Source organism: Lycium barbarum, chromosome 12 (genome assembly GCF_019175385.1).
Source record: "Lycium barbarum isolate Lr01 chromosome 12, ASM1917538v2, whole genome shotgun sequence".
Lineage (NCBI taxonomy): Eukaryota > Viridiplantae > Streptophyta > Magnoliopsida > Solanales > Solanaceae > Lycium > Lycium barbarum.
Genome location: NC_083348.1, coordinates 74207535 through 74261571, shown reverse-complemented (window position 1 = coordinate 74261571; position 54037 = coordinate 74207535). Strand labels below are relative to the sequence as shown.

The window sequence follows — 54037 nt, the reverse complement described above, 5'->3', positions numbered from 1 at the left end:
ATTTTAATATACATATAAGTAGATATGACTAGTTTGTAATTCATTTACTATACAATTAAAAATATATTCCTTAAAATTAAATAATTCTAATTTGTTATTCAATGATACCAGGTTGTTAGTTAATTATTCAAAACATAATTATACTCAAGTCAACTTGTATGTTGACTCGTCAGCGAAATCGTAAATAATTAATGATATCATAAAAGACGATAACAAAATATATAACATGTTGTTTGAGTTTTTGAACCTCAAATAAATATTATAAGATGTGAATTAATTCAAATTTTAATTCCAGTTCTCTTCATTTGCCAAAGTAATATTTAAGGATAAGACCACATTTACAATGTGCAAATCTAAATATTTACTTATTCAAGATATGTCATGTGTAGTAGACTTTCTCACAAAAATGAATAAAAATTTAATATATATGTAAGTAAATCTGACTAATTGTGATACATTTACTATATAACACAAAAATTTAAATAATTTTAAGAGGTCAATTAAATAGTTTCCTAATTTGAAATGGTAACACCAAAAATTCAAAATAGTTCCCTAGTTTGAAAAGGTAACACAAAAATTCAAATAATTTTAAGAGGTAAATTAAATAGTTCCCTGATTTAAAAAATTAACACAAAAATTCAAAATAATTTTAACAGATAAATTAGATAGTTCCGTAATTTCTTGTCCGATGATATCAGGTTGTTAGTTATTTGACACATAATTAATCTTGCACTAGTTATTATATTTGCAGATAGGTATTTTATTATTTTTACTTTTATTAATCATGTTATATTCAAATCAACTCTTATGTTAACTCGTAAATCAATGAGAATGTAAGTAGTTAGTGATATCACATAACACTATGAATGAAAAATACAGCATGTTTTTTGAATTTTCAAACCCCAAATAAAGATTTTAAGACTTAACTCAAATTTTATCCTAATTAGAAAACAGTTCTCTTCATTTGCCGAAGTAATAATTAAAGATAAGACCGCATTTACTATGTGCAGATCCACATATAAATAACTACAAGAACAATCAATTGTGCTTGTTTACTTGATGCTTTAAAGTACACATTTACTACCTACTTGACTTAGTATTTAATACCTACAAGAGAAATTCTTTAAGGGCTAATTACTAGTAATGCCGTTGTACAGTATATACATTGTCTAAACTAGTGATATATTTATTTTATTTATGTTAGTGAATGATGATATAGATAAATTATTACAGTGAAAACTATCAGTGTAATAATATCAACATATTTAATTAGGATTTAGACTCAGATCCATTTCCATCTTCCTTTATTAAGATATTCAATAACTTAAAAGCCACAACTGTTATTAACATTGTCAAGAACAACATCATAGATTTGGTTAAAATGTTAATATCCAATAACCCAAATTGCAAAACGAGAAACTATGCAGTCACTTTCAAACAAGTATATTTTCTATAAATAACAACATCATAGATTTACAAAAGATCTATCTACGTTGCTCCTCCAACTCCGTAAGTATGAGGTACTACCACAAAATCATCTATAAATATGACTATATTTTTTTAGGCAGAATACGTCGAAAACCACTAATTTCTTCAATAAATTTTATTCAGACACTCGAATTACGACGTATTTCGATTGATCACATATAACACGTTTATATTGGATTGAGCACATATAACACGTTTATATTAGACATTTTCGGCTCAATTTTTTGAAAGGTTTTATGCGTGTTCTCAAGTGTCCATTACGTAAGTTAACCACTTAAAACATGTCACTCCTTTAATTATACGTAGTAGCTTCAATAAACTTAAAACCTCGAGCTTGTTCTAATTGAAATTCACGTGTATAATCAAAAGAGATAACATATTTTATGTGGTTAATGTATTTACGTAATAGACGTTTGGAAACATGCACACAAGTTTTTTCAAAATTTAAATCGAAAAGTTCTAGTAAAAACACTTTAATATGTATCCTTGCTTAATTATAACGTGTTGTAATTCGAGCATCTAAATAAAATTTACTAGCAGATGCAAGAGACAATCGATACATTTCCCATATTTTTAATTAGATTAGATTATTATTCCTAAAACAATCAAGAAACTAGAAAAAGAAAAGTAATAAAAGACTGCAGATACAAAAAAAACACTTGATGGCGGCTATAATTAGGAAAAAAGAACACTTGTATAAAGAAAAAATATAGCGGGAGAAAAAGGATGAAATCTGGAGAGAAAGAAATATATATATATATTTTTTAGAGAGAGAGAAAAAATGACAGAAACATATATAAACAACATCAGATTACAAAGAGTAGTTCCAACAGATTCTGTTAATCTCTTTTGAGTCTTCTCAGTCTTGAATTCTATTCTCCTCTTTCAAGAATGAATACAAGCGTGAAGATAGACTCACAAATGATGATGTTAACATACATCAAATGCTCCACGTGGCATCATCTCAGTGGCGTTGTCCTTTGGCTCGCTTCCCACAAAGCCAAGAACCAACCCCACCACCCCAAAGAACCCACCCACCCCACCCCACCTTAGCATGTTGTCAGTGTTGATGTTGGGTGTGTTTTGTGTAACCCCCAAAGTCCTATAAACCTGGTGAATCCTTATTTGGATGCACTCTCTCTCTCTCTCTAAAACCTTTTTCTATCACTTTCACGCTCTCTATTTATATCTTTTGTTTGCCTTGAACCGCTTTATTTCTCTCTCTTTCTTGTATACACACACCTCATGCCCTAAATTGGGTTACTCCCACCTTTGCCTCTTCTTTACTTATTGTTGGTTTCTTGATTCACATACTTATATATAAAGATTGAATTTTTATGTGTTCTTGTGAGGGTTTGATCCATAGGTAAGATAGGTATGTGCTAATCTTTATCTGGGTTGCTGTCATTTTTTGAAAAAGAATGTTGTTTATGTGTGGTTGCTAGCTTTTTGTTTTGATTTGAGCTGATTCTTGTTTGCTTTGCTGTTCATTTTGATGTGGGTGTTTCTTGATTGGTGGGAATGTTGTGTTTTTCAGCGTCAATAATTTTTTTTTGCTGTAAAGTTATGATCTTTGGTGATTTAAATTGTGTGTTGGCGGTTGTTAATTGAAATGGTTATGATCATTGATGGTTCAATTCAGCTGTCCATGCATGTGATGGTTTTTTCTATATAACACATTGAGGAAGGGCTTGTTATGCTGGATTTGTAAAGAGGAAATGTAATTCTTATTGCTTTGATTGTTTGAATGGCTTTAGTAAGTCTACTGACCTGAGCATTTGTATCACTAGTTTCAACTTGATTCTAAAGGTCTGTTGAAATAGAAACTAATGATTCTTTGATTGCAATTGTGCTGTTTTCCTTATTTGGTTGAGTTTTAACTTAGGTTTTAGTGTCTTGTAGAATTCTAAATGAAATGCATACGTGATACGTCTAAGTTGGAAGTGAAGAACGTGGTCTAATTTCCTGTAACCTGGCTTACTATGGCGTAAGGCTTTGTAGTTAGATTCTGTTTGAGGGCTTGGGTTTAAACCCTCTCCCCATATATCTATATTCATAGGTGTGAAACAGATTGTTCTGGAAGTTGGTGTTTTCCAAGTAATAGCGATGTAGTTGCATTTCTGATAATCTTAACTGCCCTTTAATTAACTAAATACAGAAACTTCATATACCTTCAATCTTGATTTATGAACCGTGTTGCATCTCAATGAAGTTTTATGATTTCAGCTACTTGTTTCGTTTTATCCTAGTTTGGAAAATTTCTGGAAGCGATGCTTACCTTTTCTGTTACATTAGTCAAGGTAGTGTATTCATGTCTGTTTATTTGGATGCATAATTTTTGCTGAATGTATCTTACTACTCCCTCCGTCCCAATTTATATGACACACATTCCTTTTTAGTCCGTCCCAAAAAGAATGACACATTTCCTTATTTGGCAACACTTTAACTTTAAACTTTACCTTTTATGCTTAACGAGATGATCTATAACCACACAAATATCTTTGGCTTGTTTTAGACCACAAGATTCAAAAATCTTCCTTTATTTCTTAAATTCCGTGCCCAGTCAAACTACATCATATAAATTGGGATGGAGGGAGTATATTAAAAGTATGCCTCCCTGCGGACTTAGTCCTAATGTTCGTTTTAGATTAGCCAATTATCTTCTTTTGGCTGATGCTAACTTCATTTGAAGGTTTATTGTAGTGATTCTCTAGAAATTATTAGGTTAGTGCTTGTCTCTGTAGGGTAAGTTCATGTTTAGTGTTCCCAATGATATTTCTTGTGTTCTTTCCACCATTTAATTTCAAGGGAGCTTTCATATATCTTACACATTAATTACGATGAGTTTCATGGATCTAGTTTCAAAATTCTGCTATGCACGCTCAATTACATGTTCGATTATGTAACACAATGTATTCACAAGCTAGTATCATGTATGTAACAAATGATCATCTACAACTAAAACAATGTCTGATCTACTCGTTCAGTGAATGAAGATCTAATCAGCCAACTACGTTGTCATCTATGTGAATGCATGTTTTAGAAATATAGCATCTTATGATATGTTCTTCCTAAGAAAGTGGATTTTCCATTTGTTTAATAGTGTTAAGAGCGTCAAAGATGCCGTTTTGAAAAAAGAAGAAGGGATAAAGTAGAAGCGAGATCGAAGTTTAGGGAGCTTTGTTGTAATGTAGACTAAAATGTAAAGTTTTTTCCTATTTGAAGAGCCTACTATGTTTTCTGTTCATGCAGTATGCTCAAATCTTGCTTCTCTACCTTTATTTCCGGAAGGTGTTCTATTTTTGTCCTTCAGGTTCATGGTCTAACACTCTTACCAACAAACTTTTGCAGGCATATGTGATCAATTTGATGCCTGAAGGTCATTTTTTTCTGGCTTGAGATGTACAATCCTGCATGCAATGATGAAAGAAAACGATTCACTGTCTGGTAAAATGCTTAACAGAGACTGGGCCTTAAAACGCAAACGTCGCAGACTTCCATCCGGTCCTGATGTGCCAAATGGTAAAGAAAAGGCTTCAAAAACCTTGGATTTACCCTCGAGTAACTCACACAAACGTCGAGTGAAAAACGAAAGCACTTCAAGTGGTTCTTCTGGCAAGAAGAAAGGAAATGATGGGGTTAGTATGTTCTTTATGGTTTTCTTAATTTTTTTTCCGATTTATGGCCGTGAAACTACATGGTAAACAAGACTTTGAGCAGTAGTTTAGGAGGAAAATTTCCCTTACTTCTTGATCAAGAGACCAACATGCTTTTTTAGCTTTGCTATTCTTAAACTTCTTGGTTATCTTTTTTCTTTTTTGGGTTTATTCTTTATGAGTATGTTATCTCTAAGCTCTCACTGTTAGCTTTGCCATTGTCTTGCCAGAATAGTAAGACCAAGAGAGCTGTTTGAGATTTATTGCCTTGCAGTGTGATTTAAGTATTTTCCAGCCGAGCTTTATCGCTTCTGTACATTTGCTTTTCAAAATGCTTCTGACTTTTGTTTCCTTTTGCTCTCATCCAGTACTATTATGAATGTGTTGTTTGTGATCTTGGTGGAAATTTGCTTTGCTGCGAAAGCTGTCCGCGAACCTACCATCTTCAGTGTCTGGATCCTCCTCTTAAGGTATATTTGATAGTTGCTTTATTTAACCGGATTGACTATTTTCATTTAAAACTTTCATGTAGTAGTTTGGCCTTTCCTTTTCAATTTACCCATCCAGTTGACTTTTGTTACTGACAATTTTTTTCTATCCTATGTAGCGTATACCATCTGGAAAGTGGGAATGTCCTAGTTGCTATCAGAAGAACGATACGCTTGAATCTGTCAATCCTCTAGATACTGTCTCCAAACGACCAAGAATAAAATTTACAAGTGGAAAAGCAAAAGATGAACATAAGTCATCTGGAATCTCCAAGGTATCCCTGATTTTTGAAAGCTCCATTCCTGGTAAGAAAAGATCCTCGGGCAAAGAAAAAACTCCTTTATCACATCGCAGTCAATTGGAGAAGCTGGGTTCTTCCTCCAATGATGTTTCTTGTGATATTAAACCAAGTCATCATTCCCGGGATGGTGCTGCGGATGGCAATTCATTGTATGGAAGTGTTGATAAAGAAAAGGAGGTGCCTCCTTCAGATACTCCAGTTGAGAAGGAGGTGCCTTCTGCAGATACTCCATTGGAGAAGTCAAGCTCTTCAATGAATGATACAACATCCTTTTTGAATATGACGGATTCGAAGACAAATGACAAAGCCTCTGAAAAGAAGCCTGATTTGCCTTCTAGTGGTGAACCTGTAGCTGTATCAGAGGCCGCTTCTAGGAAAGACAGGAAAAGAAAACCTAATTTTTACAACATTGACAGTCGGAACAAATCTAAGTCTGACAAGGGAAAGCAAGCTTCTGGTAATTCTAAAAAGTCTGGTTCAAAGTCAAGCAAATCGCAAAAAAAGCGTAAGCGTGTTGATCATAAGCCTTCAGTGCCTGCGTCAGATAGGGATGGGAGAGATACTGTTGAAACCCAACTTAAAGATGAGGTATAATCCCTATGTTTCGTATTCTTCCTCAAATCTGAGTAGTTGTTCTCAGTATATTTCATTTTTCAATTAGGTAAGATATCTTATTAATTGAAGGCATCCAGAGGATTATTACAAAAGTATGATGCTTGATCCCTGCACAATAACTATTTCACAAATTAATAAGACATCTGGCTCCTAGGGATGGAATACAATCTGAGGTTCCTTCAAACATCTCAGGTTCCTTTCCGTCCATGTTGACAATATACAACTAGGAATGGCTTGCGACATATTTCTTCTTGATTTTTGCCCCTTCCTACTATGCCAGCTGATTAAGGCATCCTTCATGCTAAGTGGCAGAAACCATGGTAGCCCAAATAGGAACATGTCCCATAGATTCCTGGCAACAATGCAATTTAAGAACAAGTGTCTAACATCCTCAGCTTCAAAGTTGCGCATATTACATAATCTGAAGCATCTACATCAAGTTTTGCTCAATAGATTTCAGTGTTGATTTTTCTTTAGTGATAAAACATTTCAATCTGTTGGTTGGAGAAAGAAAACATAAGTTAGGCTAGAGTGAGTTCTTCCAAGCTAAACATTTCTACAAGTCGATCTTTACCATGATATTGAAGAGGAGTATGTAAAAAAGGAAAAACAAAGAGCTATGTGGCTTTTGGCTGATGAAGATTGTGCGAGAAACATTGAGGTTGTGATATGTGGTCTTTTTTGTGTTCTACGTGAAAAGTAATTATTGTAGTAACATTTTCAAACTGGCCCAATTTACCAAAGAGAGAACAGGCAATGTTATTGTTATTAGTCGCAAGGATCACCAGCTTGCTTTTTACGTTAATTTGTGGTGGCTAAATTATTAACTTGAACAGTCATAGAGTGATATATTCTGGTCTTCGAAAAGTGTGGAGAGCTGTAAGTAAAGTACAAATAGTCTGACATCACCTTAGATTGTCCTAAATATGGCAATGCCAATGTTTGTAGGTCTATTCTTATGGAGTTATATTTATATTATATTTAATTTTTTTCCCCATATAATATGGTTTCCAGTAGATATTTTATTTTAAGGGTAACTTAACTTTATTCAATTTACTGGTGTTTTGTATATGAATGTGATTTTTCTGATGAAGTGTGTATGAATGCGATTCTTTTCCTGGAAATCTAAAGTGCTCCAATCCCTGGCAAAAAAGAGTCAAAGTGAATAGACATAATATATTTGCTTTGTTTAACTGTTGGATCTTATATTTCTTTGTACAATTTAAAAACTTAAATATTCTTCTAATTGGTGCTGGCCAGCATCTGAAGGATAGTTCTTCTCATCCTTTTTGGGCATGTTTTTGAAACTATGGCTGCTGGATGTTCTTTCTAGGAATGACGAGACAGTCGGCATCCCCTATTTCCTAAATTTTTATGGTTTCAATAGTTTGCTTGATAATACTCTTTTACCATTTTCCTTAGTTTCAATGCTCATTATTGCCCACGGAAGCTTAACTCTATGATAATTTAAACTAGACAGACAAGTAGATATACCGTTTACAGCTACATCAGTTAGATAGTTAGCAATAGTATGTATTCCATTGTTCAATCTAGTCTAGCGTTAAAAAATTTAAATGCAAACACGGAAGCTTGTAACTCTATGATAATTTAAACTAGACAGACAAGTAGATATACCATTTACAGCTACATCAATCAGATAGTTAGCAATAGTATGTATTCCATTGTTCAATCTAGTCTAGTGTTAAAAAATTTAAATGCTTTGCATTTAAATTGAAAGAAAGAGATTAAAAGGAAAAGTCACTTTGAACTTGAGTATTAATTTCACTCTCTAAATGTTCATGCCTCAAAACAGGCATGCAATAATGGGGATGTCCTTAGTTTATTTTATCTTTTTCAGGTGAGATATGAATGCTGAAATATTGTGATAACCTACTTTCAGGAGAGGAGACTGTAGTTACGTAATAAAGCCTTCAAAATTGTGGGGCATGCAGGATAATTTCCATAGAGAGATCAAACCCTAATGTTGACTATCTTGTCTAGTTAATTGATAGTCTTAATCTGATAGTGTTTTGTTGTTTGATATTGATTTTGCTGTTCTGGGACTGCCACCAGCTTAGTAAAGCTCTAAAGGGGCTTAACTGAGGCAGCTATGGGAGCATGCTCAAAAGAATTTACTTCTTGGATAAGGAAGGCCTTGGGCATGAATCCTGTGTTTGGCTTGAAATAAGGAAAAAATTTGGCTCGTAATAAAGACCATAAGATTTGTGGTATGATTGTGAAACTTTGAGAGGGAGGAATAATGGCGCGCTTTAAGGCATTAGTGTAGACGTATTCAAGGTGGTGAACTCAATAATGGAGTCGGTTCTGAACTTGGTAAAAACAAAAGCCTTTTTCAGCACTTCTTTAATTAACTCTACTCCATGTGACACTTACCATTTCAAATTAACCCTACTCCATGTGACACTTACCATTTCTACACCCAAATGTGTGACCTAGTAGTCAATGAAGTCGGTTGAGAACCATTGGGTTTCAGGTTCAATACCCAGCGGAGGTAAAAACATTAGGTGATTTCTTCCCATTTGTCCAAGCCTTGGTGGACAAAGTTACCCGGTACATGTGTTGGTGGGAGGTAGCAGGTACCCTGTGGAATTAGTCAAGGTCCGCGCAAGCTGGACTGAACACCATAGTTATAAAAAGGATGTAACACTTGCCATTTCTCAAAAAAAAAAAAAAAAGGAAAGAAACTCTACTCCATGTACATTCACGAGGCCCAACAGCAAATTTTTAGGATGACTAGTCTATTAAAGGGTTTCTGAACCAGTAAGGAAGTATGTGAGGGCCCAAGAAAGCTAAGAGAGGAATGGGTTCATTGTCTGGAGAAAATGCGGTTCTACTTCGGGACTTCCTAAGATGATCATCCAGATTTTGAATAAATATTTTCTGGAGACTCAAGATTGATATCTGGACGACAGATGAGGAGGTATCATCTAATGTTATTCTCCTGGAAGGGAAGTCTCTCGAGTAAAGAAAAGAAATTGCTTCGTGGACATTAGCATATACGGTAATGTAGCACGTTTCTTAAATTAGGAAGGCACAAATGATTTCTCTATTGTGGATAAGCTGGTTTTTTATTTTAGCGTGAAACTCTTTGCTTTATTTATTTCCTCTACATGTTGACAGATATTTGCTACTTCTGGGGTTTTTTCTTTGATGTAAATGTGCATGTCCACTTTTGCATATGATTGAATTTCTATATCAGAAGAAAGAAACTTTTCAAAAGAGAAAGTAATAATAACCTGATGGAATATTTACTACGTCTCAGCTCCCTATATGTATGGGATTATCAGCAGCGGTCCTTGATTTCTTCAATTGTACCCCTACTTGTTTCTTCTATTTGAGTTTAGTGGAACTTTGTGCTTACCCTAGGCAAGGAGGGAAAAATGAAGCTTTGTACTTCTTTTTGAACTCTTGCCTAATAATAGTAGTTTTTTTTTTTTTGGTATAAAAGAATAGTTTTACTCGAACTTATTAAAAAAATAACAGTTTGTTTGAAGGGTGTAGATTAAAATGAATTAGTTACTAAATTGGAAAGGCCAAAATGGAAAAAAAAAAAAGGCAGGGAACAATAATTTTCTGAGATGTCTATTCTTTTTAATATAAAAAATTGTTATTTTAATATGCAAAAACCAACTAATGGTTGTTTCTTTTGTTGATTGTATTTTTTTTTTGGCTAATGTAGTTGGTTTCCGAAGAGGCTGGTCGGCCATCAGATCTGTCACGTGAAGCTGGAAAAGTTGCCGTCGAACATTTGGTATATGATAATAATGGTCCTGATCTTCAACAGGTACTAGTTCCAAGGACCAACTTATAGGTTTATTATGTATCATTTAATAATTAGGATCATCTGCTCCTTTATTACTCTTTGATGTAATTCCCTACCAAGAATATTGATGATAATCTGTTGTCCTACTTTTGACACATGCTTAATTGCAGGTTGATAGGGTTCTGGCATGTCGAGTTCAAGCGGATAATATTAGTCGTTCGTATGATATCCCCGAAATAAATGCAAATGACCCAGCATTGGGAGAATCAGCAAGATTAGCAGATAAAGAGAGAGTAAATGATGAAAAACCCAGCTGCGATGTGCCTGCAGTTAAGGTTGGTATAGAATATTCAGGCAGTGGCTCTGAAGAAACTTTGGACATTCCTGATGAAGGAAAAAGCTCAAAGTATGATGTCAGAAAGGATAAAACTCAAGTGTACAGAAGATCAGGTAGCAAAGAATGCAAGGAAGGAACTGGCACAGTAAAGGAAGACCCTCAAGGTTCAGTATCTGAAGGTGCAATCAACAAAAACGAAGAAGACACTGCTGCTGATGATCTGGATAATACGCAGAATACATCTGGAGAAAGCATTTTTTCCACTGAAAAGAACTATATTGACAGTGCCAAGTCGAAGGATAATGTCACATCCGGGAGTCATGAAGTTGGAACTGCCAAGGGAGTAGATGAAATGATTACTACAGATACCACCTCTTTCAAGAACAGTGAGGAGACTGTCTTGGCTAAACCGCCAACCTCGAATGGTGTAAATGTCGCCTATGAATATCTTGTTAAGTGGGTTGGGAAATCAAATATTCATAACTCTTGGATCCCAGAGTCTAAGTTGAAAGTTCTGGCAAAAAGAAAGCTGGACAACTACAAGGCGAAGTATGGGACAGCAACAATAAATATTTGTGATGAACAGTGGAAGCTGCCTCAGCGGATTATTGCAACTCGGCCTGGTGCGGGTGGTTCAGATGAAGTTTTTGTGAAATGGACAGGTCTTCCTTATGATGAATGTACCTGGGAAAAAATAGAGGAGCCTGTGATTGCAAAATCATCTCATTTGATTGATCAGTTTAATCAGTTTGAATCCCAAGCATTAGCTAGAAATGCTACCAAGGATGATGTGGTGAGGAAAAGGAGAGAATGCCATAAAAATGATATAGTTACTCTGCCAGAGCAGCCTAAAGAACTGCAAGGAGGCACGTTATTTCCACATCAAATGGAAGCCTTAAATTGGTTGCGCAAGTGCTGGCATAAATCCAGAAATGTTATTCTTGCTGACGAGATGGGGCTTGGGAAGACAATATCAGCTTCTGCTTTCTTATCATCACTGTACACCGAGTTCAATGCTGCACTTCCTTCTCTGGTATTAGTTCCTCTTTCCACAATGCCAAATTGGATGGCAGAGTTTCAGTTATGGGCTCCACACCTAAATGTTGTAGAATACCATGGGAGTGCTAAAGCAAGAGCTGTGATTCGCCAATTTGAATGGCATGCAAGGGATCGAAGCGATCTGAGTAAGAGGTCGACTTCATACAAATTTAATGTTCTTTTGACTACGTATGAAATGGTTCTCGCCGATTCCACTTTTCTGCGTGGGATCCCGTGGGAAGTTCTTGTGGTTGATGAGGGACACCGTCTGAAGAATGCTGATAGTAAACTCTTTAGCATGCTCAACACATATTCTTTCCAGCATCGGGTGCTATTGACTGGTACTCCTCTTCAGAACAACATTGGCGAGATGTACAACTTATTAAATTTTCTGCAGCCATCGTCATTTCCTTCACTATCGTCGTTTGAGGAGAAGTTTAATGATCTTACAACAGCGGAAAAGGTGGAAGAATTGAAAAAGCTTGTCGCTCCGCACATGCTTCGCAGGTTGAAGAAAGATGCCATGCAAAATATTCCTCCTAAAACTGAACGAATGGTTCCTGTTGAGTTATCTTCTATTCAGGCAGAATATTACCGTGCAATGCTTACAAAGAACTATCAGCTTCTTCGCAACATTGGGAAAGGAGTTGCACAGCAATCAATGCTGAATATTGTAATGCAGTTAAGAAAAGTTTGCAACCATCCTTATCTCATACCAGGAACTGAGCCTGAATCTGGTTCAGTGGAATTTCTTCATGAAATGAGAATAAAGGCTTCTGGAAAGCTGACTCTTCTGCACTCTATGCTCAAAAGTTTGCATAAAGAAGGTCACAGAGTCCTTATATTTTCACAGATGACTAAGCTTCTAGATATTCTGGAGGATTACTTGGCAATTGAGTTTGGGCAAAAAACATATGAGAGAGTTGATGGCTCTGTTGCAGTGGCTGATCGTCAAGCAGCAATAGCACGGTTTAATCAGGACAAAAGCCGATTCGTCTTCTTATTATCAACTCGCTCTTGTGGCCTGGGGATCAATTTGGCTACTGCAGATACTGTTATTATCTATGATTCTGATTTCAATCCACATGCTGATATCCAGGCGATGAATCGGGCTCATCGTATCGGACAGTCAAAGAGACTTCTAGTGTACCGGCTAGTAGTCCGTGCCAGCGTTGAAGAACGGATACTTCAGCTTGCTAAGAGGAAGTTGATGCTTGATCAGCTTTTTGTGAACAAATCAGGGTCCCAAAAGGAGGTTGAGGACATCCTTCGATGGGGAACAGAAGAGCTTTTTAGTGATTCCTCTAGCATGGCAGAGAAAGATGCTGTTGAAAACTCCAGCGACAAAGATGAAACAGTTCCTGAAGTAGAGCATAAGCGCAGGAGGACTGGTAGCCTGGGTGATGTGTATAAAGATAAGTGCACCAAGGGCAGCACTAAGATTGTGTGGGACGAAAATGCTATTTTGAAATTGCTTGACCGTTCAAATATTCAGTCAGAATCACCTGATAACCATGAGGCAGAACTGGAGAATGATATGCTTGGTTCAGTGAAGGTAACCACAGCTCTTTAACAGATATGCTTTATTAACATATTTCTGAAAGTGATTCGTACAAGTGCCAACTCTATTATTCTGAAGTGGAAGACTGATAAATTAGGGTCTGATATTGTAGCTCAAACTGTGACGATAGATACAGGACACCTAAGGACAGTTGGAAGTTGTGAAGTAACTGAGCAAGTGTGAGGGTCCAATAACAACTAGTCCTCATTCCCAAACAAGTTGGGGTGGCTAGATAATTCCTCACTAACCATGTTTCTCCAATTAAAATTCATATCAGGTAGAGGAGAGTTGAAACAGAGTTGAGAAAATGAAAAAACATGAAGGACATAGCATAATTCTCATAGCATCAATTTGGTGAAAGATTAACGTAACTATGTAACTGTATTTTACTTGGGGGATCTGAGTCTCCAACTAAGGAAACTAGTTCTTGATTTCCAATATAAGTAATTGAAATATGCAAGGAATATAAAATCATTTATCTAAAGACCGTAAACTAGATTCTTTGCTGTTATTGCTTGAAAGCTAATAAATGACCTACATGTTACCTTCTCAAAAAAAAAAAAAAAAAAAAAAAAGCTAATAAATGACCTAACTACAGTTGGTTAGTAAAATTTAACAACATCAACTTAATCCGAAGTATAACTTTCATACTAATCATAAGTAGAAAAGTTTCTCTGGGAACTTCCAGCTGGCAATTTACTGTACTTAAGTTCCCTTAAATTAAATTGTGTTTCAGAACTCTTTCTACATCCCTTATCCAGCATAAGGTTTCTTTATTTGTTCTGTATATCCTTGAAGATGAAGGCTGCTATAGCAGATAAAGTTTGTAAGATCGATTCTAAGTAAAAGATAAAGCTACTAGAGCATATGTTTTAGCTGTGTTAACACTGCAAGTTTGTTTGGATCTGAATGGGCATGCCGTGAACTTTTCAATGGATAAATTTACATGCTCAAAAAGTAGAATCACTTTACGAACTTAGATTGTTCGAATTATGCTCTGCACGTTATGAAAAGTTTCTTATGCCTTATGCTGAATATATAATGCGACTTAATTGATGTTTTGTCTGGTATGGCATGTAATGACTGTCCATGCACTCTTAGCTAAGTGTCAGTGAAAATGATGAATCTTCCACTTTCAGTTTATTATGGTTCTGCAATATTTTAAAGTTGAGCTTTTTATCGGTGGTCTATTTCGTAAATCTAAAGATTTTCACTTTTCACGGCTTCTCTTACTTGTCTGCAAATTGTAGTTACAGAGTTATAATTCTATTTATCTTTAACATGAGATGCTATTTAATTAAGATTCTTTATTCTGCTCTCTGACTCAATAAGGAAGCAGTTTTTGTTTCTTTGGCAACTCGTGTGCAAGATCTTAGGAACAACAATCACTATAACACCATTCTAATGTCTTGCTGAATCTTTTCTTGTGCCTGTTGTGTTTTCCTTTCTCTTTTGTCAGTCATTGGAATGGAACGAGGAAGGTCCAGAAGACCAAGCTGGAATAGCATCACATATGGTGGTGAGTGAAGACACTTGTGTACAAAATGTTGAGAAGAAAGAAGATAACTTGGTTAGTAGCACTGAAGAAAATGAGTGGGACAAGCTTCTAAAAGTGAGGTATTGTTCTGGCAACCTTCTTTTATATTTGTTTGATGGTATACTATATTATATGGACTCAGCTATGCATATGTATTCAATGCGGGTGTGTGAAGTATCAATAATATGTGCAGTTCTTTCCTGTATTTAGAAGAATCTGCACGAAATATACCAATATCACACCCGTTCAATGTGGGTACATCAAGACAAATAAAGGTGTAATATAGGTAGCTTATGAATTTATTGAAGGATTGAAAAGGGCTATTTCTTAGCTTCGTCTTCTATTTATGTGTTTAGGACGTCGTTTTGAAAGACTTACAATTTCTTAGAATCCATGCAAACTTAACGAAAAGTAAGGCAGGATGTAAGAAAAAGATTGATATAGGCGTACCAATTAGTTGAGATTGAGTTTTGACATGTTAGTTCGTTTACTTTAGGTCCAACATTTGGTAGGAGTCTGTTAATCTTGTTAGAGATTTTTTTCCCGAGAAAGTGTCTTTGATAATATTAGACTGAGATGGTTAAATGGAGCGAAATAGTCAGTTCCCAACTTGCTTGAGGTTGAGGTGTAGTGGTAGTTGTTATATTTATGTGTTTGCTTTGCATTAAGTAACAATGAGCAACACGTCTAGTAGAGGCAGAACTGACATTCACTGTACGTCGAATAGTTTGTCAATGTATGCTTCCCTTTATTATGCTAAAGATGTTCTTGCAATTTTTTCTAAAAAGTATATTCTTTTTTTGTGTGGAAAAGGTAACAGTATATTCATATATTCATCAGGACAAAGGCTGTGCTGGTAGCCAATTTACAAAAAAGTCCAATAAGTTTAGGCTGTCTTTTTCTACTTAAGGGAAGCTCTTCGACTACTTTAATTACTACCTTAGCAGATTAAGAACAATTTCAAAGACTTCTTTTGAGGTTGCTATATATGTTTCTTGTTCACAAAGTTCAGTCCTTTTTAGGAAGGCCAATCGCTTCCACCAATATTCCCAGTTTTATTTACTTCACATGTTCAATTGTAAGATAATACAGATTTGAAACAGTGGAGGCACACCCACTCACAATACAAGTATGGGATTCAACTCTTGTAGGATTCCCTAGAACTGGCTTCCAGTAGACAATGTAGAAGATAAACAATTGTTTGTATTTGAAACAATGGATGTTTTAGTGGTGTAGTGGGTGAAATTTTTACATTCATTTTCTGTACTTTCCAGTGGTTGTTTCCAGTTATATAGGGTTTCACTTCTCCTGGAGACCTATTTCCTCCTCCTTATTGTCTGCCAATGATTCTTCTTGGAGAGAGAGAGAGAGAGAGAGAATAAGCAAAGCATAGAAAGAAGTATTAGGATTTCGCCATCGGTTTCTTTATTACGATAAGCAAAGCACAATTAGAAGTATTACGATAGTTGCTAGTGAGAATCCTAATGATTAACAAATAACAGCTTTATAAAGAAAATATAATCAAAACTAAACTAATATAACTGACAAAAACACACTAGTTTTATTTGTAAAGTTTATAGTTTTACGATTTCATCGACTAAAAAGGTTATCAAATGAATTGTAATTACAATTGAAACGATCGAAAAGGAAATGTGAGTTAACATATGCTCCAAGGTTGAAAATATCAGAAAAAATCTTAAAAAAGAAGAGTCCCTTAATTACATAATTCTAAAATGAAATCGGGAATTGAATTCATTATAAGATCTATTTATCCTTTTTAGAAGACTTTATGCCGCCACTCCGACTCGAACTGAGATGCATTAGCACTGCTTCCTAAGAGCACGTGTCTACCATGTTAAATGATTACCTTTGAAGTGGTATACCTTCATTACGGCTTTTGCATCATTTCATCGTGTTCTTTTGCTTGTAGATGGGAGAAGTATCAGAGCGAGGAGGAAGCAGCGCTTGGTCGAGGCAAGCGCCTAAGGAAAACCATTTCTTACAGGGAAGCATATGCTTCACACCATAATGAAACATTAAATGAGGTACTTCCGTACTGTAATTTATATTTCTACACCCACTCCCTCTTTTATTTTTTCCCCCTTTGATCAATTCTTCAACCCTCCCCTCAAAATTATTTGGGATCAGTGCTTTGAATCTTTAAAATTTCTATTTCAACTACAACATTGTGATTCCAGAAGCATAGTGTTTGTTCGTTGAAGCTAATGAATTTGACGTGGATGATTGTTTCCTAGGAGGCAGTCGCTCTGTGGTTTCCTCATTACGACATAGTTTAGGATCACTAATTTTATCCATTAACTGACATTGCAGAATGGTGTGGAAGAGGAGCAGGAGCCTGTGCCTGTGCCTGAACCAGAGCGAGAGTATAGTCCAGCTGGACGAGCATTAAAGGCAAAATAGTGAGTTATACCCTTGCAACTTTTATCAACATCTAAATGGGAACATATTTGCTATAGTGTATTGAGATGGGTTAATCTTCTGAGTATTATGGGAGGAACAAAATAGTAGAATGCATAATACTGGAATTTTCGCATCTTTTTGGCTGGATTATTTGAAAAACTTGGTTATATTGGTAAAATATGAACTTAGAAAGATAATATTTATCTGAATATTTTTTATTGCATTGGAGCAGTTCTAAGCTTCGCGCTAGACAAAAAGAACGGCTAGCCCGTAGAAATGCAATTGAAGCATCTGGACCCGTGGAAGGACAGGCTGGACAAGAGTCTATCTGTCATCTGCTTCCTCCGCAAGCTCATGATGTAAATCCGATGAATGTACCATTGCAACTCCGTGAAGAGAAACATGTGGCCATGAACTTGGATAAAAAATGCTGTGTAATATTATCATCCGAGGCAAAGAAAAACCTGGCTGACTTAAAGTTGAGAACGTTGAAACATAAATTGAACGATAACATAGCTCTTCCATCAAGTGGCCATCCTCTTGCAGATATTCCCCAGTCAAGTAATCATGCACAAGATATGAGCTATACTGACTCCATGGCCAATAAACACCTTTTACCAGTTCTGGGACTATGTGCTCCTAATGCTCATCAGGTGGAGGCACCACAGAGGAACTTCTCCAAGTTAAACAACCGACAACACAGGCAAGGATTAGGACTGGAGTTCCCAACTATTGCTCCTCCTCCTCCGGAGCTTTCAACTGAAATGGTTGCTAAAGATCAGGAGAGCTTCCCTCGGAGATTTAGATTGCCAGATCTTCCCCTGGATCCTTCACAACAACCTCCAAAGAATAGTTTACCTGATTCTTATCTCCCATTCAATCCAGTATGCTCTCTCTCTCTCTCTCTCTCTGTTATAACATGTTTTCATGCATTTTAAATGTAATGCTTTTAAATAATGCTTATGTGAATTCCTAATGTTGTTCTCTGCAGCATCCTCGATCAGTCATGCATGAAAGAGGTTCGGCTGGTAATTTAAAGAATTCTGGTGCTACTTTATCTGATATTCAAGAAAAGGCAGCATTGCACAAACCTTTTGATGAGCCATTGTTACCAAGATACCCATTTCCTTCTATGAACATGCCCCGTCCTCCCTCTGACTTGTTTCCCAGCTTGTCTTTGGGATCAAGAGTTGCAGATGTGAATGAGTCTGTTCGTGAGCACCCTGTACTGCCGTTCTTGCCCAATCTCAAGTTTCCACCTCATGATGCAGGTAGGTTTAATCCACAAGAACAATTGGGGTTAGGGCATATGGTACCTTCTTCATCTTCATTTCCTGAAAACCATCGGAAGGTTCTTGAAAACATTATGCTGAGAACTGGGTTAGGATCAGGATCTGGATCAGGCAACCTACTTAAAAGAAAAAGCAAACTGGATATCTGGTGTGAAGATGAACTGGATTGTCTCTGGATTGGTGTACGTAGACATGGAAGGGGCAATTGGGATGCCATGCTGCGAGATCCAAGGTTAAAATTTTCCGAGTATAAAACTCCTGAAGATTTATCAATTAGGTGGGAAGCAGAGCAGCTCAAGATCTTGGATGGACCTGCGCCAAAACCATCCAACCCTACCAAAGTGGGAAAATCAGGCTTATTCCCAGGAATTTCTGATGGAATGATGGCCCGAGCATTGCATGGTTGTAAACTAAATGAACAGCTCCTTCCAACCCACCTAACAGACATGAAATTGGGGTTTCGTGATCTGCCTTCAAGATTTCCACATTTGGAACCTCCTGAGAGACTTGGTCTGAACAACAATCATATCTCACATCTTCCAACTCGCAGTGCTGATAAGTACCGGGTGAACATGAATGCGGGACCCCCAGACAGACCAGGGGCTTCGTCAAGCTTTCTTATGGAGTCGCCATTTCTGCTGAATTCATTGGGCAGCAGTAGCTTGGGTCCTCTTGGCAGGTTTGACTTGCAAAAGGAGAATAATGATGGTGCAAGTGGATTTATTAAATTGCCTAACCTTCTTGACAGGTCTTTAAATAACTCACATGACAATGCGGGAGGTGGTGAATCTAGCAATTATCCATCACTTCCTGAACTTAATAAAGGTCACAAAGTTTCTCAATCAAAAGGCAAGGAAGTGGCTGAATGTAGTTCACCGAAGAATAAGCTACCACACTGGCTTCGTGAAGCAGTGAATACTGCTCCAGCAAAACCCCCTGAACCGGATTTACCACCCACCGTCTCTGCAATTGCTCAGTCAGTTCGCGTGCTATATGGGGAGGAGAAGAAGCCCTCCATTCCTCCATTTGTTATTCCTTCTCCTGCTCCATCCCGACCCAGGGACCCACGGTTGAGCTTGAATAAGAAGAAGAAGAAACATGGACTGCAAGTAATGAAGCAGTTCCAGAAAGATTTTGCAGGAACTAGTAATGTACATGGTGAGAGTATGGCTGGAACAAGTAGTCTGCAAGATTCAGCAGTCCCTCTGCTTTCTAGTGTGATGGCCAGAACTTCAGGTGAATCTAACCTTAATATGCCGCCTTTAAGTCTAAATGTGAATCCTTCAACTAGTTCAGTTAGTACATTTCCCCTAATGAAGACAAGCACTGGATTGTCTCCCTCACCCGAAGTGCTTCAATTGGTTGCATCCTGTGTTGCACCAGGTCCACCTATTGCTACTAGTTCGAGTTTCCTTGAAGATACGGTCCCTCGCCCTAAGTGTGTTGATCAGGTTGCATGGTCAGACACCCAAGATTCACATGAAAAGCAGGAAACAAATCAGACCTCAGCTCCTACTACATTAGGTCCATTTCAGGCAGAGAAAGAAGTTGAAACTGATAGTGGGGATTCTAGCAAAACTCAGTCAGATTCTGCTCGAGCTGGACAGGAAGATGTACAGGAAATATCATCTGAAGAGACAGTATCTGACCGTGAACCATAGCTCTTTCCTATGGGGAGTTAATTGTTGTAACCATCTCGCGCCGTGTAACTCCATCATTCTCAGTTTTTTGTAGGGCAGGATGCAATTAAGTAGCAAATACAGTACAGGTTTAGACCAATTATTATGTAAAGCTTGTGTAAGAGAAAGGAGAAACATAGAAGTTAGCATACAACGTTGTTCGTCGTCCTTAAAGTCAGTAAGGTTTTGACCTTGTAGGACTTGTTTAGCCTAGGGAGCTGGATTCGGCATTTCATTTAGGACTTTCTAAGTGTCAAAACTCAGGTTCATGTAAGCAAATTATTGCTTGTATGTATTTTATGCAAAGTGGTGTTTGGGATTATACAGTTCTATCTTTATAGCTGTTGATTTAGAAGGTGGAGATCTTGTGGCTATTTGGAAATGTAGTGAAATATGAGTATACCAGTTGGTGATTTTGATTTTGATTATATACTATTTTCAAAACTTTGGAGGCTTCCTTGTTTTAAACTATGGTCATACCTTGTACCATTTTCATACTTACAATAATTTAAATTTGTGAAATCATTTCAACAAAAAAGGAAAAAGAAATACTGAAGCAATATTTGATGTTCAAACTTGTATGGATAAAATATTTGACGCTAGCGGAGTACATGGTAAAGTTGGTTAAATCTTCATCATTGTTTCCCTAGTAAAGCTGTTACTTCATTTTTTTTACAGGCATAAAGCTCGACTTTTACCATATTTTTTTCTACATTTCACTTTTCACATGAGCTTGCTACACAAAGAATAAATGGAAAAAATACGCACCTCCTCTTCTCCATCTCCTAAGAAAGAAGAAACAACTCATTGATCCTTTAATGAGATATTTGAGCATATATTCTCAATTATTATATGAATAGTAATGAGTATAATGGACAAGGACAACTAGGTCTATCTTAGTTTTGGACACAATTCAAACCAATTGGTAAGTTTTAATAATAAATAAACCTTCACTTATGCAGACTAATTTTACTTCATTATTATTTGGACGTAACTGTATCATACTGATTCATTTTAATGCATTCGTACGAAATGTTGAGATTTCAATATAGGAATTCTCCCAACATTAACCTATCATGATAGTACACCCTCCACCCCAGAAAATTTAAAAAATGTTTACTCGAAAAAAAAATACTTTTACCCCATTGGTGACTGTCCATTGTTCACGGAATTCTGACTTTTGAAACATAGTACACTAACACCACTTATAATAACTTTATACATCACGTTGGAAATGGTAGCACATGGCACTGCCACATGCTCACCAAACAATTTTTATGTCACAGACGATTGTACAAAACGACATGCATACTTTTTATAAATATTTGTAGCCCAACCCTCACGCTCCAAGACAGAAAAATAAATAAAGTACCAAGTAAGCAAAATGTTATTTAGCAAATTATTACATGTTTAGTGCATTCATCGAATTTGATATTTGAAGATTTTCCATTCTCTTTTGATGAGTTTGCTTTTTGATGTTCAAAAAATATGTATACCAATTTCACATTTGGGTCACAGGCTTTTACCCATATTTGTTTACCAGTTTCATTTAGACGACATTCAAAATTATAGGCTGTAATTAGTTGTACTGCACTCATAAGTTTCAAAAATATTCTTTTTATAACTGTGGTTTTCGGCCTAACTTATGCACATCTCGATTAGTCGATCGGATATCTACTAGCTCTCACCAACACAATTTTTGGGTAACTCTACCACCAAGACTTACGCATATGAAAAAAAATCACCTAGTATTTTTTTTTTTCATTGCTGAAATTTGAACTCGATATTTTAGGGTTCTCCTCCCACATCATTGACTTTTAAGTCACACTAGTCTTGAGTGCTTCTTTCTTTCTTGAACTTCATGTTTAGTTAAATATCATCACATAAATTAACACTGATGGAGTAATACTTATGCTTTAACTTAAAATAATAATAATAATAATAATAATAATAATAATAATAATAATAAAAAGAATAAGAAAGAAAGATGGAAGCCTTTTCCTTTTAGTTCCTCCAAAACTTGGGATTTCTTATCCTCAAATAAGCAGTATACAACATTTTCATCCAACTAAGTAGTAAATAAAAGAAACAATGATAAAATGATACACATCTGTTATAATTAATTTTTCTAGCTTAATGGGAAGTAGCGGTCATTAAATTTGGACAATGATCACCTTTTGGCGTAGCAACAAACCTCGAAGAAAAAGCACAGAACTTGTAATAATCTTCATCAGATACACTTCCAGTTCCAGTAGTATCAAAGTTCATGGCGTAACTAAGTGGATCATACCGACATTGGAACGATGATTGACGGCTAGGATACGTACTATTTGTGGCAGTTTTCAACATCTTATTGCTATGTCTCTTCAACTTCCTCATCAATCTTGATAGTCCACAACATGATGATGATGATGATGATGATGATGATGCATTATTATTATTATTATTTCTTATTTGTGATGATGTTGAAGTAAAACTTCTGGTGGTGGTGGTGCGACCGCCGTAAAGGGTGTCTACCGCCGTGGCTCTGGTGGTTGTAGAGGTGGACGTGGTTAATCTTGGCCACCAATGACGACCCATTTGTGTCATTTTCTTAGTTTTTTTGGTTTGTGTAAAATACAAAGAAGAAGTTTTAGCTTAGGGAAAATGAATAAGTGAGAAAAATGAGAGCTTTGGTTGAGGAATGAAGGGTGTTGAAGGGAAATGGTCAAATATGTCTTGAATTTATAAAGGTGGTGATTTGTAAAGATGGGGTTCGTTGGAGATTTTTTTGATAGTCTCAATGATAAATCTTATGTTATTTTATTATTTTATTTTATTGATAATATATTAGGTTTGGTACCAAACCTAATATAATGAGATGTAAAGATGGTGTAGAGAAAAGTGTTAGGATGACATTGGAAAGGGTTAGAAAAAAAAAAAAGGAGAAGTTCATTGTATGTGTAAAAGAGTACTAATGAGATGTTTTAAGGTATCTGCCACTAGATTTCTTACCACAAAAAAGTGGTATTCAAATCAATTTGTGCATATAACTAATTCCAACAAATATCTAATAAATTTGTCCCTTTATAATTGATCTTTCACTAAATATTTTTATGCTTTTAATTAGTTATTGAAGGTGGAGAAATAGGAAGTAAATAAGACTTTGAGCTCCACTCAATTCTTTGAGATATTCTAAACAAATACTGCTCTAAGTTCTATTCAATTGAATGTTTTGTTTGCTCTTTGAAGGTGAGTATATATGACTGGTCCGCAAAAAAAAAGTTGATTAATGATCTGAAGGGAATAGAATTTAAAATATAAATTCATGTGAAAATAATACACAGTTTGAAAAACATGGACAAAAAAAATAATCTAATATCATTGTCAGATCATCAGTAAAAAGCAATTGAAAGACTTACCCCGTAGCATAGCAAGTGTTTAATCAAATCAATAGATGCATGATGGCTTACACGTAACATAGTGAGTGTTTAATCAAATCAGTAGATGCGTGATATATATTTACATACACATAAACTTAATTCTTTCACTTAATCATAAATTATTAGTTAAAAGATTAATATGGACGGTAGTTCAGAGCGAGAACAGTTCATGCATCCTACCGGTAGTTGGTAGTGAGAATCCTAATAATTAACAAATAACAGCTTTAAAGAAAATATAATTAAAAGTAAACCAATATAACTGACAAAAACACACTCGTTTTTATTGTAAAGTTTTTTCAAAATAATAATAATAATATGAACTTAAACAAGAAAACCTAATAGGAAGTAGTGTTGTGATCTGAATCATCTGACTAGATCAGATGAGTGTGTATCCACTCGCTTCCATGCTGGTGAGGAGTAGGATCATAAGTAAAAGGCCGCCGTGTAAATACATTTTTATTGCATTCACATGATTGTTGGCTCTTCGGTAAAACATTTTTTTAACCACGACCGTCTCATATTGATCTTTATTTGAGTTTTTTCCCTTGTTCATAGGGTCTTCTTTTTTAAAATAAATTTATTAAGCTGAGAGACTGGTTAGTGCATTATTTCATTAATGCCAGTTGTTTATTTTATTTATATTTGACTTGACCGTTTGAAATTTCTGTTAGGGAAATTGAGCTTTTTACTACAATACTGTATTTGATTAGTACTGTTATAGATGCCAACCAAGTTGACTAAAATCGAGGTTCGGACTTCACTTTGACTCTACCTGGCATTTTTACTATTTCATCCGTCCCAAAAAGATTATCTTCTTTTGATTTGACATAAAATTTAAAATATAAAGGAAGACTTTTGAAATATGTGGTCCAAATTAAAATAAGTCTTTGATATTTGTGTGACTGTAAATCATCTCATAAAATTAAATTATTTCTAAATATAGAAAGGGGACAATCTTTTTGGGACAGACTAAAAAAGAAAGGAGGACAATCTTTTTGGAACAGAGGGAGTATCATTTACCCAAATCCATTATTTAGAATAGGCTTAATGCATATGCAGCCCCCTGAACTTGTTTTTTTTTTTTTGGCACTTTAACTAAGTGTTGTTCCTATTGAACCTCTGAACTAGTCCTCAAGTGTGTCTATCAAACACAATCTGACTTATATAGTATTCTATTTTCAATGTAGCAACATACTAATATATATTCTAATTTAATTATGTCATCTTTTAGCTAAAATTATCAGCAATTGAGAAGGAAAAAAAGAGTAAACTCTTAATTAAGTTGGCAGTGGAAGAGCAGAACCAGCAGAAACCGACACATCCATGACCTAAAGAATAGCTTACCACACGTCTAAAATATTACTTCACCTTCGATCATTAACACGATTTAATTTTTGCTTCTAATAAAAAATCAGATTTAGAGAGTTTGATAGACACACTTGAGGACGAGTTCAGGGGTTCAATAAGAACAACATTTAGTTGAGGTACCAAAATGGAAAAAAAGGAACAAGTTTAGGGGGCTGCGTATGTATTAAGCCTTTAGAATAACAATTAAATTTGTATATTTGGTTCAAGGACAGGTAGATAAATTAAGATGACCAAATAAGGATATTCGTGATGCTAAATTGCTAGATTAATATGATCAAAGTAATAAATGAGTATTGTAAATAATGAAGCAATAAATAACATAAAGCAAGTGAATCTTATTGTGGTGCCTCCGGCATAATCGTATGGCAGCATGACCAGAAAGCGAGAACTTAACGAGCCTTAGAACTGGATTTATAATGCCTGAGAGTAATAGTAAGGTGTGATGAAAATTCAGATGATTACTCGTGAGGAGGAAAGGATGTTTTTATAGATTAACCCTAAGGGGTCGTTTGGTGTGAAGGATAAGCAAAAATAATCTCGGAATAAAATTTTAATGCCTCCTTATCCCATGTTTGGTTGGAATAAAAATTCAGAATAACTATATACCTTAGTCCAATGTCGATTTGCCAACAAGAAAAAAGCCCCTAGAAATGAGGAAGTCAATCCTGAGAAAAATGACACTAATCCTGAAAAAAATAAAGACATAGGGGAAAATGACAAGTTTGAAGAAGAGGAGGAAATTGTTCAGCTTGAGGAAAAAGTAGCTGAAGTACAAGCTGCTAAAACCAAGGGAGAAAAACACAGGGAGAAGAGGAAACAAAGGAGAAGTAGAAATGCTCTAAAAGTGGTGAGAAATAGGGGCAACAACGATAGCAAAAAGAGAGAAAAGAACCAAGCAGAGAAAGGAAATGATCAAACTCACCAAGTGAGTAATGAGGAAGACCCTCAGACCAGTAATAAGAATGATCAAGCTGGAACTGAAGGATACCACATTGTTTCAGCGGAAGAAGATAATCAAAGGGAGAAAAGACTAGAAGAAAAGAACTCAAGGCCCATTAAGGATCAACAGGAAATACAAAGAACATTGGTTGTGGTAACTACTAGTGAAAATGAGGAGGATAATATTCATGATATTAGTGATCCTACTAATCCTCCAATAGAGACTCACAACATATTTCAAAGTATTGACAATGATGTTGAGCAGTTGGAGAGTGATACAGGGCAATCTCATGACACTGAGAATACTATATCAGAAGAAATGGTCCCAGGGGAAAATTAGGCCTTAATTATGCAGAAGGATCTGATTGATACAAATAGTGGTAGAGCCTCATCAGGGAAATCTACTACAGACTCTAACAATCACAAACAAGATGATGATGATGAAGGCCATTCCAAAGAAGAGAGGGTGGCAGTCCAAACACAAGAGGACAGCTTATCTGAGGAAGAAGTTACTGATAGTTTGTTGAACACCTGCATCCAAGAACCTGAAACAACTTTAGAAGTGGAAAATCATATTAAACAAGTTATTGACAAAGGGAATCTGTCTCCTAAAGGAACCAAGTTCCTTAAAGGAAATAACAACAACCAAGTTCTTCTACTCCTGTAATACTTACTAGAGGCAGGGGAAGATGACTAAAGAAACATCAATGAATATTCCTTATGATTAATACAATCATATGGAATATAAGGGGAATAAGCTCCAAAGGGGCTTTAGACAGACTCAAAAAAATTACTCAAATTCATAAGGTCACTTTTGTGGTTGTTCAAGAACCTTATGTGCATAATGCTATTATCAACAAAGTCAAGATTCAGAATTACAGAAGAAAATTTGGTTTTGACAATGTTGTGACAAACAAGAATGGAAAAATCTGGGTGTTTTGGAAAGATGATTTCAACTGCAAAGTGATCAGTGATCACAACCAACAAATCACTATGGCGGTTCATCACTGTACAAGTACTGAGGCATTTTTTGTGACTATTGTATATGCTAAAACCACTCCTAGAAAAAGGAAAAGACTGTGAGAAAATCTCAGGACTCTCAATAGTCATATTAACAAGGCTTGGGCTATAATGGGAGATTTTAATTCTATCCTAGAAACTGATGAAAAATAAGGTGCAAAACAGCACAGGTTAAGCAGGAGCCTGGAATTTGTGGGATGCATGGAAGATTGCAACATGATGGATGCTGGATATTTAGGTGATAAGTTTACATGGACTAATGCTAGAAGACTGAGGAAAAGGATCCTTATGAGATTGGACAGAGTTTTTTATAATGATCTATGGTCCCAAAAGTTCCAGCTTGTCAATGTTAGACACCTACCAAGGACAGGTTCTGACCATAGGTTACTCCTGATGAAATGTGGTATAGCTGATCCACCTAAATTTAAGTATTTCAAATTTCTTAACTTTTGGATTGAGCAAGAAGATTTCATGGATAGAGTAAATGAAGTATGGAAGGTTGAGGTAAGAGGTAATCCAATGTGGATATTATAGCAAAAGTTGAAAAGATTAAGCAATAACCTAAGTCGCTGGTCCAAAAATTCAATTGGCAATGTGTATGACAAGATCAAGGAATTGGAAGAGCAAGTTGAAAATGCTGAGGCTATATATAGTTCTCAGAATACCGACCTTAACAGAAGTTTGCTCCATCAGAAATATTGTCACGACCCAACCCCGTGGGCCGCGACTGGTACCCTAACTAGGTACCCGTACATACCTACCTGACCGAATTTCGTATCATACAGATTTTTTTTTTCAAACAGATGTTACAGAAGTAGGCCGCTACAGATACGGCACGCGCGCAAACATATATATATATATATACCTGGACATGCAGACATTTACGGATAAGCCGATAAGGCTAACATACAGACGAAACCCGTAACCCACACATCTATCTACAGGCCTCTACAGACATACAAAATCATATGACGGGACAGGGCCCTGCCGTACCCAGAATTTCCATACATACAGGATATGCGGAAAACAGAAGATATATACCAAAAGTGTACGCTCCGGATCAAAGGAGCTCTTCAAACAGCAGAGTCAGAAACCTACGCTGGCGGCGTATCACCTGGTGCGTCTGTACCTGCGGGCATGTAGCGCAGCCCCCGAAGAACGGGGGTCAGTACAAAAAATGTACCGAGTATGTAAAGCAGAAACATAACAGATACAATCATAGTCCGAACTGGAGTCACAGAAATATAACGGACAGAACCATACATCAGACAGACGGGCAGAGTCAGGATCCAGACAGACATACAGAATCGTGGTCCATACAGATAAACAGAATCATGGTTCGGACAGACCGACGGAATCATAATCCGGACAGACGAGCAGAATAATCAGAATCCATACGGACATACAGAATCAGAATCCATACGGACATACAGAATCAGAATCCATACGGACATATAGAATCAGAAGCCATACGGACATACAGACATAGTCGTAATTCAGACGGACAGACAGAATTATGCATGCAGAGTAGTGCAGAGTCATACTGAACCATACAGAATCATACAGAATCATACAGAGGCATGTGCTTATATAGATACTGATGGCACATGCATACAGACATACAGATTTCGGCCCTGTCTGGGGGCGCGGTAACAGAACCCGGCCCTCTTAGTACGGGACGCGGTGGACAGACAGAATCAGATCAGATCAGATCATATCAGATGCCATCCTGGCCGCCATCCCCATACACAGATCAAAATATCATAATCATACAGATATAACAGATCCCGGCCCGCACACCGAGGGACGCGGTGAACAATGCAGAGGAATATGCACGATAACAGAACCTGGCCCGGGACGCAGTGAAGGAATGCATTGAGACAGCCACGAACAGATCCATGAGAAACCACATACATACAGACTCACATATCGACTCAATCAGACTGAAGGGTGCCAAATGGCGAGCCAAAATCAGAGTATCCGGATAGTATGCATAGTACGCGCCTACATTCTACTTGGGAAGGCACGACAGATCGTTATCAGAATCGAATTCTCAGATGTTCAGAAGTCATTTTGTAAGAATTTCATAAAAATAGTTGTATCATAATCAAAATAATGGTTCAATTGTTTTCTGAGAAAATCGGACAAAATGGAAGTATTTAAAGTATTACAGAAGATATCGGGCCTTGTGGGCCCGCTTCGGACCAACTCGAGGCAACATATGTAATTTACCGACAATAGACCTTATGAGGTCATCCGTAATCGTTTGGAAGTGTTCCGACTCCGTTTAGGGAAGTTTCATACAAAAATTCATTTTAAAGGCAATTGTAAGAAAATAGCTTCAATTGGATTGAAGGAATTGGAGCGGTTTTCCGTCTCGAATTCCGGGGAACGGAGTCGTACTTAAGGCTCGCGGCCGAGCCTATCACATCCAGAACATGCCTAGGAACAAAGGGAAATGCTTCACATACCTCGATAGCGCCTTACGCTCGCTTGGCGTCGACTTCAATTTCGTCCAAAATCTAGAAATGGTCAAGTTTACCATTTGTTAGTTTCAACTTTTCAATAGTCCAAACTTAACACATACTTGCCTACCGAAATTTCGGCAGCATTTCCTCTGTATATATGACATCCCCAAAAGTTAAACACAGCCAAACAATCAACACAACCCAACAACAATATTCATAATAACGACAAGTAGCTCAAAATACATAATAAGGCACAATTTGCCAACTTTCCGTCATAACTTAACATTTTCCGTTCCGACCTTACACTTCCAAACCAAACTTATTATTTTGATGTTCATTACCCATCAAATTCATTACAACACGATTTGGAGGCATATCATACCATTCTCACAAGATATACATAAGATATGCAAACTTACAAACTTTCCATCAAAGCCACAATTTATCCAATTCTCCTAACCTTCAACATACAAGTTCATTATACAATTCCATCTTCCAAATTCATCAACATTACTCATAATTTGCCTCTTAACACTTCCATTTCCATTTTTACATAAGCTATAATAAGGTTGCATAATTTCCTTCAACAACTTAGTAACCATTTTTCCATGACAACAAAGACTATTTTTTTTTTCCATTCATTTCACCATAACACACTTAACATATTAACAAGATTAAATTCATATTCCATCACCACACAACACCACACGGCTACAACCTATGTTTCTCCAACTTCCACAATTCATTCCACTTTCATTTCTAATACAATTTCTACCACACTACAACTAAATTTCAACATGAATTCAAGTCACCATAATCATGCAATATATATGCATATATTCGGCCAACATACATACAACCACAACACACAAAATTTTCATGTTTTTCATTCATTTCAACTTACTACAACATACATACACCTCTCATAACATGTCAAAAGCATAAAATTCTTACCTTTCTTCACTTGGGGTTAAGGTTGCTTTCTTGCCACAATACTTATATCAACTTGTAGAGGGCCTTGAGCTTAGTACTAATCTCACAAGAATTTAATTTTTTGAACCAAGGATTTGCTCCAAGAAATTTTTTCTTTCTTTTCTTTCTTTTTCTTTCCTCACCCGAAACCTCTCTCTCTCTTATTCTTGATTTCTTTTCATTTTTCTTGAACCTTCTTTGGATAACTATGATCTTATAATTCCACATGGAAATTAATTAGTCCATGGGCTTGGACTTCTCTCTTGGCCGGTTGGGCCTTCCCTCTTTGGGCCTTGTTTTCTTATTTTTTTTTTAGTCCAACTAGTTGGCTACATATTGTAATTCATGAGGAAAGTTTCCAAAATTCCCATTTTGCCCTTGGCCACCTTTCGTAATTCCACACCATTGTATTCATAACCTACACATTCATACCGAGTAAGGTCCAATTGTGGCCTTATTCATTACAAGTCAATTTACCTTGAATTTTTCGAATAAGCAAAAATGTCGAATGTAACAAATATGCTGAGCAAATTCATTGGATAAACAAAGAAGCTTCTATGATCAGACAAAAGGCCAGGATTAAATGGCAAACTGAGGGTGATAGCAACACAAGGTATTTCCATAGCATTATTAGACAAAAGAGGAAGAAAGCTCATATGCACAGGATCAATGATGAAAATGGGGTATGGATTCAAGGGGATGAGAGAATTGTTGGCGCTGCCATTAGACTTTACAACAGTTTATTTTCTTAGCCTGATCAACAAATGAATTTCAGAATCATGCACAATATTGAAAAAATTGTCAGCACTGAGGAGAATAAGAACCTTACTAAAATCCCCAGTGTTGAGGAAACCTATCAGGCTATTATCTTCTTGGATCCTGATAGTGCTCTAGGCCCTGATGGGTATAATGGCAAGTTTTATCAAGCAGTTTGGGAGGTGATTAAAAAAGATGAGTACAATATGGTTAAAGACTTCTTTAGAGGAGGAAAGCTAACCAAGTTCTACACTCACACATGCCTGATTCTGATACCTAAAGTAAAAGCTCCTAGTAATTTTTCTCAACTGAGACCTATCAGTTTGAGCAATTTCTCAAACAAGATATAGTCCAAAATCATATCCAACAAGTTATCCAATATCTCGCCCAAGCTTATTTCTCAAAATCAGGCAGGGTTCATCAAAGAAAGATTGATTACTGAGAACATACTCCTCACTCAGGATCTAGTGCAGGACATAAAAAAAATAGCAAATATGGGAACATTGTCATGAAGCTTGATATGTCAAAAGCTTATGACAAGGTGTCCTGGCTCTTCCTCAAAGAGGCTATCAGGAAAATGGGCTTCTCTGAGATATTTATTGACCTCATTCATAGACTTATTTATGAGGTTTGGTATTCAGTAATGGTGAATGGCCTGAGACATGGTTTTTTCCATTCTACAAGAGATCTCAAGCAAGGAGACCCTCTATCTCCTGGATTATTTGTGTTAGCAGCTGAGACCTTATCTAAGGCTTTGAATCTACTTCACAACAAGGAGGGATATTGTGGTTATAGCATGAATCAAAAGGGACATTTGATTAATCATCTGAGCTATGCAGATGATATTGTGATTTTCTCTTCTGGTAACAAGAGATCTATTAAAATGATCACTAAAACTTTGAGGCAATATGAGAAACAGTCTGTCCAGGAAATCAACATTGATAAGAATGTTTTCCTTACTGAAACTCACTCTTCTGAAGGTAGAAGAAAGATGATCAGCAGGATCACTGGGCATAAACATCAGTTTTTCCCCATGAAATACCTAGGTTGTCCTATTTTTCCTGGTTGAAAGAGACTAGCATATTTTGATGATATTGCAAAGAGTACTATGAATAAGGCTCAAGGATGGCAAGGGAGTATTTTATCATCAGGAGGAAGAGCTGTCATCATCAAGCATGTTCTGCAGTCACAAGCTTTGCATACTCTAGCTGCTATGTCCCCTCCCAAAGGCATTATCAAACAGCTAGAGGGATATTTTGCTGAATTTTCTGGGGGCAAACAGATAATAAAAAGAGATATCACTGGAGTTCTTGGGGTAATATGTGCTACCCACAGAATGAAGGGGGAACATGTTTCAAAAGCGTGGAGGATATTTGCAGAGTCTTTGCTGCTAAAAGATGGTGGAGGATGAGAACTGGGGACAACTTATGGTCTCAATTCATGATGGCTAAATACTGTCAAAAGGGCCATGTGGTGGCTAGGAAGGTTCAAGGAAATCACTCCTTTATCTGGAAAGAATCGTTGAGAATCAAAGCTGAAAGTGAACCTCATATTCTGTGGAAAATTAATGAGGCCCAAATCTTCTTCTGGTGGGACAACTGGACAGGCATTGGACTCTAGCTTTATACCATCATACAGACAGTAATCCTGGGAATCTCAATGTAGCAGACTATATTGATGGTGATAAATGGGATATGGAGTACATTAATAATCTTCTCCCTCCTGATATTTGTCATATAATCCAGAGAGTGGAGATTGGATCCAAAAACAAGAAAGATCAGCCTATTTGGACTCATAACTCCTCATGAGAATTCACCTGTGCCAGGGCATATCAAAGCCTGAGGAAAAAAAATGCCTGAGAGTCTTATATGAAGATGCATTTGGAAAAAAGGAATCCCTTTCAAGATGGCATTCATCATTTGGAGAGCCATAAAAAAAAAGCTCCCTATGTATGATAGAATAAAAAAATATGCTAGGAATGCAGACGCTATGTGCATATGCTGTGATCATCCTGAGGAGGAAACCATCTATCATGTTTTCATAAATGGGGATATGGCCAGTAAAGTTTGGAATTATTTTGGAAATTATATGGGAGTGAGCATGCAAAATCAGAATATTCAAGCTAGAATTCTAAACTGGTGGAATCAGAAGACTAAGAATGCTATGTTGAGAGTGGCTTATCAAAGTATTCCAATTTTTATTTGCTGGGAAGTGTGGAAGGCTTGGAGCTCAGCTAAATATGGACATAAGAAGTACTCAATGTCCAAAATCTGCTATGAGGTCAATCAACATATGATTGGTATTATGAATAAGAATGGTTATAGAATAGATTCAAACAACAATTGGAGCAAAGTTTGCAGCATCATGGAGGATTACAAAGCTAAGCTAGTCAGCACTCCAATCGTATGGAGCAAACCTCCTGAGAATGATATTAAAATTAACACGGATGGGAGTAGTATGACTCTGAGTAATAAAACTGGTATGGGAGGAATTGCTAGGGATTATAGAGGGAATCTCATCATGGCATTCTCTAAGTCCCTACAATTCTGTTCTAATAATAGTGCAGAGATCAAAGCTGCAAGTTTTGGGATCAATTGGCTAGACTTTAAAGGCATCAATGGTGCGACTATGGAAGTTGATTCGATGCTGCTAATCAAATGGATTGATGGATCATAAGCTGTACCATGGGAATTCCTACAGGAAGTGGAGCACATGAAGAGGATCATTGACAAGAGAAGTCTTAAAATCCTACACTGTTTCAGGGAAGCAAACACAGTAGCTGATAGTTTGGCCAAATTTGGAAGTAATTCAAATCAGAATTTGATTGCTAACTTGTTTACTTCTATGCAGGAAATGCCTAGAGAAGCAATGGGGGCATACAAGATGGACAAAGCCCAGATGGCAAATTTCAGAATAAGAGTCAAAAGGTGTACATGAAGCAGAAATATAGGATGATGTGGAAAAGCTGCATGTAGAAGAAGAGAAAGAAAAAGAAAAGGAGTAGCTGCATCAACAAGGAGCGGGATTTTTTGTACAATAGGATAGCAATTTTTTGCTAGACATCTGGTAGCACCTTCTGTTTGAATGTGCTACAAGTCCAATGTAAAATGAGTAGGATTTTTGCTTATTTTAGTTATGATGTCCCATAAGTACATAGGTCTTTTGTAAGGAGAACATAACTAATTAGCAGTGTTCTCTATGTTAACTAGAGGCAGATTTATTAGAGAGAGGATCCCTCACACATGTAAAAAGGGAGTCATGGCGTAGCCCTTCTCCCATGTATATTTTTTGCTAAGCTATTAACAAGGCAGGGGTCAATGCCAAACCCCCCAATGGCCACAGACAGTTGTAGTCTGTGGAATTGGCTTAATATATATATATATATATATATATATATATATATATATATATATATATATATATATATATATATATATTGTACCACAAATATTGTTTCTTTGTCAGGCAAATACAGTAATAATTTGACTGAAAACTGATGCATCTTCGACAGCCTTTTAGATTCTAAGGTGCCGTTTGGCCATAAAAATTATTCACTTTTTTCCGGAATTTTTTTTCACTTTTGGGCGTTTGGCCATTTTTCGAATACAACTTGAAGTTGTATTCCGGAATACCAAAAACTCAAAAAAACTTGTTTTTTAAAAAAAAAAAATCACTTTTTTCACTTCTTTACAACTACATTTCACCAAAAATTACAATTTCAAAAACTATGGCCAAACACAACTCTAACTCCAACTCTAATTTCAAAAATTTCAAAAAAAAGTGAATTTGTTTTTGGTATCTATGGCCAAACGCCTACTAAATATATATTAGGACAACAAATATTAAACTATAACCAAAATTCAATTTTTTTAGAAAAGAAAGTAAATAGGTTCCACTTGCAATCTGCAAACCACACATCCCCAAACTGTCACCATTCGAATATATTATCTCATAAAGGAAAAAAAGGAGATTCAACTGGAATTTGTATTGTTAATTTATTATAATTCGATCACTATAAATTCTGTCAAAAGGAGTTAACCTAAAATACTATGATTGTCAGTCATTATAGAGGTCAATCATAGGCATTAGGCACTCTAATTATAAACACAAAAGGAGATTCTTAAAATGGAATCCTAAGAGATCTTGATTCTTTTTTGTGGCAGTCCACTCTAATTTTCTTCAGAAAACAAATTATATTACTAATGTACATTATTTTCTTAAAAGAAGAACTTGTAGACTAATTATAAAAAGGTCCTTTGGGAGAGATATAAGTCATTCTCCTAACACTTTTCGTTTCTCCGAAATTTGAATTAAGAAGGTTACTGACTGAAATTACTTGACTTGCATGTTTATTTAATTGAAGGAGAGTTTTGTAATTAAACGAAGGAGGTTTGTAGTCCTTAGTTTTTAAAGAAGGGCTTATGAGATGAACATCCCTACATTATTATAACACTAGGGAGGCTTTTATTTTTAACCCTAGCTAGTTCTAGTTAATAATTGACCCAAAGTACCAAGTTGTCAATCACTTTTGAATAGTAATTTGAAGATAGATAGGACCTAGCATATCTCTCAGAATATCTTGTAATGTCTGAACAAGACAGAAATGAATTTAAGTCAATGCCTCCTTGGAATAGTTCCAAGGATCGATGACTGTTAGGATGAAGGTTTCATCACATGGAGTTTACAGATGGGTACTACCCACATGGATATTAATATGATTTGTTCTTTCCTCTTTCTTAATTTGTGTGTGAACAAGGACGGTTGATAATATTGATTTTGGGGTTTAATACCATCTTTGCACTTATTCAATTAATTTAGATTCACGCCGAATAGATTAACTAAAAAAGGGTTAAACACATTTTGAAAGATATATTCTTTGTTTCAAGATCTTAAACCCGAGGTTTAATTCTTCTTGAATAAGAGATAGTAACAGTGGCGGAGCCACTTTTGTTTGACACTCCTTCGCTGAAAAATTATATTGTACATGTAGATCAGTACGTAAAAAAAAAGTTTATGTATATATATTATATGTTGATATTCCTTTCGCGTTCTTTGTTTGTTTACTTCTTTATATTTTGATTCCTTTTAATGAAAATCTTAGCTCGGCCGTCGATTCTCAATCATATTTAACACATACCTTCTTGTCTCAAGAAGGGAATAACCAACGCTGTCTTGATAAAATGGTCAAGCAGTAAAAATAATAAAGCACCAACCAAACCAACAGATTCAGCAGAAAATACAGACAATATGAACGTTACATACGAATTTATAACCAGAATTGGACTTGACAGTTTTTAATCTCCACGTCTCTTTTTCTATAGTAACTACTATAATAGAAAAACACTTCATTGGACTAGATCTGATCTCAGACTTTGTGGATTTATGACTCGACCAATGAGTGATAAATACTCATTTGTAAGCACATTAAAATACTTCGGCAATGTCCTACAATATGGAATGCGATGAAAAATAAACAAGAACTTGAGAAGACGTGACCTTGGTGCATATTTTAATTGATAAATTGTACACTCTCTATCTCATTACGTGGCCTAATATTACTTTGGTGGTCACTTTGATCACAAGTTAGAGTCATTTTTTACTCAATCAACAGTTGGTTTAGAAAGTAAAATGATTTTGCTTAAAAAAAATCAAGTATATAGTAGGAATAATTTTTCAGTGAATTTAATTCCTAGTTTTGACCTCCAGATTAAATCTGCTTAAAGTAGGTGATTTGAGATGAATGGAGTAATATTTGTAATTGCAAGAGTTAGTTCATTCCTTGGATGGATATCCCAAGTTATGAAAATTACCAATAAATTAATTTCTGTGACAATAAAGTCATTTAAGTAGCTCATATATCCGATAAACATACAAAACAACTCAAGGTCTCAAGCCAAAGCTCAATCATTTGGCATCCGTTCAACCAATTTTAAAAAGTTATTGTACCCAAAATCCAAACTCAAAACTTTCATTTTGTTTTCATGCGTTGCTAGATCATCAGCTACCTTATTTTTTTCTATAAATTTATTTCATCATTGGACATTCTACCTTAATCAATATGAACTTTCAAGTTGCAACCGTGAACAAAATTAGAATAATGATTATTTCCACAAATAAGATATTGATCATCCACTATTGGAATAAATAATAAATACACGTCAGCGTGCATGAAAAGGTATGTTTGTATTGTGGTATTCAGATTGGTTTTCTTTTATTATTATTATTATTATTATTATTATTATTATTATTATTATTATTATTATTATCTTGTTCCCACTTTCTCTCTCTCTCTTTCCTTTTTTTTTTCCTTATAGTAAATTTGACCGAAAGAAAACCCTTTTGACTGACAAATAGTCCGGTAGTGGTGGATCCTCCTCTTCTCTCATGTGCTACAACGTGATATCTGCACAAAAAATACAAGAATAATGGGGAAAAAGGTAAGATAAAGGAACTAGGACAAATTTTAATATTGTAAATTCGAGATTTACATATTATTGTCCCTAAGTTCTAGCCAAATGTTAATACGACGTTTCACCTATGAGTGTATATTTAATGAAGACTAGGGACGACTTGAACAGTGGCATCACAAAGCCTTGTAGCAGTAGCTAGGAAGGTTAGGGTTATAATTTTCACGTTTGCTCGGGGTTGATCTTACACAAACTAGATATTTTTACGCTGCTAGCTTTTTAGTATCGGAATTGATCACCAATCCTCTAGGTAAATAACTGAGGATTTAATCAATTGCTCAGTTGGTGAGAGTTCGAATCCCCAAATTGTAATCCCCTCGCGCATTTCCCCTTCTCCTACCCCCAATGTAATAAAAAAAAAATCAAGTGCACCATTCAAAAAGAACATGGATGTCAACAGTTAATAGTATATTCTAAAAATATGTACATAAATATCTAGCTTTACGGGAAGACCATGGATTCACATGCCCTATTTTTTATATGTAAATTCGCCTATGATTTTCTCCAATTTTAATAATTGTGTGAAAATGTTCTGTTTAAGTTTAACGGAAAAAAAAAAGGATTAAAATACCCTTCAATAGAGTGATACGTAAGCCAAACCTCTCTGTAACAAAATCCCTACATAACAACATTTCACTATACAAGCCAAGTTTTTTTTTTGGGATAATGTTTGTCTGTAACAATCAAATAATATTTAAATATTGAATATTGTTATAGGTGTATAACAATCAAACGCTATAATAATCAAATAAATGTGAGAACAAACGAGGAGGTCTAATTGCATATGACAACAAGAAGAACCAAAATGGTGAACCATGGCATGCAAATTATGTCATATCGGTATGACTTCATGCTATATTTTCATGCCATATTCAATCTTGTTGTTCTGTTAGATTACTCATAAAATATATTGGATCGTTGTAATTTCAAGCTATAAACAATTTAAGAATAAGATATATTTTAAAACAGTAGCATATATACAAGTTCTGACAAACCAATATGATTTCATGATATATTAAACATATATAGCTATCATATTGAATTACTCACAAATTATAACGAGTTGTCATGATTTCAGCTTTACACTCATCGTACCTTATTAGCTTATTTAAACTTATTCCATTTTTTTCTCTCTTCGAAATGTTCCTTTATTTATTTCATTTCCCTCATGATATCTCTCTATTATTCTATTCCACTTATTATATATCTCTTTATGATTTTAAATCTACAAATAGGAAATATATAATTTAGAACAGTGGCGCATAAATCATGACATATCGCTATAACTTCATGTAATGTTCCCCCCATATGTGATATGTTGGATTACTCAAAAATCATACTGAACTGCTATGGTCTCAAAGCTGCAAATAAAGAAGTCCGTGACAAGCAAGTTATGATAAACATGTATAACTTTATGCTATATTCAATCTAGTACCATGTTAGATTAGTTACAAATCAAACCGAATAATCACAACCTTTCTATTGACTCAGACCGTAGCTTGTCCCGAAAGCTTGTAATATGCCGTCTTCTAAGACATATGGAGACAAATTTGTATGCCCTTAGAGACAGAAAATGAATGTCATTCGGCAAGGGACCCTACTTGACTCAAATCGTTGTGTCTTACTATCTATGATTTTGGGCCTATAAATTTGTCCCCATATGTCTCAGGAGTAAGCCCATGGGTCGAAACGGGTAGGAATTTTAGCCCACATGGTGCTGCGAGTATACTACAGCACCCCAATTTTGAGCCCTAATCCATTCAAGGGGCAAAAACTGTACTCTCTATACTCTCGCTTCTCACCCTTTCTTAGCTGTAATCATCACAATTCTCTACTCGCAGTCGCACTGTAATTTCCCTACTTCCTCTCTTTTCCTACATACTATTTATTTTCATGAATAACTACACGTGTTCGGTACTTTATTTGTCTTACTTTCTTTTTTAGTTGTTTAAAAAAAAAAAAAAAACATTTTTTTGCAACTCTTTAATTCATACTTTTCACATGTCATATTTAAGCTCATAATATTAAATGATATTTTAGTACATTATACGTATCTTTAATATTAATTACGACCATAAGATTAAAGAAGCTTACTATTTACTTTCTTAAACTTGTGTTAAGTCAAAAATCAGACAAATAAATTGAAACGGAGTAAGTACGTATTTTGACAGGCACACTTTTATTCTACTGTAGAGTTTTTTTTTTTTTTTTTTAAATTTAATTTTTTTAATATGAAATGTTTTCTCAATTTTGGTTTTTTTCGTTTCTACATTTACATGTTCAAGTACTTACTAAGTTGATACACGTGTGTGATCATGAGAATGCTTTGAAATATCTTGCTAGGTTGTTTGCATGTTGTTTTATAGGTGAATTTCTTTTTGTAGGTATTATATGAGATGTCAATTTAGATAATTTGAAATGGAGAGTTAAGTGACTTTGGTATATTGAAGTCATTATTTAATGGGAAAATGTTTTCTTTGCTGTTTAGTTGGTGAGGTAAAATTTTTTTTTTTTCAAGAAATATATATTAAAAGTTAAAAATGTATATTAACAAACTCAAAGAGTCTTTTGGCAAAAATTTTGAGTACTAGAGATTAGTACTTTAGTAATGCCTAAGTGTTAGTTGGAGCAAGTATTATGTAGTTAAAAGTTGAGATAATTGTAAGCAAAATGACTTTTGTGCTTAAGTGATGGAAGTTTTTATCTTTCTCAAATAAAAATGAAAACTTATATTTTGTGGATAGACAATAATTTTCCTCTGTTGGGCATAATGATGACCAAATATGAACAAACATGTTTCAGGCACAAGGTTGAGTACTTGGATTGAGGGAACACACTTTACCTCAATGGTTATTGACCTTGAGCATCCATCAGGCGATAATCACAAGGAGAAAGAAGTCTGTGGGCCCCATACACATGTAAGAGGAGAACTCTGCGGTACAGATGGAGCTACTGTCAGTTCTTTGAAGAGTGTTTGCCTGGACATAGAGAATGCAGGAACTAGTTGGAATGAAAGAACATCTAATGGTGCACATGTACTGTCAAATGCAGATTCTTTGGCTGTGAATTGCTATAGGAACTTGGAGCCTCATGATGGTATGGAATTTGACTCGAAGGAGGATGCATTTTCATTTTACAAAGAATATGCTAAGTCCGTCGGATTTTCCTCAATAATAAAGGCTAGCCGTCGATCAAGAATTTCTGGAAAATTTATTGATGCAAAATTTGTTTGCACTAGATATGGAAGTAAGCGAGAACCTTGTACTTCTGGTGTAGAACCTCTTCCAAGTGCCGATGCAATAGGAAGTAGTCCTGTGAGGAGAAAAAAAGGTAGAATAAACAGGTCTTGGTCAAAAACAGATTGTAAGGCTTGTTTGCATGTAAAGAGAAGGTCTGATGAAAGGTGGGTTATTCGTACTTTTGTCAAAGAGCATAATCATGAAACATTTCCGGTTTGGACCAGCAACCTTCCAGGTCACAGGAACATTGATCTGGGTAAGAATGGTGCAGATGCATTTCATGCTACCCATGGTAGGACGAAAAAGACTTGTGTGTCGATATCTAGGCATTCTGGTGTTATGAGGAAAGTTGAGAAGCAAAATAATGGTGGCACAAATAGTAGTCCTCAATCTTTGGCTTTAGATGAGGAAGATGCACAAGTTATTCTTGAACATTTTCTTTACATGCAAGATGAAAATCCAAACTTCTTTTATGCAATGGATTTGAATCAAGAGCAACGCTTGAGAAATGTCTTTTGGGTTGACGCTAAATGTAGGCTCGACTATGGTAACTTCAATGACGTAGTTCTTTTTGACACTACCTATATAGCAAACGAATATAAGCTACAGTTCGTTCCTTTTATTGGTGTCAATCATCATTTTCAGTCCATATTGCTAGGGTGTGGGCTGATTGCAGATGAGAGTAAGTCGACATTTGTTTGGTTGATACGAGCATGGCTTAGGGCATTGGGTGGACAAGTTCCAAAAGTAATTCTAACTGATCAAGACAAAACATTGAAAGAAGTTGTTGCCGAGGTTTTACCAGATTCACGCCATTGCTTTTGTTTGTGGCACGTACTGAGTAAGATCCAGGAGAAGCTTGGTCATGTCATAAGGCAGCATGAAAGTTTCCTCTCCAAATTCAATAAATGTATTTTGAGGTCAGTGACAAATGAATTGTTTGAAAAGAGGTGGTGTAAGGTGGTTGATAGATTTGATTTAAGGAATGACTTGTGGATTAAATCATTGTACGAAGATCGGCTAAGGTGGGTTCCAACATACATGAATAATATCTTCTTGGCAGGAATGTCTACGATGCAACGAGCTGAAAGCGTTAGCTCTCTTCTAGATAAGTGCATATTATGCAAGACGACATTGAAGGAGTTTCTTAACCAGTATAACAAACTGCTGCAAGAGAAGTGTCAAGGAGAGGCAAACGCTGATATGGAGACAAGGCATAAACAACCAGGACTGAAATCTCCCTCCCCTTTCGAAAAACAGATGGCAACGTTATACACTCATACAATATTCAGGAAATTCCAAGTTGAGGTTTTGGGAGTGGTTGCTTGTCACCCTAAAAAGGAAAGTGATGATGGTGAAACTACCACATATAGAATCCAAGATTTTGAAGAAAATCAAGAATTCATTGTCGTATGGAATGAGAAGACATCTGATACTTCATGTTCTTGTCATTTGTTCGAGTACAATGGATTCCTTTGTAGACACGTTATGATAGTTCTTCAAATTGCTGGTGTGCATAACATTCCCTCTAAATATATTTTAAGACGCTGGACTAAAGGTGCAAAGAGTAGAGAGAAGACGAGACAAGTAACTTTGGTTGAATCCAGGGTTCAACGCTACAATGATCTATGTCAAAGGGCATTTGAGCTAGGTGATGAAGGGTCTTTATCTCAAGAGAGTTATAGCATTGCATTCAGTGTGCTGGAAAATTTTCTGAGAACATGTGAAACCGTGAATGATCCAAATTTAAATGAATCAGAATCTTGTTCTCTCCCAAATCAATGCCTTAATGACCTTGAAGTATTCACAGATAGTAACAATCCAAGCAAGAGTAACAGAAAGAACATAACAAGAAAAGAGAAGGTAGTAAGTTATAGATCTTCTTTCTAATTCCATTATGCAAGTTACTTAGTATTGATTTAGTTCGTTCTTACTTATATTTTAGGTATATACGGAGCAGAAGATAATATCCATGGTAGGAATAAATAGTCACGTGTTCCAACAAAAAAAAAAAAAATGTCGATGACAACATATGGTTATTTTTTATCATAGCATTACATAAACAAGCGTGCACCTAAGACGAAAAAATTGGCTAATTTATCTCATGCATTCCATATATGTTGCAGGGACAATCAGGTTTTGGAGAACCGACTGTTGATTGTCTGTTTGAATCAAATTCAGCCATGCAGCCAATGGTGTGGTGATTTTACTTGTAAATTTTGTCTTATATGGCATGGGGAGAAAACAACAATGGATGTCTTGTAATATTTTTACTACTCCCTTCATTTCATTTTATGTGGCGGTGTTTGACTGGGTTTAACAAGCCATGATATTATTATGGCTATAAAAGAATGTTATTTAGGATAAAAGAGGAAGTTTAAAGTTAATTTTTTTTCCAAATATAGAAAAATTCTCATTCTCTTTTGAACATATTATAAACTATAAAGGAAAGAGTGTCACATAAAATGAATTATAGGAGTATTCGAATAATCTTTAGTTTTGTGATCCAAATTCTATTATACATGTAGGGCCATATAAATTCCAGAATTCCAATTCCTGATGGCTACTATAGCAGCCCCCAAATGATTGAAGGAGTGGTATGTAATGCTACTTATGATTTGTATATCTGTGTGTTGTGTATGTAGTGTATGAGTTCAGGATAACTGAACTACCCACATGTTTTTTTCCTTTGGTGCAGGGACAATTGAATACAAATACCCAAGGCTATGTCAACCAACTAAACATGCTGGGGCTGGTGATTAATTCAATAACTCCAAGCACTGATGTGTTCTATGATTTCTGGTGTTGTCTCAAACTAATTTCATTGGCTTTGTTATTTTCTAGGGACAATTGAATACACTTGCTTCAATTGAAGATGGCCCTTATCTCGCTCAACCTAGATTGCATGGACTGGTACTATCTATACATTATTTAAAAAGTTATTTGCTGTGTGTCAGGATATCATTTCGTGTAGCTTTGCTGAAGTTGGGTAGATAGGTTAGAAAAAAATTTCAAAAACCAAATTCAAATCCATTTGGTTAAAAGATAAATGGATTCTCTCGCATACTAACATCAGATCAAACTGTAAATTGTGAGCCAAACACAAATGCTGCCAAACCAGGTTTCCTTAAAAACTAACCAAATGCACACTATGACCCTCTAGTGTCTAGCTTACATTTTGCAGTATTTCCTCAAATTTGCATCCAAGCCCATTTTTCAGTAATAGCTACACCTTCTTGTGACAATCTTTATTCCATGGTTTATTTTCTATACATGAATTTTTGTTTGGCTGTCTGATGTTTAGAGAAGACCGCTTTGTTCGGGTTAGTCTTGATCTTGGTAAGCGTTTTAGGTGTCGAATCACAGTTTATGAAATTCATGCATTACTTTTTAGGTTTCTAATTTTGAAAACATTCTAATCCATATATCATTTCTCAAATTTATAATCCAAACACAGCTTTTTCCCAGAAATAAAGCAAAAGAGTGTTAGAGCGACCTTTTTCCCATATATGGATGGGCAACCGTGAACTACATCATATGTACTGCCAACTGTTGCTGTAACATTATATACCTGATATTAGATTATCATTCTACTATCTTGTAGGGACAATTGTATTTTAGGCCTGTAGTTGCTCAAAGTTCTTTTGGGGATCAGGACACTCTGCAAGAGGTGCTATACCTTATGATCATTTTGCCTTGTCCTTCTCTTGTTTTTTCACCACCATTTTGTACTGTATACTTAATTTTTTTTCCATTTTCTGGGTTCTATCATCAGTCTACCGTGGCCAATACACAGATGTTGTGCTTGGCATCGGAGAACTTGCTCTCAAAGAAGTTATCTTGACAACTACTGACACTGCAGTTCCTTGATCAACTTCACCCTGTGGTAGTTTGTACATATATGAGATCAACATGTGCGATGATTATTCTGATGTCTTTTGTTGCTTCCATTACTTGACAAAGATGACTGACATGTATTATCTAATCTGAAGTTTTACATTGGAAGGGGAATAGGAAGTTTGGAAGTGTAAAACTCCCTCAGATCTAATTTCACTATTTAAATACTACTGGTTTGGAGAAATTACTTTGAGATGTCTAATATAAAGTCCTCTTCTTTTCTTTTTTGGAATATAGCGAGCATTATATCCACTGGACACTTCAATTGTTATTTTGTTTTTAATTGTCACGAAAAAGGTAGGAATAGTACAAAAACAGCAGGATATTTTTACATACATTACGTTACATGACTGGCTATAGATTTTTTATGTACAGAGTAGCTACTCTAATGCTTCCTCAAAATAGTCCCTCTTCATGCCTCTTTAAGTGAGGAGTTTTCGTGGTATTGTTCCTTTTCCCTTTACTTTACGAGTAATGTTATCAAGTATGTAATTTTAGGAAAGCCAAGTATTTGATATGTATTACTACCTAGTGCAGGAAGAAACTAACAAAGAGTTGCTGGAGATGATGTTACCTAGGTGCTGAAAATTGTGTATGAGCAGTCGATCACTGACAATATACATAGGATCGATATTAATGTACATAGATCTGTTGGAGATGCAACAATATTCTAGGTATCAAGGTTGATATTAGGAGATACATATAGACTCATCTACTCCTTGCTCAAAATCCTCCATCAATATCCCGCCCTTAGATTGGTCCTGTAAATATTTTTGCATTTGTTGAGCTCCAACTAGAAATAGGGTCAAACTCATAGTTTAAATACAGATCTTTCATCTCTCTGCTTCTCATGATTTTGATCTATTCCTCTTTCTGCATGGCATAATGTTGAATGTGTTCTTGACCTAAGCTGCTAAGCCTCAAATCTTCACGGGCTTTTGATAAGAGAGGCAGAGGGTCAAGCTGTACCTGCTTTGGTTGTTTGGTGGCACGATATTCCTTGATAATACTGGTGCATGGCTTAGTTTAGACTTTTTGCTTGACACAAGGGACCTTGATGCAATGGGCAGGAAAGCTTGGGGAGTAGCGGTATTATCATACTTGTACAATTCTCCATGTCGTGCTTCGATGTGGAATAGTCATGATGTTTGTGGATTTTATTTCTTTGCTGTAGGCGTGAATTTCAATATTATGTTGTTCTATTTTCATTTTTCGTCTTATTTAATTGGAAAATATTTAATATTTTAATTTACTTATGCAGGTTTGGGCTTGGAAGTGACTTATCCCAATGCAGCCATCACTACGTCCTCTAAGAGTAAATGAGCGAGATACGGTATTTGCCTAGAAGTGGACTCGTCGTGGAGATAGCGAAAGCGAGGCACGAATTGTGCTAGTACTTTGTAGGGGTGTGTTAGACAACCTAATCGATGATCAGGTATTTCCTTTTAAAAAAATTTGAAGCTGTAATTTGATAATAGATGTGCAAAATATAATAACAATAGAAATTTGCAAAAAAGTATTAACAATCGGTTTAAAAAATAAATGTATATTTACGACCCTCATGTTTCAATTGAATTGATTTAAAACTCATAAATAATAGCGGAAAATGTAAATGATCAAATGTGTTCTAAGTGATTTCAAATCCCAAATACTATTACATACATCATCATATATTTGGAAATAATCAATATGGACATTATTTGATGTGCTACGCATGCCAATTTCTAAAAAGAATCAGATTCTACAATTTTTGATGTGACTTGTCAATGACGAAAAGCTAGAAACAATTTTTTAGTTTTGCAGTTTGCAAATTATGCAACGAACCGTAAAAAAAGAAAAGGAAAAGATAAGTCCAAGAAAGCTTTTGAAAAGATTTTTCATTTAAAATTGATTTGACTTGTTCGTGTAAAAAACAAATTAAAAGGAATTAGATTCTTCAATTTTTGTGCTATATAGTTCGCAACATATGCAACGAACTATAAAAAAAACTAGATTATAAAGTTATCATCAGGTGAAATAAGCGTTTTACAACCAAACAACTACAAAAATGTCGACCAATTTTTTAGTTTTACAGTTCACAAAATATGCAGCGAACTGTAAAAACAAAATAAAAATAAAGAAGGAAAAGATAAGTACAAGAAAGCTTATGAAAATATTCTTCAATTAAAATTGATTTGCCTTGTCCATTAAAAATAAAAGGAATCAGATTGTTCAATTTTTGAGTGTTGCAGTTCGCAAAATAAGCAAGTATATTTTTTATTTGACTTGTCCATGACGAAAAGCTAGAAATAAGACTTGGATTACTTCAATTTTTATGTTTTATAGTTTGCCACGTATGCAACGAACTATAAAAAATCTAGATTATAAAGTATTCTAGCCGGTCATTGTTATCTTCGGGTAAAATAAGCGTTTACAACCTATTTACTAACTGAAAAATGTCGAACAATAATGAGAACACTGCTGGAAGCTCTTCCTCACCCTTTGCTTGGGCATTCCTGGAAAACAGGAATGATAGGTCAAATTCAGAACGACGTTGGAACATGGGAACCATATGATTTTGAGATGGACATTTACAACTAACACATGCTTGACTAATGAGAAGATGATTTTCGGATGCTGAAAAAATTAGATCCGTGTGGGCACTACTGTGGATTACGACGTGAATGGGATCATAGGTACCGTCAGTCAAATCGGCTCATTCATGAGCTTGAGGAAGTGGAGGAACCCAAACCACGTCGATTCTCTTTGTGGATGGAGTACAACGATATAGAAGACTATAAGGTAGTTGCCAAACAAATTCGGAAGGAGAATAATAGGATGTTAGCGAGACGTTGTAGGTACTATATCCTTAAGCTCGCTGAAGAAGAACAAGCTGAGTAACAAATCGCACTCTAACAGAACATGAAAGAGCAAGTGTTTTAGCACATGAAATTTACAAATCAAAGGATGACATGCCTAACGAACGCCCTTAGTCCAACTATGTGCTATGTGTTTTTATTTTCAATAACAATGTAATTTTATGGTTATGACTGGTTTGCCTGCAAGTATTGGACCTCCTAGCCATGCGAGCAGGGGGCAATATCAATTTCATTCCTCCTTCTAGTTGTTTTCTAGGCTCCAAAAGTTTGCTCGTATGCAGTGTTTGCAATTAAACAGAAGGGATTTGCAAACCAATATTCCTCATCACCCAAGGGAGAAAACTTTTCATTATACGTTTGCTTGTAATACATGCAACTGCAGTACTTACTAACATAGTCCTTAGGTTGAATTTTGCGGTTCCGGCAAAATTTAATTGCATGGGAACATGGCATATGGTAAGTTTTCGAGCTTCCACACGAATGCTTTTTTCCATTGTCAGAGACTTTATTGACATTTCCGCCCTTACCTTCGCGTGCAAATGTCAGAATCTCAAAGACCCCATTCGCAGCATTGTAGTTCATCACATCAGTGTCCATGTTGGCTCTCTCCCAATATTCATGGAACTTCTTATCAACCGCCCCCTTACTTTTTTCCTATTTGCAACATGCCATTATGTATTAAGTAAGTTCGGTTAGATACAGCCGACGTCTTGAAATAGGGCAAACGTTTCTAATTTCCATAAAATACGATCGTCTGCAACGCGTTTTAAGGAGTAAAATGTTCGTAAATGATCCTGAACTTTCGGTAGTTATCACAGGACGATGTCCAAGGTCATTTATAGCCGATGGTTTACCAATTTATGGTGAGATTGCCGATTATGGACGATGAATCTTTATCGTTATTTCTTTTAATCCTGAGATTTTTAAAAATCATATAACGCTGCGAATGGGGTCTTTGTTGATAAAAAGTTCCATGAATATTGGGAGAGGGCCAACATGCATACTGATGTGATGAACTACAACGCTGCGAATGGGGTCTTTGAGATTTTGACATTTGCACGCGAAGGTAAGGGCGAAAATGTCCATAAAGTCTCTGACAATGGAAAAAAATGTTCATGTGAGAAATGGAAAAACTACCATATGCCATGTTCCCATGCAATTTAAATTTTGCCGGATCCTTAAAATTCAACCTAAGGACTATGTTAGTAAGTACTACAGTTGCATGTATTACAAGCAAACGTACAATCGAAAGTTTTCTCCCTCGGGTGATGAGGCATATTGGTCTGCATGTCCTTTCCGTTTAATTGCAAACACTGCATACGAGCGAACTTTTGGAGCCCAGAGAACAACTAGAAGGAGGAATGAAATGGATATTGCTCCTACCCGCATGGCTAGGAGGTGCAGGACTTGCAGGCAAACCAGTCATAACAAGAATCGCTGTCCCAATTGTACTCAGTAGTTGTTGTTGCTTGTTTGCAATTATGTTTTTTTCATGAGTTCTATGTTGTTATTTTATGCAATCTTCTACAGTATGTTGTTGTCCTTATTTTAATAGATAAACAGTTCGAGTTTAATTGCGTCTTCAATTTAATATTTAATGTTTTGATAAAATTTACACAATACTTTATTGAATGAATATAAAATTACATTATTATTGAAAGTAAAAACACGTAGTTGGACTAAGGGTGTTCGTTAGGCATGTCATCCTCTGATTTGTAAAGTTCGTGTGCTAAAACACTTGCTCTTTCATGTTCTGTTAGTGTGCGATTTGTTGCTGCAACTTATTCTTCAGCGGGCTTAAGGATATAGTACATATAACGTCTTGCTAACATCCTATTATTCTCCTTCCGAATTTGTTTGACAGCTACCTCATAGTCTTTTATATCTTTGCGCTCCATCCACACAGAGAATCGACGTGGTTTGGGTGCCCCCAGTTCCTCAAGCTCATGAATGAGCTAATTTGACTCACGGTACCTATGATCCCATTCACGTCGTAATCTGCAGTAGTACTCACGTGAATTTGATTTTTTCAGCATCTGAAATCATCTTCTCGTTCGTCAAGCATGTGTGGGTTGTACATACTCATCTCAAAATCATATGGATCTCATGTTTCAACAACGTTATTGGGTGACTCTGAATTTGAGCTATTCTTGTTTTCCGGGAATGCCAAGCAAAGGGTGAGGAAGAGCTTCGAGTAGTGTTCGACATTTTTTGGTCAGTAAATAGATTACAAACCCTTATTTCACCCGAAGATAACAATGTCCGGTTATAATCTAGATTTTTTATAGTTCGTTGCATATGTTGCGAACTACAAAACATAAAAATTGAAGTAGTCCAAGTCTTATTTTTAGCTTTTCGTCATGGACAAGTCAGATAATAAATATACTTGCATATTTTGCGAATTGCAACACTCAAAAATCGAAGAAATCTGATTCCTTTTTTTCTACATGGACAAATCAATTTTAATTGAAGAATCTTTTCAGAAGCTTTCTTGTTCTTATCTTCTCTATTTTTTTTTTTTTTACAGTTCGTTGCATATTTTGCGAACTGCAAAACTAAGGAATTGTTTGACATTTTTTGTAGTTGTTTGGTTATAAAATGTTTATTTCACCCGAAGATAATTTTATAATCTAGATTTTTTTTATAGTATGTTGCGAACTATAAAACACAAAAATTGAAGAATCTGATTTTTTTTTATTATTATTACGGACAAGTCAAATCACTTTTAAATGAAGAATCTTTGCAAAAACTTTCTTGTACTTATCTTTTCCGTTTTTTTTTTTTTTTTTTACAGTTGGTTGCATAATTTGCCAATTGCAAAACTAAAAAAATTGTTTCTAGCTTTTCGTCATTGACAAGTCACATCAAAAATTGAGAATTTGATTCTTTTCAGAAATTGGCATGCGTAGCACATCAAATAAGGTCCTTATTGATTCTTTCTAAATATATGATGATGTATGTAATATTATTCGGGATTTGAAATCACTTAGAACGCTTTTCGTAATTTACATTTTTCGCTATTATTTATGAGTTTTAAATCAATTCAATTAAAACATAAGAGTCGTAAATATACATTTATTTTTGAAATCGATTGTTAATATATTTTTGCAAATTTCTATTGTTATTATATTTTTAAAAGGAAATACCTGGTCATCGGTTAGGTTGTCTAACACATCCCTACAAAGTACTAGCACAATTCGTGCCTCGCTTTCGCGATCTCCGCGACGAGTTCACTTCTGGGCAAATACCGTATCTCGCTCATTTACTCTTAGAGGACGCAGCGATGGCTGCATCGGGATAAGTCACTCCCAAGCCCAAACCTTTATAAGTAAATTAAAATATATAAATATTTTTCCAATTAAATAAGACGGATAATGAAAATAGAACAACATAATATTGAAATTCACGTACCTGCAACAAAGAAATAAATTCACAAATATCACGGCTATTCCACATCGAAGCACGACATAGAGAATTGTACAAGTATGATAATGTTGTTGCTTTCCTGCCCATTGCATTAAGGTCCTTTATGTTAAGCAAAAAGTCTAAACTAAGCCATATGCCAGTATTATCAAGGAATATCGTGCCACCAAACAGTCAAAGCAGGTACAACCTGACCTTCTGTTGCACCACAATCTCATCGGTATTGTCATCAATATTATCCAAGATTTTCACATGCTTAGCTAATGCTTTTATTCTCAACAAGCTATTACATTTAATCGATCCTTCTTCGGGCAATCAACCAATAAGCTCGAACATCAACTACCACCACCTTGATTTTCTTATTTGTTTAACACCAATGGATTGACATCTACAGAAATTCCATATAAGTCCTCGACATTGCAATGTGATGGTACATTCTCAAGTGCGCATATGAAAAGTATGCGTCTCTGGACGCCATCTCTCAATAAGTGCAGTGATGATTCCTTTATCATATTGCCTGTCTGTAAAATTCCTAAATCCACATCTCTCAAAGTAATTAAGAATGTGGTGATGCAGAGGATGTTGCCTCACATGATTTCAGAATTCAAAATTCGCACGACGTATAATTAAACACGCATCCTGTCCAGTCAACTTTTCATCACACACAGTCTGGGATCGATGTTGCTGCTGGAATATTAACACATCATACTCTTTTGGATCGGGATGTACAATCACTGTGGGACAATCCATACCTATAACATTGTCCATTCAGTTAATTAGTTGATTCTAACAATACTTAATCAAAAGGACAGTTCCCTTCATTAAATAAGAAAAATACAATGAACAAATGGTTATTCAAAAAAAAAATACAAGGAAAGAATTCATTATTGTCGTAATTATCTGTTATATCCCGTATTTTGTACATTCGGAAGTTTCAAGATAATCGCGATAAGTTAACGGCAAGGCTATTATTTTCCTTCCGATTTTATTTTATTACACAAGTTGTTTATTAATGGTATGGAAATATTGAGAAAGGCTGGGGGTAAAAAGGGGGAAAAAATTCAAGAAGGCTCATGACATAGCCACCTTGGCCGTGTGGCTCAAGTGGGACCCACCTATGGCTTGGCCAATTAACTCAAGCCATGAGTGGGGGCATGTGTCCACCCTTTTATTTGTTGGGGCTAATTATATATATGGACAAGTGCTTACATAGCAAGACATAATCATCTTCACAATTCAAGAAACTTCAAGAAAACAAAAATAGGGGAGCATTCGGCCATGGCTAGAGGAAAATGATGCCATAAAAATTGATCAAGAAAAAATAATTTTCTTCTAGTATTTCAATCAATTGGAAGACCCTTATTAACATGGAGTAGTTGTTGGAGCAAGCAAAGCATTCATTTGTGCAATTTATCCACCCTAGCCAAGTTGAGAAGTGAAAGGGTAAAGGTAAGAATTAATCTCCTTTTCTATGTGTTAGAGATGATTTGTGAGTGTTGTAGTATGTAGAAATGGATGAAATTCATGAAATATGTGTGTGTTGGTTGTGGCCGAATAAGGGTTGTGTTGGTAAGATGTGATGAATTGATTTTATTTAGTATTTTGATTGTTGTTGTTGTGGATTCCATGATAAAAATGAAGGTTTGATGGCTTGAAATGAAGTTTTAATCGTTGTGGGATTGTTGAAGAAGTTAATGTGACATTAGCATGGTTTCTTGTATTTGTATGAATGATGTTGTTAATGTGTGGTTGTTGGTATAATTCATGAACTTGGAAGCGAGGAATGTGTTGTTGTTGTTCTTATTGAGTTTGGAAGATTGTAAGTTGGGTTGTTGTGGTTAATTGGAATGTAAATGGAATACCGTCGAATTATGTAGAAAGGGTTGTTAACGTTAGAATGCATTTTGAATTAATTGTTGAAGTTGTTATTATGGTTGTTGGTATTGTTGTTGATGATTTGGCCGAGTTGAATTCTCGGGGTTGGTGGAAATTATAGGGGAAATGCTGCCCAAATTTCTGTAGGGGAATTGCTAGCTTGGAATCGGATTCCTAATTACCTAAGGCTAATGTTTGCTATCTTCTGACGTTGTTGTAGATTTTGGGAAAGTCGAGACTTAAATTCGGATTAGCCTAGGAAGCGGACAAGGTATGTAAGACTTACCCTTTCTTTCTTTTGGCATGTCCTAGAGCTAAGTAAGGTATGACACGTACCTTGGGGTAATTCTATTCTTTAATTCCGAGCTTGTTTATGATTCTTATTCACTTCTTGACATGAGCATACTTAATATAGTCGAGCTTATTGTATGATTGAATAACGAGCAAAGCATAAAGAGTTCCTATTCCTAAAAAGGTTCTATAAGGATTAATGTCTCTAACTTTCATAGGAGGTCTCGGATCGCTTTGATATGTTCGTAGAGGTTTCTGTAATGAATAGCGTCCATAACTTTCTTATGCTAACTCGGATTGACTCGAAACGTGTTTATGATCCTCCAAGTGTCGATTATTGTACTTACCTATTGAGTCTTAAAAATTGATTTATATGCATATAGTTTCTCACCACTCTGCTCGTGCATGCCTCAATATATCTTTCACTGAGTCCCGGGCCAGGACACGTTCTCGTGCGTACTCCACTGCATTGTTCATCGAGTCCCTCAATAGAGGGCCGGGACACGTTATATGTATATACATTCTGGAGTATGATGTGTTATGGCGTTATGATGTGTTATGGCGCCAACGACGGGGTGGCGACCATGTTCTGTTCACCGAGTCCCATAATGGGCCGGATATGACATATGACATTGACATGCATGATTTGTGTTTTAAAAGTAAGCGTTTTGGTATTCTGAATAGTGTACTTACTTTCTGTACTTTTTATTCCGTTTGTGGTTCTGTTTGCTGTATTTCATGCTTTATATACTCAGTACATATTCCGTACTGACCCCCTTTCTTCGGGGGCTGCGTTTCATGCCACGCAGGTGTACACAGATGAGTAAAGGACATTGCTAGGAGA

General features: G+C 35.7%; 3 protein-coding genes across 21 annotated transcripts; 2 read left to right on the top strand and 1 right to left on the bottom strand.

The window, feature by feature from the left end:
* Window positions 1-2215: 2215 nt before the first annotated feature.
* Window positions 2216-20626, top strand: LOC132621471 (protein CHROMATIN REMODELING 4). 4 transcript variants are annotated; one of them, XM_060335752.1, is made up of 12 exons: window positions 2608-2863; window positions 4840-5126; window positions 5513-5614; window positions 5752-6522; window positions 10250-10354; window positions 10504-13263; window positions 14729-14886; window positions 16737-16851; window positions 17138-17226; window positions 17460-18111; window positions 18219-19755; window positions 19903-20626. In XM_060335752.1, the coding sequence occupies exons 2-12, from the start codon at window positions 4908-4910 to the stop codon at window positions 20178-20180; spliced, it is 6786 nt and encodes a 2261-aa protein (XP_060191735.1). In that variant the 5' UTR covers window positions 2608-2863; window positions 4840-4907; the 3' UTR covers window positions 20181-20626. The 4 variants fall into 4 exon arrangements, with proteins under 4 accessions (XP_060191734.1, XP_060191735.1, XP_060191733.1 ...); XM_060335751.1 differs by lacking the exon at window positions 2608-2863 and adding an exon at window positions 2216-2601 and having other exon boundaries at window positions 18219-20626; XM_060335750.1 differs by having other exon boundaries at window positions 2608-2854; window positions 18219-20626.
* Window positions 20627-22200: 1574 nt separating this feature from the next.
* On the bottom strand, window positions 22201-22944 carry LOC132622614 (uncharacterized). The gene has a single exon (XM_060337243.1). The coding sequence runs from the start codon at window positions 22785-22787 to the stop codon at window positions 22332-22334; it is 456 nt and encodes a 151-aa protein (XP_060193226.1). The 5' UTR covers window positions 22788-22944; the 3' UTR covers window positions 22201-22331.
* Window positions 22945-39126: 16182 nt separating this feature from the next.
* Window positions 39127-46350, top strand: LOC132621572 (protein FAR-RED IMPAIRED RESPONSE 1-like). 16 transcript variants are annotated; one of them, XR_009575573.1, is made up of 11 exons: window positions 39132-39458; window positions 40413-42712; window positions 42795-42824; window positions 42976-43044; window positions 43378-43446; window positions 43548-43604; window positions 43694-43762; window positions 44454-44519; window positions 44625-44763; window positions 45122-45188; window positions 45284-45598. XR_009575573.1 is itself a non-coding variant. In XM_060335894.1 (10 exons), the coding sequence occupies exons 2-9, from the start codon at window positions 40457-40459 to the stop codon at window positions 45149-45151; spliced, it is 2646 nt and encodes an 881-aa protein (XP_060191877.1). In that variant the 5' UTR covers window positions 39128-39458; window positions 40413-40456; the 3' UTR covers window positions 45152-45188; window positions 45284-45598. The 16 variants fall into 16 exon arrangements, 5 of the variants coding, with proteins under 5 accessions (XP_060191880.1, XP_060191882.1, XP_060191877.1 ...); XR_009575574.1 differs by having other exon boundaries at window positions 45279-45598; XM_060335894.1 differs by lacking the exon at window positions 44625-44763 and having other exon boundaries at window positions 39128-39458.
* Window positions 46351-54037: the final 7687 nt, after the last annotated feature.

What these genes read in the sequence shown, in the direction of transcription:
- LOC132621471 (XM_060335751.1), top strand. Translation starts at nt 4,908, where the DNA reads ATGATGAAAGAAAACGATTCACTGTCTGGTAAAATGCTTAACAGAGAC. An exon ending in GACAAGCTTCTAAAAGTGAG is followed by an intron (nt 14,887 to 16,736) that starts GTATTGTTCTGG and finishes TTTTGCTTGTAG; the next exon opens with ATGGGAGAAGTATCAGAGCG. An exon ending in CGAGCATTAAAGGCAAAATA is followed by an intron (nt 17,227 to 17,459) that starts GTGAGTTATACC and finishes GCATTGGAGCAG; the next exon opens with TTCTAAGCTTCGCGCTAGAC.
- LOC132622614 (XM_060337243.1), bottom strand. Translation starts at nt 22,787, where the DNA reads ATGACACAAATGGGTCGTCATTGGTGGCCAAGATTAACCACGTCCACC.
- LOC132621572 (XM_060335894.1), top strand. Translation starts at nt 40,457, where the DNA reads ATGGTTATTGACCTTGAGCATCCATCAGGCGATAATCACAAGGAGAAA. An exon ending in ATTCAGCCATGCAGCCAATG is followed by an intron (nt 43,045 to 43,377) that starts GTGTGGTGATTT and finishes TTATACATGTAG; the next exon opens with GGCCATATAAATTCCAGAAT. An exon ending in CCCAAATGATTGAAGGAGTG is followed by an intron (nt 43,447 to 43,547) that starts GTATGTAATGCT and finishes CCTTTGGTGCAG; the next exon opens with GGACAATTGAATACAAATAC.